This window comes from Fundulus heteroclitus, chromosome 6 (assembly GCF_011125445.2).
Source record: "Fundulus heteroclitus isolate FHET01 chromosome 6, MU-UCD_Fhet_4.1, whole genome shotgun sequence".
Lineage (NCBI taxonomy): Eukaryota > Metazoa > Chordata > Actinopteri > Cyprinodontiformes > Fundulidae > Fundulus > Fundulus heteroclitus.
The window spans coordinates 1,816,462-1,888,550 of NC_046366.1; the positions used below are offsets into that span (position 1 = coordinate 1,816,462).

At 41.0% G+C, this 72,089-nt stretch overlaps 3 protein-coding genes across 4 annotated transcripts in view; 1 reads left to right on the forward strand and 2 right to left on the reverse strand.

Moving 5' to 3' along the window:
- Positions 1–336: 336 nt before the first annotated feature.
- Positions 337–1,373, reverse strand: LOC118563350 (zinc finger BED domain-containing protein 4-like). Its single transcript, XM_036137756.1, has 3 exons — positions 1,209–1,373; positions 522–1,112; positions 337–443 (listed from the first exon to the last, which is right to left on the reverse strand). Exons 1-3 carry the CDS (start codon positions 1,371–1,373, stop codon positions 363–365), a joined length of 837 nt encoding a protein of 278 aa, XP_035993649.1. The 3' UTR covers positions 337–362.
- Positions 1,374–13,589: 12,216 nt separating this feature from the next.
- On the forward strand, positions 13,590–41,599 carry paxip1 (PAX interacting (with transcription-activation domain) protein 1). 2 transcript variants are annotated; one of them, XM_036137826.1, is made up of 23 exons: positions 13,590–13,994; positions 14,937–15,071; positions 16,007–16,050; positions 16,703–16,766; positions 16,941–17,051; positions 19,649–19,724; positions 22,105–22,608; positions 24,136–24,245; positions 26,120–26,876; positions 28,931–29,025; positions 29,105–29,200; positions 30,864–31,001; positions 32,341–32,462; positions 32,561–32,745; positions 34,567–34,610; positions 36,476–36,543; positions 36,688–36,790; positions 36,873–37,041; positions 37,167–37,267; positions 39,267–39,401; positions 39,628–39,703; positions 39,781–39,841; positions 41,351–41,599. In XM_036137826.1, the coding sequence occupies exons 1-23, from the start codon at positions 13,914–13,916 to the stop codon at positions 41,364–41,366; spliced, it is 3,291 nt and encodes a 1,096-aa protein (XP_035993719.1). In that variant the 5' UTR covers positions 13,590–13,913; the 3' UTR covers positions 41,367–41,599. The 2 variants fall into 2 exon arrangements, with proteins under 2 accessions (XP_035993719.1, XP_035993720.1); XM_036137827.1 differs by lacking the exon at positions 13,590–13,994 and adding an exon at positions 14,676–14,696.
- A 16,723-nt stretch (positions 41,600–58,322) lies between these two features.
- Positions 58,323–72,089, reverse strand: part of LOC105922320 (sickle tail protein homolog) — a gene marked incomplete in the record, with an annotated part of 73,800 nt that continues 60,033 nt past the window's right edge. The window contains 3 exon segments of the mRNA XM_036137828.1: positions 58,323–58,375; positions 58,454–58,601; positions 58,874–59,007.

A 72,089-nucleotide genomic window follows, 5' to 3' on the forward strand; every position in this document is an offset into this window, starting at 1 on the left:
TTCGCCAAAATCAGCACTCCAGTGTATTATATAGCTCAGTGGACCGCCTCCGTTTAGCGTATACATCTCCCACGCTCTCTACAGAGAAAAACAGTGGCGCACACATATGACGTCACTAGTGAGACTGTAGTATCTTAAAGAGATATACACAATTACGGTTGTTACAAAACGATTTCTCTTTTTTGAGACTACTTCTCCAGCCTTTGAAAAGACACGCTCACATGGCACAGATGATGCCGGGGTGCATAAATAAATAAGTGCAAGTTTGTACAGATTGGGGGACAGTGACGGATGATTAGCCCAGTACTCCAGGGGGTTCTCAAGCATGCTTATGTTTGCCTCTGACAGGTAGCGCTGGACCTCTACGATGGCATCTGCTGACACATTTTGAGTCCTCTTTGCCTCCATGACACTAGTGTCCAATCTTTGCCAAAGTCTGCTACCTAAATGGAAACCACAGGTCATGTTAGTAAGTGTTTTAATAGGAATAAGTAATCTCAAAATGTAATATAAAAGATTACCTCCACTGAATTCTTGAGAGGTGGAAGCCTGGGGATATCGTGAGTGTTCTCTTCTAGGTTCCGTCGGATGACGGTGGCACACTCTGAAGTCAAGCGCTTCACTGCTTCAGCAGCGTTTGTGTTGCTGAAAAATGCTATAAGTTTAAATCGTGGGTCCAGGAGTGTAGCCAGCGACAAGATGCTCATTGACTGGAGCATGTGCAGCTTCTCCCTGAGCTGTCTGATGAGCTGCTCTCCTATTTCCACTGCCACTGCAGGTGCTGACTTGGTGTCTTCCTCCTGAAGGGCTTTCTCTATCATCTTCAGGAGGGGGATAACTTTTGATGCCGACACGTGTTCTTCTGCAGAGAGCTCTGTGGTGGCGTCATAGAAAGGAGAGAGTAAAGAAAGGCACGCTACAACAATGTCAAACTCACTGGCAGTGAAAAACGGAATGTCAGTGTGTAATCCAGCCAATGTCGCTCCTACTGGCTCCCTCAACTCCACCAGACGTTGCAGCATCAAGTAGGTGCTGTTCCATCTGGTTTCCACCTCCTGCATCAGCTTGGTTGCTTGCATGCCCAGCTGAAGCTGCACTTGTGTAAGCTTCTCCTTTAAAGATACAGAAGAGTGGGCCATTAAGTCTCTGCAGTAGGAGTACAGACAAACTATTAACATTATATATTGGAATAAAAGAAAAGAACATACCTTAGCAGTGGTGCTGCTTCTAAAGTAGCCAACCAGCTTCCTTCCTTTGGCCCGGAGGCCAGAGAGCACAGGGTGCTGGTCAAGCACCCTCTTCACAAGAACATTGAGGGTGTGAGCAATACAAATGTGGTGGCGAAGCTTCAGCTCTCTCACGCATGCCACCATATTAGGTTAGGAGCACCATCGGTGACCATGCATGTCACCTTGCCTGAGATTCCCCATTCCTCCATCAGGGAGGCTTTTACACAAGCAATATTTTCAGCAGTGTGAGAGTGGGGGAATGCCTGCACTCCCAACCATACCGAGCTGAGCTTTGGTTCTCCTCCACAAAGTGGCAGGTCACTGCCAGGTACGCATCCATGTTGATGGATGCCTAGGGGGAGATGATTTACTGAGGCCTTGCTGCCAAGAACACCGCCTTACACGGTGCCCACAGGGTGCTGCCATTGACTCTGTGGAAAGATAGGGGTCACAATAGGAAGGGAGAGGGAAAAACACATATTTCACACTTTATCCTAATAACAGGATACCGTTTGAGATATCAAAAACCTCTGGCACGAGAAGCACAAATATGACGAGACACAAAGATGCAGAAGGTTAACATTGAAGACTGGTCGCATGAAATTCATATGTTGTTGTGAGTATTAGTTATGTGTGTCTGTTTGGGTGAAAGTGTTTATATTTCCATGAATACTGTCCAGAGGCCATTTGTCCATGATGTTAACAACTGGCCAACAGTTCAGAAAGCATCCACAGATGTCAGCGGGGAAGGAGGGAGCGGGGGAGAGTTCTGAGCTCTCTTGCCATAACAAACCAGGGAGTGTTATTGAAAGGGGAGGCATAATCCAAATACTTTATTTGTTATGAGGACAAGCTGCACTGACTTTCCCGTCAGCTTTAAGTCACTGCTGGCTCCAATTGGCAAAATCCAATATTCCAAATTAGCTGGGCTTTTCCGCGTTTCACTTCCAGATTTTATCCCATGTCCCCTTGAGTTCAACCACCAAAGCCAGTCTGCGTTCTAGCACATCCAGCTTTTCGGCTCTGCTCCTCCAACTTCCAGGTCTGTTCGTTCATATGATAACGTCATATGCAGCCGGTAGCCTGATCAAGGCCAAATGGCTACCCACATCCGCTGTATTTGCCGATACATCAAAAATAGCATTGAGAGACCAGCTTACCAGATCCATGGTTTTCAGAGTTCGGGTGATATGAAGAAAGTGCTCAGAAAGACCAGACATAGCAGCAGAAGCAGGAGAGGGTGGGTGAAGCTGGAAAGGAGAAAAACACGACTGACCTCAAAGAGAGACAGAACAGAAAAGGAGAGAGACAGAACAGAAAAACAGAAAAAATACTGCTATTTGTATCAAGTCTCACCAAGTACAAAAAAAATCCAACTGTCTTTGAACACCCCATTGTCATGATTTAGGTTTTTGTTTGCTTTGAACTTTTCTGGACTTGTAGTTTATGCTCTGTCACCTCCCTGTCCACATGTCAGTCAGCTCAGTCATCCGCCCAGACCAGTTCCACCTACTGCCACAAATCAGTGCTCACCTTGATATACCTGCCTCACTGACCCACTCACTGCCAGATCATCATTTCACAGCGCTTCACTTCTCACTCGTGCGCCGCCGTGGTTTTTTCAGTTTGTCTCCACCCGCATCTCCTGGTCTGTTTTTGCTTTTTTCAACACATAACTCTGTGTTCGGCTGAATTTCGGGTTTGCTCCTACAAACATTACACCCAATGGGTGTAAACAAGGCAAATTAAGGGAAATGTCGGATTTCCAATGGTCTTCAAATGCATCACCAGTGCAGTTTACAACAACCATATGATATGTGTTTCAATTCATTCACAATACAAATCCTGAGTTAAACATAACATGATTTGAGAAAATAATGCAGTGGGTAGTGCTGTTGCCTTGCAGCAAGAAGTTTCTGGGTTTGAGTTTGGGTCATACTCCAGCTTCCTCCCACAGTCCAAAAACATGACTGTCAGGTTAATTAGCTTCTCTAAAATTGTCCTTAGGTGTGCGTGTGTGTGCCTGAATGGTTGTTTGTCCTCTGTCTCTGTGTTGCCCTGCTATAGACAGGCGACCAGTCCAGGGTGTAATTTGTAATTTTTATTAAGGATCCCCATTAGCTGTTGCCATGGCAAACAGCTAGTCTTCCTGGGGTCCACATTAAAAACATACAATAAAAGCACAGTCACAAATATAAAATTTCCAAAAATGTAATTTCTCAACACACCGTAGTTTAGAAATTATCAGAGAGTGCACAAAAGAACAAGTAGAATAAAACAGCCAATAAAACAAAAACACTTCAGGGCATCAAATGGAGTCTCAGATTCTTTTCAAAAGATCATTTACAATGAGTGCAGCAGATGTACTGAGGTAGATTATTCCAAAGATGCAATGATCTATATATAAAAGATCTCTTCAGAGCTTTGGTTTTGGACCTTGTAAAACAAGCTGCCCATTACTGGGACCTCTAGTGTTGTGATCATGAACAGAATTACTAAAATCAATTTGTGAATGTATAAAAGATGAAACATTACTGCTCATGACTGACTTAAACAGGATCAGTGTATTAAAAAGCAACTTGTTCTCAACCGTAAGACAGGAAAGGTGGGCATGCATCTGGCTGACATTAGATCAAATGGGGCAGCCCCGTACCAACAGAGCTGCCTTGTTCTGAACAACCTGGACCTTTTTGAGTTCACCCCTGGCAGCAGATGTCCACACTGTAGAGCAATGGTCAAGATGACATAACACTAGACTCTGAACTATTTTACATAAAAGGAGATGGGCCACAAAAGAGCAACATTTCCTTGCGGAACTAATTAATGTGGTGAGACCAAGACAGAGAACAGTCTACCATCACACCAAGGAGTTTGGCACTTTCAACTTGTTGAACCGTCAAGTCACAAAAATTTAAGCCAAGGTTTGGGCTTGCGGATAGCTTGTGCCTTGAACCAATCACCATGCACTTAGTCTTAGAGATGTTGAGGGCCAGTTTGTTACTCACAACCCAGTCATATACAACATTCAGTTCTCTGCTCAAAATCTGATTTAATTCACTGCATGAAGGTGCAGCATATTGCAAAGTGGTATCATCTGCATACAGGACAGTTCTGGCACTTTTTGTAGCCCAAGCTTGATCATTAGTAAAGATTGAGAAAAGTAAAGGACCTAAGCAGCTGCCCTGTGGAACTCCACACTCCAAACGTCTTCTACTGGAGAGGCTGCCATTCAGATAAACCTTCTGTGATCTAAAAGACATATAGCTTTCAATCCATTTAATGCCGAAGAATTAAAACCATAAAATGTAAGTTTCTCAGCTAATAAAGTATGGTCAAGAATGTCAAAAGCAGCACTGAAATCCAGGTACACAACACCTACCAACATAGAATTATCTATCGCTTTAAGCCAGTCATCAGTCATATGAATCATTGCAATAGAGTAGATACAATACAAATTCACAACTTTTATCTTTCATTATAATTTTCTTAATACATTCATATGATTTAATGTTGTATGAAGTGTTCATAGTCTGCCTTAATTGAGATACTTTGTTAATATAATAGCCATTAAAATGATTAGCAGTATTACCTGGCTTTGGGAGAACAAATCCATTTGATTCAACAAAGGGTGTGCACCCTTCCAACCCATGATTTCATTGAAAAACATATTCCTCTACAATCGTGCCTCGCCTCATATAACCTTTGTTTAAAGTAGTCCCTTTTTTTTTTTACCTTATTTAATTTTGTGACTTGATTACATAGAGAACAGTATTTCTGCCTGCCATCAATAGATCCAGAAAGCGCAAAGACTTTTTTAGCTGAATCTATCTCTGCCATTAGCGTCCTAAGACTAATGTCAAGCCAAGGGGCAGACCTATTTTTGACAAACTTTTTTAAGGGAGCATATTTGTTTGCAACATCCATAAACACTGACATCAATAAACCCAGTGTCATGCTGCAGCCTTGTCTTCTGCACCATAGACATTTTAGTGGCACATTTCACCCTCCATACGCTCCAGTCTCCTCTCCACCTCAGTAATTATCCACACCTGTCAGTTATCAATCAGTCAGCATTCAGTACACCTGTCAGCCTCACTATTTAAGCTCACAGTATTCAGTCCTTCATTGTTGGTCCATCTGCTAATTCCTGTTCACTTCTGCCAACTACAGTTTCTGCTGCTTACCTTATCCAGTTCTCATCCAGCCGGAAGTCCCTTCATCTCCGCCTGCCTGCTGTGGTTCTGGTTCTTACCTTACACCAGCCCTGCAAGTATTCACCTAGTCTCCATTCTGTCATGCTGCTGGTCAAGTCTGGTTCCAAGTCTCCATTCTGTCGTGCTTCTGGTTCTGCTGCCTCCGTGCTCTGGTTCCGTCCGGCTTGCCAGTTCCTGCCTTCACCATCCTTCTGCTTCAGCTCAGTACTGACTCTTGGTTCCTTCCTCCACTATCCACAAACTTTAATAAACTGTTAAACATACTCTGTTGTGTTCGGGTTCAGAAAACAAATCATGACATCCAGTGCCGCTTCAGGGTTATGCTCACTACAAACCATATCCCAGTTTGCATTAACAATTTCACTTATAGATAAACCTTCATTAAATCGCTTATAGGACCGTGTTAAAATTATTTTAGCTAATTCCATCACTACTAATATTTATTCTTGTGGAGACTTCAACAATTTGAGACAGACTACATGCACTCAATATAGAGAGTAACTTTTTCCTGTCGGGACAAGACTGCACCAACCAGTCAACATTTGCATCACCCAGCAGATAAATCTCTCTATTTTTATCAGATATATTATCAAACATTTCACACAACCCAGTCATATATACAGCATCTACATTAGGGGGTTTGTAGAAGCAACAAACTAAAAGTGGTTTTAAATAAGGCACATGTATTTGTACACAGCAATTCTTCGATGTCCTCCCTCATCAAATCAAAACGTATTTTGGCAGGTAAATTATTTTGAATATAAAGAGCCACTCCACCCCCAAATCTTTTTCTGTCTTTCCTAAAAACAGAAAAAAAACATCAATGGTTATGCTTCACTCATAGAAGGAATCATGAAGATGGGTCTCAGAAACAGCAATGATGTTAATACAATTACGTATCTCTGACAATTTGCTCCACATCCAAGTGCTTGTAACGTAAACTACATACATTCACGTGAGCCAACACAAGTCCCTTATGCAAGTTCAACTTAATGCAAGGCATACACTTATTGGGCACAGTCATGCTATCAAAAAGAACATTAAATATAACTATAAAAACTAAAAACAGCATGACATCAAACCACAGACTCATACAAATTTTTCTAAATCCTTTGACCTCCTGACTACTAGAACCCGTACCTGCTCAGGTGCACCATTAAGTTTTATATAAATCTTACAATTTGAGGACCATGTTGCCTGTATTTTTCCCTCTTTACGCAGGTAACAAGCTCTCTTTGCAATGTCAGCATTGCTCTTGGTCAAATGTTCATTAATATAAACATTTGAACCTTTTAGCTTCTTGGCTTGTCGCAAAAGACTCACTTTGTATTTTCTGTTTGCAAATCTCATGATGATGTTAGGTGGTTTGCTTTTGTCTATTTGAAGGGTGACATGCTTCAATGTTCTACTGACTTATACTAATGCCTTCTCCGTGGAGAAAATTCACCACCTGTTGCTCCACAGAGTCCAAATCCTGGTCCATGGGCAAAGAACCCTATAATATTTTCCTGCACTTTCGGGCCAGCCGTAAAACCGTCTTCATCTTTCAATCCGAAGGAGAAAATGGAAAAATGAATTGGCGAAATCTAAAAAACGGGCTGTTTTTTTTCATTAAATTTTTCTGGTTTTTCGTTTCTAAATTGTGGTGACAGGAAAGAAAAATGGCTGTGTTTTCCGGTTTGATTTGCAAATGGAAACACGGAAGTAGTTTCCGTTTTTGGTTTTGGTTTTCCAGAAAAAAAAAAAATTGCCTGAAGCTACACGGACCATGGATCGGGTAGTGACAGGGACAGCTACGTCCTTCGAAGGCATATGCGGGCAGGGTCCTTGGAAGGCAACAAGGCAGTAGCCATTTATGTATTTCCGGTAGGTACAGACTGATGGAGCAGGCAGCGCCCCCTGCTGTCCAATCAAGGGTGCAACCCACAAGTCACAGATAATTTTTAGTGGTGAGACATTTGTGTCAAAAGTAAAAATGAAGGCGTAACTTGTAATGTTGAATTTGTGACTCACATCAGCAGATTTATGCAGTTGTATTTATTGATTTGTATTTGTGTTGAGGAAAAAAAAAATTTAACAGGTGTAAAAAAAATATATACTTGTGATTTTTTTTTTATTATCATTCTACAAATACAAAACTTGGAATGAAACTCTCTCTACAACTTCAAATTCATGCTTACAGGATCAAATACTTCTGGAAAAAAATAACCTTCATACGTGTGGTCTTCTGTCAGTCTTTTGTCCACAAAATGAAAAGAACAAACATGCGGTCGCTTCGGTGGTTTCTTCAAATCTTAAGGTTTTAACCACAGGTGAAGGGATATCGCATTCTTCGGCTGTGGGTAAAGGAAGTAGGGCGCCTTGTATCCGCAGCTCTTGTTTACGGGTCGATGATTAAAACACTCCTGCTCCACGTAAACCTTTCTTTTACACACGTTATATAACTGGACAAACGATCCCGGTCTTCCTCCAAGTCATAATGAAGAGTAATTTGAGTAGCTACCCAAGTAGCTGCATGAGTCGCTTTTCAGCTAGCTACCCAGTGACAGGAAGTGAGCGGCCGGAAGTCTCGCACCAAAAAACGTCAACTCGCTGGCTCCGTATTTCCGTCGAAAATAAGGTGGATTGTTTTTCTTTTCTTTTTTAAATTGTCCCACATTTTTGTGGTGTGCTTCACAGCCTGGCGCACACCATCTTTTTGTTACTTTAATTTAATTGCATGACTATGAAAGAGGAGCATGAAAACATGGGCTCGGTAGTGGATGGGGGTTAATAAAACTAGAGAGATGATGGCTGGACATGATGTTATTGTACCTCTAAGCTATGGTGACAATTTAATTTTCACCTCTAATTTTGTTAAATTGGGTTGTTTACTCCTTGGTCCCCAAATAATAAGTGCATGTCTTGCTTAGGATTTATACTGGGAATCGCCATTTATTCTTCCTGACGTTCAGGTTAATGTGAAGAAAATTGTAAAATATTTCTTTGCAAATGTCTAAAAACACAAATCCTTTAAATGTTTGTACATGTTTTAAGTTTTGCCCCGGGATTTGTTTACATTTCAAAATGTATTCATCCTCTCCTACTGTCAAAAACACTATTTGATAATTAAAAAAAAATCTGTTAGTTTAATTATAAAGTGTTTAAAGAAGTATGGCACATTTATCCACATTTCTAAACAAGTGCCTGGTCAGCTGGCCAGCAGAGCTGGGTGTTTAATGCAGCACCTACGGACATCCAAAAAAACATTGGAAGAATATTGCAAGTAAGCAAAATATTGATAAAAGAAGCAGATACACGAGATTTAAACCAGTACATTCTCACCTAAAAGCTTTCTAAAAGTTGATTTCCCGTTAATAAAAGTGTAATATTCCTAAATTTATTTCCAACATTTCTTGTGTTCTCCATCGCTATTTTTACAGTGGGCTAACCCAATAGGCTGCTGTTCTAGTGTACCCCCTCCTCCCCCAAGGCAACAATTCTAGACAGGCCTCTGTGAGTGGACCAACTAAACTTTCCAACAAAAAGTTATCAACAAAACTCAGCTAGCTGAATTTTGTCTAATGAGTAAAACGAGGTGAATTTTTGGTTTCTACCTGTAATTGAATTAACTAAACTGGATTGGATATTGACGTGCCATTTATTTTAAAAGGTGAAAGTCTTAATGCTTTGAAATTAAGTTTGCTGCTCAGTCTCATTCACAAAAACAAAACTGTGAATCTATATGTGTTATACTCAGTTTGTAAGAAAATACTTATCGCACATTTATACCAATAGATCACAATATTATGGAGGACCAATTCTTCCATATTTAAAAATAAATACAGAAATAAATAAATGCTCAATAAATAAATATGCATTCAATTAAGTGCCACCAAAAATACAATAAACAAATAAATGTAGGTAGAAATGAAATTATACAGTGAGACATAAATGTATATATCTCTTTTAATTAGCTACTCTATTCATTACTTACTTTTTAAAGTATTTATTTATGTGGATGTTATGATATTTTTGTCTGTTTTATTCTTTCTTTGTATTTTTCTGCCCTATTTATTTCTCCGATGGTATTAATTTCTGCCATTCCTTTTTACATTTCTGCCAGTCCTTTTTAACATTTCTGTCTCTCCTTTTTACATTTCTGTCTGTCCTTTTTACATTTCTGTTTGCCGTTTTTACATTTCTGACTCTCGTTTTTACATTTCTGTCTCTCGTTTTTACATTTCTGTCTCTCGTTTTTACATTTCTGACTCTCGTTTTTACATTTCTGTCTCTCGTTTTTACATTTCTGTATGCATTTCTGCCTCTGCAAATGAGGAGGGGCTGGGTCTTAAGGGGTCAACTTCTGCCCATTGGTTGATTAGCATTTTACTGCATCTGTCAAATCTACATGGCACCGGTGTTATGCCGAAAAGTACATGCCTGCCGAGATATGCATCCCCTGTCGTGGGATACTGCATATCGAAGAAGAAAACGGATTCAAATATGACCAACGGAGCTACTTGTTCTTATATTAATGATATAAAAACATTTCAATATACCTCTCGTGGGAAAAAAAAACTGTGGTTATTTGGCAGATTCATTTACAATGGTACGGGTGTTATGAACAACATTAAATCCAAAGATTTTGTCCGAGGTACGGCTGATTTATTTGTTGTGGTCTCTTGTCATTCACACACAACAATAAACCGTGAGAGCCGACGTGAGTTGTGAAACTGCAAAGCTTTGTCTTAAGCGGAAGATCAAATGTGCACAGCACCGAGTTCACAGACCAGTATGATCCATTCGCGAGCGTCAGAAAGCTATGGTGCATTCAGGAGCATGGGACATTTCAAATTTACAAGGAAAAAGGCATAAAACAGAAGAGAACTTAACTCATACAATAATGTATTTATCCAGAAACAGTGTGGGCTTTCTTACAATACTGAATGCTCTATAATTGTATTTCTGTTATTTGTTGATTATTCACATCTGCTAGCTTTTTATTCTGAAAAATTATAATAATACAGCATCAAATTATCAGTTTTTGAAAAGCTTGTTTAAAAGCACCAAATGGGGCTTCAGATCATACAGCGACAATAGCGCTGTCATTGTTTTACAGGGATTTGCATTTGCTAACCCTTGTACTTTAACTACAAATGGATATACAGGAATTCAGTCATACAAGTGTCAACTCCTCTGAGATAGCAGGGGATGCGTTTTTTGGCCAAAAAACGCATCACCCTTGTTTTTAATCTAAAAATTGTCACACACACATGAAACTCACACTGGTAGCTCAGAGCACATGTGTAAACATGTACAAAATGTTACATCAACTGCTGTTAAGGTAATCAAGATCCAACCTAAATGTAAACTTATACCTTACATCTGCATTTCACCTTTTTGGATTTGGAAAATCAAATGAGTTGCAAACACAGTAATTTAGTTGTATTGTACTATTAACTTTATTATTAGTGTATTATAAAAATCCAAGTCTTACAGTTCTATCAAACAACATTAAACAGGTTTCAACATTTTTGAAGTACCTTCTAAACAAAGCAGAATAAATATGACAACGTATAAATCAGAATTTAAACTTGGAACAGTGTAAAGCAAAAATAATTTAAAGGAACCTAAATTAAATAATGTTTAAGTTGAAGTATTTCCTTCAAACTTGTGTCTTTTTCAACAACAGCTGAAAACTATATGGACAGTGGACAGCAATATTCAATGTCAGTTGGTGGGTTCTGGTGGTACCACCTGTTGCATCCGTCACAGGCAATCTGAAATGGACAAGATTCAAATAGGATTACTAATACCATTGATACATGTTGCAATTAGCATTTAATACCATGGATACATGATGTATGTGCGTCTGTGTATGTGCCTATGGTCATCAGAGCACTCAGAGTAGTAACCCCTACTCTGGGGAAGTGACTCCAACAGATACCTAAAGAAACATCAGATATCTCAAACCAGAAGAGCAAAATCATAGGAACAGTTAAGTTTTTAAGAAGGACCCTCAAGCTCCCATGCCTCGTAGAGGACCCGAGCTTGTGAGATGGAGATATATCTATATCTATCTATCTATCTATCTATCTATATATATATATATATATATATATATATATATATATATATATATATTAGGGCTGGGCAAGTTAACGCGTTAATTTCGCGTTAATTCATTAGAGTATTAATGGCGATATTTATTTTATCGCGCATTAATGCATGTTGCTCACATGCTTTCAGTCAGTGTCAGTCAGCACGGCGCTGACTGCAGCGCTGTGTCACGGCAGCACTCTGGTGCTCCCCCTCCCCTCTCGTACATGGCTCAGCGGCGCCAGCCAATCAGCACGCAGGCTCAGCCTGGCCCGCCCACTCAGCTCTCACACAAACTTAACACACAAACAGCTGAGAGAGACCGCAGCAGCTGAAAAACATGAACAGGGGAAGTAGCACCGTTTGGCTTTATTTTAATACCGTAAATGAAATCAAGCTGTATGTTTTGTAAAAAGCCGGTTCATTTCAGTGGAAACACAACAAATTTATCTAAGCACGTGAAAAAACATGAAAACGTCGAGCCACAGAAACGGAGAGAGGAGACGAAACTTCTGTCATTGCCCCGACAGACCCACAGACGTCTCTGACTGAGGCGTTTCAGTCCTCCATGGAACATCCAGGTAGATCAGTGTTCATCTTCAGCAGCAGTTCATGTTAACTTTCAAAGTAGATATTATCTATCATATGTTACTGGAGCCCACACATAACATGTAATTAAGACCTTGAAAGAACCCAGTACATATATTAAAAAGTGTTATTTAAGATAAGATAACATTAGCTAATCCTTTTTTTATCCCACAACGGGGAAATGTATAGGATTAAAGCAACAGGCAGGTGCACACAACACAGACAAAATTACATAAGGATTGAAATATATAAGAGGTGGATTAGCGAAAAAACACTGAACATAACATTATTGTTATTATTATTATTATTATTTAATTGTAATAATAAAATAAAAACCACAAAACCCAAAAGGTCAACAGTTTCATGATACATCAAGCTTAGGGACTGGCTAATATACAGCAGGTCAAAAAAGGCCATATTATGGCTGCAGTGCTTGCTGTTCTCTTATGAAGAAAAGATCAACTAGTGCACTAAATTCAATAGATGGGTTGAAAATATCCAGTATAAAATAAGTGCTACAAATGTTACAACACTTTTGTTCATATGGCAGCAGAACATTAAAATAAAAGTGCTCTTTACACTACTTTTGAATTCATTCTTGGAGTTTGCGCATACAATGCGATTAATCATGATTAATCGGGCAAATTATGCGATTAATCGCGATTAAAAATTTTAATCGTTGCCCAGCCCTAATATATATATACACATACACTAATATATTAATACATTGTGATTTAGCAACGGCATTGTTGCTTTCCTGTCTGTCATTGTTACGATTTTAATAACTAATATTATTACTGTTATTAAGATAAATATTTCTTTAAAGCATTCTTGTTAATGTTGTGCAGTTTTGTATTTAGTTTCTGTAATGAAATAATAATTTTGCATTTAAATGCATTTGTACATGGTGCATTTTACTACTTTTGTTGTTACTTTGTTAACACTGAAAATGGAGAAGCTAGAGAAGAAAATAACGGTATGTAAAAACATTGTGTTTTTGAACAGATGGATGCTGGCGCTAACTTTCTACAGAATCTCTTTCAAAGTATGTTGGTTAAAGGCGTTAATTTTGCTTAGACAGAATGTCTTCTTAACTTACCTAACTTACCATTTCTTCCATTTTTCACCGTTCCCTTTGGAGGGAGTTTTTGGGGCAAATAAAACATTAAAAGATATTTTAATGGCTTGGCTTCTTCTGATTACTGAGTCGATGTGACATGTGAATTTCTCCAATGTGAGATCAATAAAGCCTATCTTATCTTAATTAAAAGAGATATATTTATGTCTCACTGTATAATTTCATTTCTACCTACATTTATTTGTTCATTGTATTTTTGGTGGCAATTAATTGTATGCATATTTATTTATTGAGCATTTATTTATTTATGTATCTATTTTTAAATATGGAAGACTTGGTCCTCCATACAATATTGGCAGACTGCGTCTGTGTGCAGGCTGGCGAAAAATACCAAGTCTGGATGGATGGGGGTGTACACCGGCTGTGCGATCCCCTTTTTCCCACCCTTTGGATGTAGAGTTTTCGTGCTTTTATCAACGTGTATTCCTACTGAAGTAAACTATGCAAGACAGGTCGTAGCTGGGCGAGGGATGAACCCGAGGGACAAGAACACAGAGCTCCTGCCTTTTCCCGCCCCCCTCTGACTGCAGACACGGTGCTGCGGTCCAAGGCGCGCTCAGCGATTTGGCGCTTCGCTGTCCGGTTAGTGTGCAGCAGTCTGTCACAGACTTCCTCTCCCACATTTCAAACAACTTTGGAATCCTCCACCCTTCATGGACAGTCATGTCTGAGGAGGAAATCAAAGTCCCCGAGGAACTTTTCAAGGACGTCAAATTCTACGTTGTAGGGGACATTGAGCCAAAGGTAAGGACCGGAGGGTTAGCTTGTCGTTAGCTGTGTCGCTTACATGCTAACCAAATGCATTGAGAATGAACGGGGCGGTTCAGACGAAGCTAACTAGCAGGCTAACAGGACTACATGCTACATGATAAGCAGCGGGATTCCATCTGTCACCGGTCTGATAACGCTGTGAGCTGCTGTCCGCGACGCCGGCCGATGACTGATTGCGTGTTGAATCTACTTTAGATCCGCAGCTCAAGCTCAGCTTGTAGCCTCAGAGAGGAGTTTCCCAGGTTAGCTGTTAGCTTCCAGGCTGCAGATTCTGGATCAGAGCTCGCAGGATCGCTGCCGTTAGTTTAACTCCCATTTATGTAAATCCTCGTTCAGTCTGCCTGGGCGTAGTGACGGTGTTGTCCTCAGGCTGAGGAGCACACAGGAAAGGTCTCCACCGTGTCTGTTTACATCAACCTGTTACCGTCGCCCCGTGCAGCCGGACGCCGCTCAGTGCGCACGCGTCGCCGTTACTTCAGCACGCCGCCAGCCATCGGAGACACCTGCTGCGTTTTGACAGCGCGACGCGGCGTCGCCGTGAAGCGATGCAGGGTTGCGTTGGTTTAAAAACGAGCCCACCTGTAGCTGTCCGTGCTGGTTCTTTAGAAGTCACGTGACTTGTATGTCCAACAAACAATTTCATCTCAAAAGACAAACAGAACATCGAACTAGATGGTAGTAAAATGTCTCTAAACACACGGAATCTCCTACGGCATACGAGTATTTACCTTCAGCTTCGGTTCAGTGCTTTTCTTAACTCTGAAGTTCAAACTTTTGTCATTTGTTTTTAAAGATGCTGAGGCACTGGTGGCATTTATTGACAGTGATCGGACAAGAACTGGGCAGAAACACGATAATGCTTGAGCTGCTGTGGACTGAAGCGTTGGTAAACTGACTCTTGTGCTCATTTTGCAGGTGGTGCAGCTGCTGAAAGCAGGAAAGGGAAAGGAGGTGTCCTACAATGCTTTGGCCACTCACATTATTGCAGAGGATGGAGACAACCCTGAAGTGAGCGAATCGAGGGAGGTGTTTGATCTGCCTGTCGTTAAGGTACGCACAATTTCCCTCCAGCAATCCAATTGTTATTGTAAAGTTGTGTTGACCCTGAGTTCAGCTGCTTGCCCTGTGTCACCGCATTAAAGGCTGCCTCCAAAATAGCATTATATGCCCTAATGTTTAAGATTTTAATGGGACTTCTTTGCATTAAAGTTGTAAACATGTCAAAGCACTCTTTAAAGGTCGCAAATAGTGTCTTAGTGATGTTTACATTGTTAGTAGAGCTGCCACTAACATATCTGAATTTGATTCATTTGTTATCTTAAATTGTTGTTACTTCCTTTCAAAAAAGCTATTTTAGTTTTTTTAATTTAGTTTTTAATTGAAACAATTTTTTTGTTTTCAATGTTTGATTCATATGCAGTGTGTGACAAGTACATAAAACAAGGCCGTCATTATATCCATATTTAAAAAATAAAATGTTTTCATAGAGTCAGCTGGGATTGGCAGTAAATAAAAAAATACTGTAGCCGTAGGTTCAACTCTATAGGAAGAAGTCTGTTCATGGAACAGATGTTTTAATAGAGAGAAACAGAATCCATCTGATTCTGCAACTTTTAAAAAACACTAGCATTTATTTATGTCTTGTTTAAATGTAAGTAATTTAGATCTGGACATTATCTGTGAAGTGAAATGTGATTAGAACAGGATAACGCATAATCTATTGGGACCTCTGCCAGGTAACGGGCGGGCAGATCAGGGAAACATCTCACATGGTTCACAGGTAGTTGTTGGGTTCGTACAGCCTTATGAAGTTTTGAAAAATCAAGGGATTGATCAGTCGCTTGAACTGCTTTGCCTGTTTTGCCTGTTCTGAAAGAGTAGCTCAGGCAGAGCCAGCCAATGGCTACAGCTGAAACTGGGCTGACCTAACTGAGTCAGTAGGAGTCACATGGGTGTCTATTAAAATAACTCTTTGTGTTTTGCAGCCATCCTGGGTGATTCTGTCGGTTCGCTGTGGAGACCTGTTACCGTATCTTTTTACTGTCAAGTCCACATTACCTCAGACTGGTGTTGTTAAATAAAATCTAAGGCTACGTTCACACTGCAGCCTGAAGTGACCCAATTCCCATTTTTTTTTTTTTGCCCATATGCGACCTGGATCTGATCTTTTCATGACAGTCTGAACAACACAGATCGGATTTTTTCAAATGCGACCCAAGTCGCTTGGATATGTGGTCCTGAATCCGATACATATCTGATCTTTTCAAATGCGACCTGTGTCTGTACGGCCAGGTCGCATTCATCCTACCTACACGTCATTGATACTTGACAAACGTCACTAACGGTGAACCTGCCTATGCCAAAGAGGTTGGCTAAAAAGACTGAGCACGCTTGCTACGTGTGATGTCACACTTCGCGTCCTCTACTGCGCATGCGGGACACTTAAGTGTATGAATGCAGTTCACACAGGAGATCACATACAAGTCGCATATATTTGGAAATGTGAACAGACACGCAAAAAAAATCTGATTTCCCAAAAAAATCGGAATTGAGCATCAAGGCCTGCAGTGTGAACGTAGCCTAAGAGGATCTAAACATTTTTGAACTTTCTGTAGTTTAAAAGATCAGTTAATTCTTGCATTTTTACCTCAGTTGTTTTTCTGTGACTGTGGAAACTCCAGAGTGACTGGATTCTCTCCAGAATCAGGACAGATATTTTTTGGTGTGACAGCTTGTCTTCCCAGGGTAAGTATTTTTAGTTTTTATAGCAGTACGACAGTTCAGTGTTGCTTTGGTTTGTCCCTTGTTTTTCTCCATGTAGCAGAAGGTTTGTATTAATCCTAAAGTTTGTGTGTGTGTGTGTGTGTGTGTGTGTGTGTGTGTGTGTGTGTGTGTGTGTGTGTGTGTGTTTGTACACAGCTTCAAGACGACCTGAATGCCCTGTGGGCGTTCCTTACCTTTTATGGTGGTGAATGTCAGCTGAACCTAAACAAGAAGGTCACCCACTTGGTGGTGAAGGAGCCAAAAGGCGTAAGTGCACACCCTGCTCGCCGTTTTCACATGCATGAACGATTCATTAACGATGTTTCATGTGTGGTGACTCTTAACCGGAAAGTCACCGAACATTCAAGATCCACAGTGGATGCTAGTTCTTTCCTCCTGGAGGAGTTGCTGGCTGATGTCCCTGATTATCCTGCTGCAGGGTCATGTATATTGTTAATTTAGTTGTCAACACTGTAACGGCTCGTAATAATTATAATGATCACCTTTTATTGTCATTGCAAAATACTTTCCTATGAAATTTGTTTTCCACATTCAACCCACCACCTGTGGGAGTTGAACCTAGAACCCCCATGACAGAAGTGCGATGCTCTAACCACTAGGCCACCACTTTTGTCATCGACCTTCTGCTACTCTACTATTTGTGGTAAAACTGTCTGGCTCTTTGAACTCTGAGCAGAAATAAATGCAGTTAGGGAACTCCACTGAGGATCAGATGAAGTTCTTTAGTATTGTCAGTCACCAGTTAATGGGAGGATTCCTGTAGAAATAGCAGGTTACTTGCATACATAGCTGTTGTCAAAGTTGATAAGCGCTACAACCTGTAGCATAGATCATTAAACAGAGAGGGCCATATATCATCTTGCCTATTTTAAAGAAACACTCACCCCGTTTCCACTACCCCTTTTTAACCGTGCCGAGACCAGTCCAAGCTCGGTAACCGAGATAACTATCGAGTGTAAATGGAACGCAAACTGAACTGAACCGAGTCAGACACAACCGGACCACGCTAAATGTAGCCCAGTTCAATAGGTGGGCTCGGCTCGGTTTTTCAGTGGCCCGGTTCTCTGATAGCAAAGAGCGCATGAGCAGACCGCGTCATCTTCTTACAGTCAGCTGACATTTCAGACATTCATAAAAATACTAGCTTCCCTCCCGTGACACAAGATTTCCAGTGATGATTCTGCTTAGCAGTGTGATGGAGCTCAGCGTCTGTCGTTGTTTCCTGTGTCTGTAAATCCTTATTAGACGTTTGTTTGTCTTATCCACTTCCCAAAAGCCGACTCTGTCAAGTAAATCCACCAAAAGTTGCCGTCTTCACCTGACTCTCCGCAAACAAAGACGTATCACAATTAATACCAAGCATAACTTCCTGAATGTTACGGGCGCAGCCATTTTGATTTGCTCGGTCCCTCCTTCAATCCCAGAGAGCAGTAGTACCGCCCGCCGATCGTCACTAGGAGGCAAGGAAACCAAGGAACCGAGATAGATGTGTAAACGGTCGTCAGAACCAAGCTCGGCTTGATTAACTGATCCGAGCTCGGACCGAGCTCGGCTCGGATCGGTTTAACAAGGGGAGTGGAAATGGGGCTAATGACACAACCACAAACCTACCTAGACATGGCCGTTAGCATAAACTGCCGGTCTGGGCAAGGAAAGCATTACTCAGGGAAGCAGCCTCAAGGCCAGTGTTAACTGTTGAGGAGCTGCAGAGATCCTCAGCTCAGGTGGGAGAATCTGTTGGTAGGACAAGGGTCATGCAATCCTTTGAATCTGAGCTCTGAATGGGTGTGCAATGCTGAATTGCCAAGAAACAGCCATTAGAGGACGCCTCTGCAGTTTGCCTCCTGTCATGCAGAGGGCACAACAAACATGTGGAGGAAGGTGCTCTGACCACACGACAACAACACTCAGGTCTTTGGCCAACATGCAAAAAGCTACGTGGTGGAAAGCTAACTCTCCAAATCATTGAACCACATGAAACACTGTGGCACCATGCTGCTTTCCTACACCTGGGCAGGGAGCTACTCAAGAGATAACGGGAAGACTAATGGAGCTAAATGCCTAATTTGGAAGCAAACCTGTTGGAGGCTACAAATCAATCAATCAATCAATCAATCTTTATTGTCAACTACAATTTGCATTGTAATCGAAATTTCAGTTCCAGTACAACCGTCCATCACATACATCAACAAACATTTTGGGGGAACGATTGACTGAGGCCTTGCATTGCTAAGGAACGAAGAAAAAAAAGACAAATGTATCACACCCTAATCTCACACTGTAACGTGAGGTACAGTGTGAGAAGAGGAGAGGGGAGAGAATGCACCCCTAGGGTGCTGATGGTTCTCGAGCAGGAGAAGATGCTTCCTAGCCTCACCTCACTGCGGCCAGTCAGCAGCAGAATCTGGGGACCAGACTGTGAGCTTGGTGAGACTCTGGTGGAGGATGACTGAGTTGATGGTTTTAAAAGCCGAGCTGAAGTCCAAGAAACAGGATCCTAGCGTACGTCCCTGGCGGGTAGAAGTGAAGGATGAAGGGTAGTCCCAAGTTGACTGTCATCTGCTGACCTGTTTGCCCAGTTAGTAAACAGAAGGGGCCCAGCATGGGGCCCTGCACGGGGCCCTGTGATCTCCATTAGATGCTTCAGCATCACTTAGAGGTTTGTGATTAAGATCGGACAAAATGTGGAAAAGTTCAAGTGGAACAAATCCTGTGGAAGTACTTGTGAATTCTAATGTCATTGTGGTCACTTGTGTTATGTGGCAACGGTTATCTGTCTGCTCTGATGACATATTATATCACACATTATACTACCCTCCATCTTGTGATTTGCTTGTTTCCAGGCAAAGTTCGAGTGTGCCCTGAAGCACCCAGGCATCAAGATCGTCACGGCAGACTGGATAACGGATTCTGTTAAAGGTAGACTCCTGGAACCCTGATGGATGCAAATATATTTACTGAAAATCATAATAAGATGCTTCCTCTGCCTGCAGATTTCTTTTTCAGTGGCCTATGTTAAATCCCTGATGTTTCTGCACACCGATGAGCATGTACAGTCATACGGAACAGTTTAGGCAGCCCTATTAATCTTAATTATTTTTATTTCTAAATATTTGGGTATTTGCAACAGCAGTTGATATATCTAATAACCAATGGACACAGTGATATTTCAGTATTGAATTGAGGTTTATTGGACTAACAGAAAAAGTGCAATATGCATTAAAACAAAATTTGAATACCCTTAACTACTTTTCATTGACTTACTGAAACACAAAATTGGTTTGGTAACTTCATTTAGATTTGAACTTCATAGCCAGGTGTATCCAATCCTGAGAAAATGTATTTAAGGTGGCCAGTTGCAAGTTGTTCTCCTGTTTGAATCTCCTCTGAAGATTCATCATGGGCACCTCAAAACAACTCTCAAATGATCTGAAAACAAAGATTGTTCAACATAGTCGTTCAGGGGAAGGATACGAAAAGTTGTCTCAGATTTAAACTGTCAGTTTCCACTGTGAGGAGCATAGTAAGGAAATTGAAGACCACAGGGACAGTTCTTGTTAAGCCCAGAAGTGGCAGGCCAAGAAAAATATCAGAGAGGCAGAGAAGAAGAATGGTGAGAACGGTCAAGGACAACCCACAGACCACCTCCACAGACCTGCAGCATCATCTTGCTGCAGATGGTGTCACTGTGCATCGTTCAACAATTTAGCGCACTTTGCACCAGGAGAAGCTGTATGGGAGACTGATGTGACAGAAGCCTTTTCTTCAAGCATGCCACAAAAAGAGTCGCTTGGGGTATGCAAAAGCACATTTGGACAAGCCAGCTTCATTTTGGAATAAGGTCCTGTGGACTGATGAAACAAAGACTAAGTTGTTTGGTCATAAAAAAAAGGCGTTATGCATGGCGGCAAAAAAACACAGCGTTCCAGGAAAAACACTTGCTACCCACTGTAAAATCTGGTGGAGGTTCCATCATGCTTTGGGGCTGCGTTGCCAATGCTGGCACTGGGAATCTTGTTAAAGTTGAGGGTTGCATGGATTCCACTCAATATCAGCAGATTCTTGAGAATAATGTTCACGAATCAGTTACGAAGCTGAAGTTCCGCCAGGGATGGATATTTCAGCAGGACAATGATCCAAAACACCGCTCCAAATCTACTCAGGCATTCATGCAGAGGAACAATTCCAATGTTCTGGAATGGCCATCCCAATCCCCAAACCTGAATATCATTGAACATCTGTGGGATGATTTGAAGCAGGCTGTCCATGCTCTGCAACCATCAAACTTAACTGAACTGGAATTGTTTTGCAAAGAAGAATGGTTTAAAATCCCTTCATCCAGGATCCAGGATCTCATTAAAAGCTACAGGAAGCGACTAGAGGCTGTTGTTTTTGCAAAAGGAGGATCTACAAAGTATTAGTGTTGCGCTGATGCCATTTTTTTGGCCTCGATACCAATACCTGATACCTGGCTGTGCAGTATTGGCCGATACGATACCATCTGTTTGAAATTGATGTGTGTGTGTGTGTGTATATATGAAGAACTTCATACTACTTAGGGTAGTAGAACTTGTTACTGCCTGGAATGGGTGACAATAGTTGAATAAACATTTGGCTCTCAAAGGCCAAAATAGTGCAACATTTGTGAAATTATAACATGTATAATAGTAGGGCAACAGTAAGACAATAAAATTATATTAATCATTGAATAATCTCTTTTAAACCCTGAGTTTTAGCGCTCTAATGCCAAAATAGTGCAATTTTTATGAACTTATAAAACATGTATAATACTAGTCGGGGGAGAGAAGGCTGCATTCAAGTGACATACAAACATCAAAATGGTATCGGTGTTCTATTTGTTGGTACTCGCCGATACCGATACCACAATTTTAGTGCTGGATCGGGGCCCCGTCCCATACTGGTATCGCTATCGGTGCAACACTGCTAAATATTAATGTCTCTTTTTTGCTGAGGTGCCCATATTTTTGCACATGTCAAATGTTGTTTTAATGCATATGACACATTTTCTGTTAGTCCAATAAACCTTAATTCAATACTGAAATATTACTGTGTCCATCAGTTGTTAGATATATTAAACTGATATAGCTGTTGCAAACACCCAAATATTTAGAAATAACAATAATTAAGATTAATAGGGCTGCCCAAACTTTTTCATTTGACTGTACACTCATAGGACTGCAACCTAGTTACACCTGTGATTACAGATCATTCATTCAGCTGTTAGACTTGTGGCTCATTTACTTCTTTTTTTATTTTTTTATTTTTCTGCTTTCTTTAGATAAAAGCAGGAAGGATGAGGCTCTTTATCACCCCAGACTCACATATGTGGAGCCGGAGGAGGAGGAGGAGAGCGAAGCAGACTCGTATGACATGCGCTCTCATTCAAATGGTAGCTACAGCCCCCGGCACTCCCGACCGTCCAGCGGCGGATCCTCCGGCGAGGAGTCCAGCCCTCGCAGGCGGCCCGGACCCAAACGGCTCAACTCCGTTTCGCCCACGTCTCCTCGAAAACCCGAGCTCCGCAGTGAGAGGATGTTCGACGACTCTGACGACGACTCGTCCACAGAGAAGGAGGGTACCAACCTTAACTGGACCCCGGCTGAATTTGTAGTGCCGGCCGTTTCTATACCCGGCGGCATGGCGAGGAGGCGGGTCGGGCTGGCCAGCTGCAAAGATCCAGTGTCCTCTGCGGGCAGCGGGCTAATTAACCTGTGCGCTACGGTACCTCCTGTTCCTGGCAGTGGAGGAGCGTTACCTGCAGAGTCTCGTGCTGCACAGCAAGGTCAGCACACCCAGACCCCTTCAGCTTTCTGCTGCCTCAGAGGAGTGTGTGTGTGTGTGTGTGTGTGTGTGTGTGTGCCTCTGTGTGTCTGTGGGTGTGTGTGTTATTCAATTCAATTCAATTTTATTTATATAGCGCCAATTCATAAAACATGTCATCTTGAGGCACTTTACAAAGTCAAATTCAATCATATTATACAGATTGGTCAAAAATGTCCTATATAAGGGAACCAGTTGATTGCTTCAAAGTCCCGACAAGCAGCATTCACTCCTGGAGAAGCGTAGAGCTACAGGGAGAGTCGTCTGCATTGTACATGGCTTTGCAGCAATCCCTCATACTGAGCAAGCATGAAGCGACAGTGGAAGAAAAACTCCCCATTAACGGGAAGGAAAAACCTCCAGCAGAACCAGGACTCAGTATGAACGGTCATCTGCCTCGACCGACTGGGGGTTACAGAAGACAGAGCAGAGACACAACTAAGAGAGACAAAAAAGCACAGAAGCACACATTGATCCTAGTAATCTGTTCTACATTAGATGGTAGTAGCGGGTGAGCCGTCTTCTCTGGATGATGTCACAGTTAACAGAACGCCAGACCAGGTGTACCTACTATGAAGAAAAAAGAGAGAGAGCAAAAAGTTAAAAGCTGAAATGACAACAGTCATTTCAATGTAATGCAATGCAAAACTGGAGAACAGTAGAACTCAGAGTGAGAAAAATAGGCCCTGGCGTCCTCCATTAGCCTATACCTATAGCTAACTATCTATATAACTATAGAGGTAGCTCAGGGTGACATGAGCCACTCTAACTAGAAGCTTTGTCAAAAAGGAAAGTTTTAGGATTAGTCTTAAAAGTAGACAGGGTGTCTGCCTCACGGACCAAAACTGGGAGTTGGTTCCACAGGAGAGGAGCCTGATAGCTAAAGGAACTGCTTCCCATTCTACTTTTAGAGACTCTAGGAACCACCATTATTGGACATAAAGTTCGGCAGAATTGTGTTTTCAACTAAGCAGCACATTCTATTCCAGGTACTAATATTTGAGAATTACTTAGCACAAACCCTGACTAAGAAGCTGCCTTGCTTTTCCTTCACTGCAAAAACAAAAAGTAATATTTTCTTAAAATTAATGTATCCTTGATTTGAGCAGGTAAATAAGATGATCTGCCAATGGAATGAGATTGTTGCACTTAAAATATGAACAACTCTCCATAATCTTATTTCAAGTGCAGGATGTCTAATTATCTTATTTTAGGGGTCAAAATACTCATTCCATTGGCAGATCATCTTATTTAAGTACTCAAATCTAGGACAAAACCACAAATTTTAATAACATTTTACTTATTTTTTAGGTCTGTTTTTGCAGTGTTCTTAGTAGCAGTTTCCCCTGAGTAATACGCTGGGGGAAACCCTGCACTAGGCTTTTGCAGATACCTTTCTTGTGTGTTAACAGTGGACACCTGTAGTTAATGTGACTGTTGTCCTTAACAGGAAGACCTGCTAATAAAGGTTTCGTCTCCCCTGTACTAGGTGTATCTGGCGCCGAGGGAATCCCCGGATGGAGCCCAACTATGAGAACGCTCCGTAACATCACCAACAACTCTGACATACAGCCAGCAAATCGCCCCGGCGTCGCACACGTAAGAAATCAAAGTGGATCGTTTCAGGGTTCACACGTGGTTCATGAGTTATGTTTGATGATTAAATGTCAGCCTACAGTTTGACTTTCTTGACTGCTTGAATTCTGAAGGCAGTAGAACAGTTTGGAGTTCCCTCAAAGAAAATGTCATAAGTCCTGCTGCAGTGTCTTTATATGGTTGCTTTGCAGGATGAGTTGGGTCTGACTTGCTAGATGGGTATCGATCTCTGAGCCAATGTTGTTGGAAAAAATAGTAGGTTTTTTTTTTTTGTTTATAGTGAGATGGATTGTCATCCTGTACATTGACTGATAGACTGAGAAAATCTTCCATTGGCATGTTGAGTTTAGAGGTGGTGCCCGTCATCTGCCTTGTTTTAGGTGTCTGATTTTATTCTGATTCCAATATTTAAAATTCAATGTGTGATACGGTGTTTATTTCCTTTAGACAGCATGCTGCTGTCTCACTATGGGCAGTGTTTTGTTAAAAGGGAAATAATGGGTAAAGTTTAAAGGCGCCTTTTGCAGACAGAACCAAAGCGCGGTACAGAAAACGAAGATTTCAACTATAACTATGGGTCTATAAATCCCTATTGACCACCAGAAGCGGTGCTCAAAGCACTCAATGATCATCATTGTGTATGCGCAGGTCAAGAACTAATGTCAACAAAGTCACGTGTGATCCCGTAAATACCGGTGACTCTATATAATCATGTGACACCTCATTGAGCTCAGTCCCTCAATCCTCTTGCGGAAGCACGATAATACAGAGGGACTGAGCCCTCTGGTGGTCATCCAGGATTCATAGAACCGTTGTTAAAGTTTTAGCTTTCGTTCTATTTCATCCCTACTGGCCACCAGTGGCGGTGCTTAAAGCACTGCATGACCAGTACCAACAGAGTCCTGAGGTATTACAAACTAGAAAAAGACCAACGAAAGCACTGCCCACCTTACTGAGATCCAAAGGATGTGGAGAAGCCAGGTTCACCCTGTAAAATCTCATTAAAGTGTCAGATGACCAAGACCAACATGATACAGCGGCAACATACACTTTAAGTGTGCATGGAGGACCGACCCCAGTCAAGAAGCTCTTGGAGGAAGTCCAGAACATCTGAAATTGGGCAACGAATAGGATTAACACTCCTGGAACGGCGCAAAGCGTCAAATACCTTCAAACACACAGCTGACGTGTGGAGGAGCCCTGGCATCGCTTATTGTGTGGCCCACCTGGGACCCATATTACCCCAATACCAGCTGGGAAAGAAAGGTCCCACCTTGGGGGAAGAGGCATGGGAGCGCTGCAACATGCTGATGCAAGGGGGGAGCAGTCATAGTCCTTGAATCCAGGGCCACACCAACGAAAACTTATCACCTGAGATGGAGGGGACTCTTCTCCTGGTTCCCGCTCAGGCCAAACCGCTCGAGGTGACCGACAAATACACGTGTGTTGCCTGCGTCCCGACCCTGAGTGGGGGGTTAAGGATCGGCCAATTGTCCAGGAAGGGGAGGACTTTCAACTTCTGAGCTTGCAGAGGAGACACCATAGAACAGGCGAACACCCAGGGAGACAGAGGCCAAAGGGAAGAACTAAAAATGGACTAAATGAACTAAAAAACCGCTAATGACGCGGGGCTATGTGCACGTGGAAATAAGCGTCCCTCAAGTCGACCGAAGTGAACCAGTCCTCTGGGGAAACTGCCCAGAGAACGTCTGTGATGCTCAGCATGTGGAAGGGAAGGACCATTAAAGTCACATTGAGACCCATCAGGTTCCACCTCTGATACCATTGAGCTTGTTGAAACCTTAGTCAGACGTTTTCTCTACTACTTGACATTCTTCTATGATTTATTTATCTATTTATTTATTTATTTTTTGCAGATCATCCAGAACTTTGCTAGCAATCAGACCAAGCCTGTGGAACAGACCAATCAGGGCCACGTTCAGACCCTGAACAGTAACAACCCTCCTCAGTTTAGTCAAAGTAAGCTTCCCAGGCAGCCGCTCACCGCAGAGCAGCAGCAACAGCTCCTGCAACAGCAGTCGCATCAGGCTGGCCAGCAGCATCAGCAGTTACCGCAGCAACAGCCGCATCCCATGATACACCTCCAACAGCAGCAGATGATGCAGCTGCAGCAGCAGCAGTCACAAGTTGCACAACAGCAAGCTTTCCCACAGTTGCCCCAGCAACAGCAGCAGTTCCTTCAACAGCAGCAGCATCAGCAGATGCACCAACAGCAGATGTTCTCCCAGCAGCAGCTGCGACCTCAGCAGCTGCTGAGACCGGGCCTCCAGCAGCTGCAGCACCAGCTGCAACAGCAGCTGCAGCAGCAGCAGCAGCAACAGCAGCAGCAGCGCATGCAGATGTTACAGCAGCAGCAAAATCAGCAACAGCTTCACCAACAGCATCTCCAGCAGCAGCAGCAGCAGCAGCAGCAGCATTTCCTGCAGCAGCAACACATGCAGCAGATGCAGAAGCAGCACTTACAGAATCATCAGCAGCAGACTCTGCAGCATCAGAACCAACAGGTCCTGCAGCAACAGCATCATCAACAGCCGACATCCACAACGCTGCCCCCTCCGCTGCAGCAGCCCCCCCACATCTCCCAGCTGTTTGGACACGAGCTGGGCCAAGACAGTGAGTACAACCAGAGGAAGAATTCCTTATTAACCACACCTCTCTGTCCAGAATGGAATGCTACCTTAGTCTGGACTAAATGCTGTGATTAACCTCTGACCCTTCAGTTTATCAGAGCCTAAGGCTACGTTCACACTGCAGCCTGAAGTGACCCAATTCCCTTTTCTTTTTTTTTTGCCCACCTGGATCTGATCATTTCATGACAGTCTGAACAACACAGCTCATATGTTTTCAAATGCGACCTGTGTCTGTACGGCAGGGGTTAAAGTTCTCCGTCGCTGCAACGGATTTCCGTCATTTGAAAAATAAAAAATAAAAAAATCCACCTGCACTTTTCTGAACCAAAAAACGCAGAGCTGCAGTGAGAGCGGCTATCAGTCAATATGCAGCATCTTCCACTTCATGAGCCGCTGCGCACCAGGACACTCGTTAAATAATGAGGATTTAGATGCATACAGATTATTAAGGAAGCTGCGTCAAAAAGATTTAAAAAAAAAAAAAAACAGCATTTTTAGTTTTACATGGAGTGGAGCGCGATGTGAAGCAACGTCGTAGAAGCAAGTCGTACTAGAAACTGCTGAAAAAGCCCTCTGTGGATCTATGGACTCATTTTATTCCAACCCAAGACTGACAGACACGCTGCAGCAGCCAAGATTACCTTAAACGATATTTAACTATACGCAATACTTTAATAACATTTTGCCAATTAAAAATGTTCATATTTAAAAGCAAGTTATGTTTTTTTCTGATAAGCTTGGAGCAATTTTATTTAACTTTTTAAATAATTTAACATCCCATCCTTCAACGGCTCGATGTCACACAGGGTCGTGGGGGGGGGGGGGGGTCTGGTGACTCTCCAGCAGTCAGTGAGCGAGAGGCAGGGACACAGGTTCCATCCTGGACAGGTTTCAGTCACAGGGCTAAAAGTTAGCAGTTTTATTACACTTTAAAATAGTTAAGTGATGCCTTTTTATAAACTCATGAGTTGTGATATTGAATTGCTCTGCAATAATGGGCAAAGCAGAGACTGATTATTGTAATGTGAGATCTGTGTTAAACTAAAATGTATGACGTGATCATAGTGTTGGTTATGTGTCCTGCATTGTCCAGGTTGTGGTCGGCCTTGTTTGTTCATAGGATTAATTTATACTGAATGTGACAGGGAGCCAGTGGAGTTAATGTTAAGGTGTGAAGTAGATGATGTAATGTTGAAGCTGCTGTCTTTTGTACTAGTTGTAGTTTATGGAGGTTTTCTGGAGGACAGGGAGGGAAGGGAGCTGAAACTGTAAAGTGGACTGTGGACTAGTTTGGCTAAAGTGTGAAGGAAGAACTTGATGCTGCAGAGATGAAAGTTAACTATGTGATGTTCTGGATGTGGAAAGTGAAGGAGAGGATGGAGAGGCTGTCCCAGATGACACCAAGGCTCTGAAGCTGGAAGGTGGGACAGAGACAGGAATGGTCACTGCATATTGTAAAACTACCAGATTTGGTTAAAGCTGACTTTGCACAATAAGCTAATGAGGGAACTAATGTGGCATGATGTCCACGGTCCCGGCAATATATGGGCTGACTCGAACAAATTTTCAGTCAAACTGATTATTTTTGCTTTCCCTGCTGTACGGCCAGGTTGCATTTATCCGACCTGTACGTCGCCGATACTCGACAAAGGTCACTATTGTGCGTCCTGCCATGCAGAAGCGGGAAGAAAGACGACACTCATAGCGGACTACAATGAGGAGAGCAGTCAATGGAGAGAAAGCTCCGGTTAGAAAATAAATGAATGACCGCAAAATGCGCGGCAGCATTATAATCCATGTTTACTTCCGCAAACACTGAGCACGCTTGCTACGTGTGACGTCACACTTCGCGTCCTTTACTGCGCATGCGGGACACTTAAGTTGTATGAATGCAGTTCACACAGGAGATCACATACAAGTCGCGCATATTTTAAATGTGAACGGACACGCAAAAAAAAATCAGATTTCACAAAAAAATGGGAATTGAGCATGAAGGCCTGCAGTGTGAACGTAGCCTAAGTTCTGCTTTCTCCTCAGTTCCACAGGACGCCTTTCTGTTGGGCTGCGTGTTTGCTATTGCTGACTACCCTGAGCAGATGGCTGACAAGCAGCTCCTGGCCACATGGAAGAGGGTAGGACTTCTTTGCTGTGGAGGCATAATGCTTGTTAACAATGTTACATTTAAGTTGTTTTCCCGACCTTCTGTTTTAGGTTATCCAGGCATGTGGAGGTGTTGTTGACCCTACTCTGACCAGCCGCTGCACTCACTTGCTGTGTGAAAGTCAAGTCAGCAACATGTATGTACAGGTAGGAGTGCTTTGTGGGACTCCAGTCTCGCAGTGTGAACCTTCAGCAATCCCACATTCAGCCCTGTTTTTTTTGGAGAACAGATGGAAGACGCGTTTTTTCTGCAGAACTCGCTCTGCTTTTAGGTCGGACCGTTCTGCTGTTTAACTTTGTCCAACATAGAAAAAGGCTGAGCGTTTTCTCCTTTTCTTCTCATTTTGCATTTTTATTTTATAATAAAATCCGCACAGTCGCTGTGATATTATTATTTTTTTTCTGAGCAAATTTGTCATTTGTTGAAATTTAGCAAAATGACTGTATTAAAAAGCATTGATATATATTATTGCAGTGGTTTTCAATGGGCGAGGCTCGCCTCCCCTGGGGGGGGGGGGGGCGCCATAGAGTTACAGGGGAGGCGGAGAAGAAGACAGTGCTGCAGCTCAACTCTGTAAAACTATGTAGCAATATTCGTGCCTTCAGTTTGAGCGCAGTGAGACAACTCTCAACACTCAAAACCGGTCTGGCGCGCGCTCAACTCTGGATAAACTCTTCTCAACCATAATCGTAATCATCATCATTGTCATCATTATTTAAAGAGCACTTTAACACAAGGTTATACAAAGTGGCAAACATCAGAAATACATCAGATAAGAGATAAGATCTAATAAAATGCTTGTTTGTTAAAACAGCAATAGGTTTAAATTGTGTATAATTAGACTAAAAAGTAAATCGGAATATGGAATGTGTTGACGTCTGTTAAATTTAGGTTATCTTTTTTATTATTACTATTTCAGTTGACGTCTCCTGTTGACGTGAGTTCAGTTTGACATTGGCGTCTGTTTAGTTCAGTTTGTCTGCTGTTGAAAACAGCATTTATGAATTTCTTATCTTTACCTATTCCAAGGGGAGGCTCGCATTCAATGAATTTGAAAACCCCTGTATTATTGGATTCGGTAAAATAGACCCCGATAGCCATAAACATGCACACACAGGCGCCATTGCTGTGCACAGTCTTGTCCACAAAACCGTGCTTCTCTAATGCAAAATGAGCACACATCGCATAGCTTTCCTAATTCTTATCCGATATTTTATCAAATTTAGCCCAATACCTGGGTACCGTAGTGTCTGTCATGCTAATACCAACTAGCATTAGCTTTTAGTGACCAGGAGGTTTTTTTTTCCCCCAGACAGGAGATTTAACCATTTTATGTTGCGTTTTAAATGCCCCATGTTTGGGAGTGAGTAAAGCCTTGCAGCCTGTTTGACTTATAATACGAAGGGGAAACCCTGCAGGCATACCCACTGTGCTAAAAAGATCACCATGCTGTCAATTTATTTTTAACAATTTATTTGTTTGATAGTTTCTAGACTCGATGTATAGCAATGGTGCCTGCGTGTGATGGCGTAGTCATGTAAAGTCCGATCTAGCAATATATATGAATGAATAAAAGGTTTTGCTTGAGCCCTGTGGTACCTGGTGACCTATCGAGGCTGTACCCTGCCTCTTGGCCAATGAGCGCCGAAGTACGGCACCAGCCCCAGACGTGTAGGCAGCTTAAGGAGGGAATGTGCTGGTGAATCACGAGCACTGATTGAACAACATCAGATTAGTGATGAGCCACCATGTTTCTTGGAAGGGAACATGCAATGTCTTTATTTTATTTTATTATGTTTCCTTTCAAAGGCCCTTCGAGAAGGGAAGCGTTGTGTGACTGCTCACTGGCTCAGCACGGTGCTGAAGAAGAAGAAAATGGTTCCTCCTCATCGGACTCTACATCTGCCCTTTGCCTTCCCTCCTGGGGCCAAACCTTGCTCTCAGCATGTAAGTTGAGCTTCCTGTGGCCTGAAATCACCTGTTACTCTTATTACCTGTTGTTCTTATTTTAATAAGTTCAAAGCTCCTTTCAAACATCTTTCCCTACAACTGGGTCCGCTTCCCTTGTTGGTAATCATTGGACTATCTGCATTATCAACCAAACCAGATCAGGTGTAACTCCTAGAACTGCTGAAGGCCAGAGTCATTGATTGATCTACTAAGTAGAATGGGAGGCAGATCCTTTAGCTATCAGGCTCCTCTCTTGTGGAACCAACTCCCAGTTTTGGTTCGTGAGGCAGACACCCTGTCTACTTTTAAGACTAATGTTAAAACTTTCCTTTTTGATAAAGCTTATAGTTAGAGTGGCTCATGTTACCCTGAGCTATCTCTATAGTTATGCTGCTATAGGCTTAGGCTACTGGAGGACATCAGGGCCTATTTTCTCACTCTGCTGAGTTCTCCTATTCCAATTTGCATTGCTTGTTGTTATTTCATCCTTTACCTTTTTGTTCTGTGTGGATGTAATTCTAAACAATAATAACTGATTTCCCATCCTTACCAAATAAGGAGACGGCGGTGATGAAGCTCCATCCTGGACCCTCAGATTATTGTTTAGAATTCCATCCACATTCTGTCTTTTTTTTCTTCATAGTAGGTACACCTGGTCTGGCATTCTGTTAACTGTGACATCATCCAGGGAAGACAGATCACCCGCTACTACCATCTAATGTAGAACAGATTACTGGATCAATATGTGCTTCTGTGCTTTTTTGTCTGTCTTATTGTGTCTCTGCTGTGTCTTCTGTAACCCCCAGTCGGTCAGACTGAAATCATCGGGCAGATGACCGTTCATACTGAGCCCGGTTCTGCCGGAGGTTTTCCTTCCCGTTAATGGGGAGTTTTTCTTCCCACTGTCGCTTCATGCTTGCTCAGTATGAGGGATTGCAGCAAAGCCATGTACAATGCAGACGACTCTCCCTGTGGCTCTACGGTTCCCCAGGAGTGAATGCTGCTTATCGGGACTTTGATGCAATCTGCTGGATTTCCTTAGATAGGACACTTTGTGACCAATCTGTATAATCTGACCCAATCTGTATAATATGATTGAACTTGATTTTGTAAAGTGCCTTGAGATGACATGTTTCATGAATTGGTGCTATATAAATAAAATTTATTTGAATTGAATCTAACAAATTTTTTATTTGGTTCAAGGCTGCAAGAAAGTCCTTCAGTAATACTATTGCTGAAAATTGCCATGATGATATGGATTTTGGTAAAACACAACTTGTCACCACTGTCTCCTGTGTGTGTTGTCTGTCTGAATGTTCTTTGTGTCTTCTTTCAGATCCTCTCTGTGACCGGCTTTGTCGATGCGGACAGGGATGACCTGAAGCTGATGGCTTACCTAGCTGGTGCCAGATACACAGGGTATTTGTGCCGCGGCAACACTGTCCTCATCTGCAAAGAGTAAGGCAGCCAAGATTGTTAGAAGATATGCTCTACTGAGCTGGACTATGTTGTGTGAGAGAAGCCACGTTTACTTACGATGGTTCATCTCTCCTCAGACCCAGTGGGATGAAGTACGAGAAGGCCAAGGAGTGGAAGATCCCATGTGTCAACGCTCAGTGGTTGTGTGATATACTGCTGGGCAACTTTGAAGCACTGCGACAGATTCAGCACAGCAGATACTCTGTGTACACTCAGCCTGAGCCGTTGATGCCTAACCCTCAGCTGGTCCAGAATCTGCTAGGTATGTCCAACAGAATCCGCCATGATTGACACAAACCGTGCAAAGGATGAGGAAAATAACACTTACCACATAATAAAGCAGGCTATTGAGTGCTCTTGTGTGCACAAAGCTCAGTTATAACATTAATGATCACTGACAGGTAAACAAAGCAACGCTTCTTATAATTTTACTCCCACAATATCCTGCCATGCTCAGCATGTTACCTGCATCAGATTAAGCTAATCAATGTAATTCTCAGATGGCACCTCATCCCTGCTGCTAAGTGCAGCGGAGGATCTGGGAACTTTGGCATCATGAGCTCCTTTTACAAAACACTTCAAGGTGGAATAAAGGTGCAATTTTATACAAACCCGAATAACTGCAACCCACATCTCATGAAATTTGCAAGCAACTTTAGAAAAAAAAAAACAAGCCCAGAAGTCGCTTAGAATAAGCAACCTTTGCAACTCTGGTTAAAACGTAGCGAAACCTGCCAGAAAACAAAAAAAGGTTCATCATTGAATCCAAATTGGATTTAGTGCCTTAAATTCTATGTTGTGCACAATCCTCATTGAGAATTTTCCTCAGATTCTGCATAACTAAAAAGTTAGCTTCGAAAACACATATTCCGCAAACAGAAATATCAGCTTTGCAACCGTTAAACTGAAGACAAAGAAATTTGAGGAAGCTAACATGGGTCCTTTGATGGATGCAGGTCCTAAATTCTCCTATACTATGAACAAATCCGAAGTCGCTGATAATAAGCAAACATGGCAACACTATGAAGCATGGAACACGATTCTGGAGGTCCAGTTTCCTCTCGTTCATCATGAACGTGAAATAAATCATGAGGTTTAGGGTTGCTTTTTATTCTAATTTCAGTGATTATATATTAATGTGCTAGTTAATCTTTAAAATGAAAAGCATAAATAAAAATCAATTTCATCATTACTGTGTAGAAACAGGTTTTTCCTATTTTATACATGCTGGTTAAATGTGCCTCGAGAATTGCCATTGAGCAGCTACCCGGTATTTTAAAGGTGTTTGAAAAACAAAGAGTCCCACTGAGCCATGCAGTGACCCACAAACCCAGTTCCAAGTCCAGTCTCCTTCCACTTCATGCAGTGCCGGTAACAAACAGAAAGCTCGGTTCCTCTACAAATGAAAGGCATTAGAGTCACACAGCGGCGCACTGTTGGCAGAAAAAAATGTGGATACAGATGTTGGTGTTTTTGAGTAATGGGAGAAAGGTAAGATGAAAACGGCACAGCTTTTTAAATGTTTATTTATTTAAAAATTTTTTGTGAAGCCATGACTCTTACTGTTGTGTAGAAGTCTGCGGATGTGTAGTGAGAGCCATGACAGTGACGAAAACGGCAAATTAATATCTTGTTTTGAACATTATTGTACGTAGTTATTGAAACTCAATAAAACGGACAATAACCAGTCCGCAAACAATATTCAAACTTAAATAATAAACGATTATGGTGATGAACAAAAAGTTAGCACCGCAATTATCTATTTTGCTATCATCACAACTGTGCCAACCACAGATTGAACAAACTTTAATCCATTAAACCATTAATCAGCGATCAGTTGTATGTTAGTTATCAGTTTGCATCCCTACTCGTTCCACAATCCCATTTTACCCTAACAGATCATAGTGGTTATGGTGTTGTTACTCGGTTGGCTTGAAAACTCCACCCTCCTTCCTTGATTGGGATACCCTTCAGCCTTCCAGCTTGGTGTAAATAACAGGAGTAGATTACGCGTTGAAAGGATGTTTTCAATGATGATCGACAGTTTCCAGCTGAATACTGAATGGATTTTTGGTCTTTTTAGCTTCTTGGAGAACTCCAATCAAAGTAACTAATGAAGCCTTGGTGGTGAGTACGCTTCACATCAGCTCTGAATAAAAACCTCTGTCATCCTAACTATCTCCACAAGCCTGGCAACATAAACAAATTCAGCTAAGCTAAGCCTTTTAACTGTTGTTATTTTAGAAGGTTACGTTCTATGAGCAGATCCCTGTTTGCTCTTTTACAGAGATGTCCAAATTTTAGGTTCATTTTAATGTTTAGCTCAGAATATCAACCAGATGTACACAAACAATGCATTTCATCAGGTGAAAAACTATTTTCACATCATAGTGGAAAATTAAGTTTTTGATCCCTAACTAGTCAAAATGCTGGTTCCCATATATTGCTTATCTTCCCACTATATTGTCAAAAGTATTCACTCACCTGGCATGATCTGATATGAACTTTAGTGACATCCTATTCTTAAACCATTGGGTTCAAGATGACATTGGTCCACCCTTTGCAGTGATAACAGCTTCAACTCTTCTGGGAAGGCAGTCCATAAGGTTCTGGAGTGTGTTCATATTTTTAACCATTCTTCTTGAAGTGTATTTGTGAGGTCAGAGACTGATGTCGGACGAGAAGGCTTGGGTCTCGGTGTCCACCATGGTGTTCTGTCAGGTTGTGGTCAGTCAAAGGTTTTACACCAAACCCTCTCATCCATGTCTTTTAGCACCAGAGGACAAAATAAGGTTTGTAGTCATGTTGGAAAATGAACTGGCTGTTACCAATCTGTTCCCACAAAGTTAGCAGTTGGCCAAAATCTCTCAGGCTATGTTCACACTGGAGGTCTTGATTCTCAATTCCAGTTGTTTTTTTGCTGAAATCTGTTTTTTTTTTTTTGTTTTTTTTTTTTTTTTTGTTCAGGTCGCCATTAATAGTAGTATTAAAACAGACTTCTGTCTGAACAGTTAAAGACCGCAAAGCGACTCACAAAAGCAGATAACAGAAGGAGCCGTCAGAGCAGCGCACTGTTTGATGACATAATGGTGAATGTAACTGTTTCTAGAAGTGTTCAATAAAGCTTTGTTTAAAAAAGCCCTCGAAAAGAAATGAAAAAAATCGCGGATACCGGCCGACATCTCCCCTTATTGTTAAAAAGCTGTAGAGCAACGGGAGCCGACAATATTAAGACCACATCATAGCAAGACGAAGTAAGGTAAGAAGAAAGCAGACTTCATGGCTCTGATGGATGGTGCCTCTAGAAAATCTTGGAATAGGACTGAGATAGATTTCCCCCAACCAGAATACTGAAGGGTTGCTGTGGCTGCGTCTTCCAGCATCTAAAACATACCACTAAGGCAACAAACTAAGGTCAGAGAGTTGAACAGTAATTCCCCAGACCCGAGCACTACAGAACGTTGGTTAAAGGAGTCAAAGCTTCAAGTTGCCAAGTAGCAACCGAGAAACTCAAATAATTTAGAATTGCTGGAACCAGGAGAGAGAAGTATCCTGGAGTTGGATGTTGCCACGTCATCTTTGGGGAACTGTGCTGTTCATTCAGCAACTTTTAGATTTTAATTTGATATTCTGCTTCTCTGTGTCAAAATAAACCATCCGTACAGATTAGATGCTGTTTATTTCTCTGTATGGCAGCGCAATTATCACGACCAATTAGGAGCAATTATTTTTTTACCACACTGTACATCTTGTTTCCTTTGGAAATATCATCCAAAAGTGGATATTTAAAGGTCTACTATAAATGTAGCTTTTTTTGAGTTATCTTAGTGTGCTTTAAGATAACTAAATGTCCAACATTTCCTCCCACACAGATAACACTAGGATTTAAAAATGTTTTCCTAACATTTTCATCACTCCAGACAAGAGAGAGGAACAGGAAGTGTTGTGTTTCTCCCTCATAGTTGTCTTTTTGTTATGTTTGCGTTGTGTAGAGCCTCCAGCTGCTTCAGAAGCAGAAGATCACCGATTCTACCAACGCACCTTCAAACAAGAAGGCCAGGTCTGCCCAGAAAAATCTGCTTCCATATTTCTGCTATGGTTAAGAAGGAAATGGGTCCCTTTTTGGATCTTGTTTTGCTCAACTCTGTGTGTGTGTGTGTGTGTGTGTGTGCGTGCGCGCTTGCTTGCTTGCTTGCTTGTACAGACTGGAAGAGATCCAATCACCCAATAGGAAGCTTCCCCCCGAGTCCACTCCACGGGTTATGTTCACAGGCTTTGAGCCTATGCAAGTACAACAATACACAAAGGTAATGTCGCCTGGATCACGGAAACACACAGCTGGATGCTTTCTGCTGCATTTGTTTCATGGTGCCTGTCTTTTTCCTTCAGAGACTTCATGCTTTAGGTGGTGAGGTGGCAGAGAGCAGTCAGAAAGCCACACACCTGTTGGCCAGTAAGGTGACACGCACCGTCAAGTTCCTCACCGCTATGTCTGTGGTCAAATACATCATCACACCAGAGTGGCTGGAGGAAAGCTGGAGAAGCCAGAAGTTTGTGGGTGAGTCGGTGCTCATACAGAAGAATATGCCAGCGCAGCTTTTTTCTTCTGGCTGTGTTTCTTTGTTTCCTAATACCTGATTTTTCTGAGTGCTGTGATTGGCATTGAGTTACCGTGTGTTACAGATGAGCAGAGTTTCACCCTGAGGGATGCAGAAGCAGAGGTGTTGTTCAACTTCAGCCTGGAGGAGTCACTGAAGAGAGCCCACAGTGCGCCTCTGTTTAAGGTTAGAGCCATGCTGTAAAAATATTCACAGCTGTCCCCATGTAGGGATGAAAAGTGGATAGGAAAACATATACATGTTCTAAAGAGAAGAACGATGAGGTGTCTCCTGAGTGATCAGTGTCTGTTTGGTTAGCTGGAAGTCGGAGAGGAAAGCCAATGAAAATCAACAACAAATCAAACAACAGCAACAGTGCAGCACAGGCGACCAACTTTAGTTCTTTAACTTAACAAAATCTAAAGTTTTAGCTGCCAATCTCTGGTTGAGTTAACATAATGAGCCTCTGATATCTACGAGGCATGTAGCCAAATGAAAACACTGAATATGAGATGTTTGGTTAAAAAAGCATTATTATAAGCAAATTATTGCTCATCACATGATGTTGTAAGCCTCATAATTTAATTTATTGGCATGAACATAGAAAGTGACCCAACACTAAACACATCTACATTTTAGTCAAATGTAGCAGATGTGCAAAATTAATCAAGAAAAAAAAATGGCATGATGTAGTGGACATAAAACGTTTTTTCATCCGATTCATCGATTTATTGTAAAAATAATCGACTGATTAATTGATTATTAAAATAATTGTTAGTTGCAGCCCTAGATGTAACACAGAGGTACCAATAGTATTCTTGTTAACTTGCATAACATGATATACTGCCATGTATTAAAGACTTACCATTTTGCTAACATTTTCTGCAATAACATTACTTACATGGATTATTTGGAGAAAAAAGTGTTAAAGTCTTCTGTATTAGTTGGCTCTGGCTGTTTTGCTCAACATTCTTTCTCTCTCAAACACGCACACGCGCGCGTGCACACACACACACACACACACACACACACACACACTGAAGAACTACTCAGCTGCAGCTCGTCTTTTGTCTGATCCATGGCGTTTGCTTATGGTGCGTTTAAAGATGGCTCGGAAAACACATCACCACATGTAAATAACAGATTAAACAGTTGTAGAGGCTGAAAAAGTGGGAGGGGACAAAGGGCACAGATTTGAAAGGTGAGGGAGACATGTCCCACCCGTACCAGCACCCCCCGTCCATCCGTTACGCCCATGTATAACAGCATAACTACAGGACAACCTAAGCCACTCTAACTATAAGCTTTGTCAAAAAGGAAAGTCTAAAAAGTAGACGGGGTGTCTGCCTCATGGACCAAACTGGGAGTTGGTTCCACAGGGGAGGAGCCTGATAACTAAAGGATCTGCCTCCCATTCCACTTTTAAAGAGCCACCTTTCAGAACCACCAGCAGACCTGCAGTCTAAGAGCGAAGTGCTCTGTATGATGGAGCTTTTAAATTCTATTTTGGATTTTCTTTTTTCCATTTATTGTTTTTTGAGTGTGTACAAGAATACTTATTACATGTAACATAATATGGAAACTTTGTATTTACATTTTCAAGGGAGTGGGTTTAACAGGAAGCCAATGGCAGGAAGTTAAAATAAGAGAAATAAGATCTCTTTAATTTTCATCACATTCACCCTCCCATCCATCTACCCACCCACTAGTCCATTCATCAACTCACCAATCAATTTCATTTCTCCAGTCACCCGTCAATCCTGTAAATGCTGTTTTCTGAAAGCTTGAAATATTTGCCTCAGCCACAGTCCAGTCCGGCTGCCGACATGAACCTGACGCCTTCTGAATAGCTCTCTGTTGGACGCCGCAGCTTTTCCAGACTGATGGATGGACTTGTCTGTTTCCTCCTGAACATGTTAATGAGCTCTTCACTGTTTCAGAGCTGCAAACTGTGATGATTTCTGGTTTCATTTAGGTGGCCGTATCTTCTAATGTTCAGTTAAATGTGGTTCTTGTTTCCAGATGTGTAAACCCTAACAGCTCAAAGTAATTCTATTTACCTTTGATTAGAAATGGAACCGCAGTAGTTATTGTGTTAGCAGCAGTAACAAGAAAAGCAAAAAACAAAGTAATGTTTCTGTTTTTGGTGTGTCTTTGATGTGTTTCTGTGTTCTTTCTGATGAAGGGGAAGTATTTCTACCTCACTCCGGGTATCTGCCCCAGCCTCAGCACCATGAAGGCCATCCTGGAGAGTGCAGGAGGAAAACTGCTGGCCAAACAGCCCTCATATAGAAAGATCATGGAGCACAAACAGAACAAGGTACTTCGTCAGAAATACAGTCCCGTTGTGACCTGCGATACACCCACACACAAAAAAACTCTGCTCATAGGATCCTTTTCTATTAAAGTGACGATAATTCTAACGACCTGTGGTTTTTAATATCCACTTTAAAAGAACATTGTCGACTCGGGATGAAGGATTACAGTATTTATCCAGGCAGAACCAACGAGACATGAACATCAGTTCTGTTATCTTTCTTTTACAGAACCTTCCTGAGATCATTTTAATTTCCTGTGATAATGATCTCCACCTGTGCAGAGAATATTTCATGAAAAACATTGGTGGGTCTCACACGCACCCATGTATATAAAATCCCTGCCCTATATCTGTGATGTTACATCTGCTTTTCTCTTTCCAGATGTCCACAACGCAGAGTTCATCTTGACGGGAGTTCTCACCCAAAAACTCGACTATGAATCATATCCTTTTCCAGATCGCTGTAGCTCAGTAACGGCTGCAGTCTAGATCAAAAGTTTGCTGATCCGTTTTTCTGTTTTTCTCGAGGCACGCTGCCTGGCTTGCTTTAAAGGTTTCTCTGGTTTGACACATTTTTTACATGTTAATCTTCTTTCTTTGTCTATCTTCTCTCCTCTGCCCTCTTACTCCCCACAGCACGCTCTCTTTCGCTCATCTCAATCTGACAATAATATGAAATGGTATCGGCTAAAAAAGTTTCACCACTTTTATTAAAATTGCCTTGGATTTTTTATTTTGGAGCATGTTCACATCTGTTATCTGCGTTGCAGATGATTTTAGTTAGTTGCTCAATGTTTTTCCCGCTAATCATTTAGTTTGAGCATTTGCCATGTTATCAATGTTCTATTGGGAACATTGGCTTTTGAAATGTGAATATAATTCATTTTTAAATTCTTTTAAAAAAAATTTTTATTTCACAACTCTTCTGGGAATGAGTTTGGAATATTTATGTGTGTGAGGTCTTACGGGTGAATTCGAGCGTACTGTTAGTTTATTCCTAGAATCTAAACAATGCCTACGACTTGTTGTGCTCCCGGTTGCACACAGAGGCATTCCAAATCGTCGGATGTACGTTTCTGTCGTTTACCAAAGGACAAAGAAAGAAATGGATATTTTCAATGAAAAGGATGCAGGCAGACACTCCCAATTGACTGTGGGAGCCATCATACCATGACAGAATTTGCAGTCTGCACTTCATCTCCGGTAAATACAACTTAATTTTGCTCTAGTCATTGTTCTACTTAAATAATTGTCTAAATAAAAATTAGGATATATAAGTCAATACGTAAACGTTCGTTTCGTAATAATATACGTACATGTACATTGTATGTAAACCCTCTGGCATGAGTCTGTGAAAAGAATTAATACAACAAAAACACCAAAATAATCCTTTGTGAACAATGTTTTTGTTCTTTTAACCTAGCGGTGGCGGGTCTTCCTCTTTGCTGAGGCACTGTCCGTGTCCGACTCCGCTTTCGTATGTTACACAAACATGTCTGAACATGTCCAGTGGTTTCATGGCTTTCATGCTACTGTGTACTGGCCTGGTGTGTTTATAAGGCAGCTGTATATGTCGCGGTACGGGACACATGGCCAGCATTTCACAGACTCGCTCCGTCCCTTCAGGCTTTTGCTGTGAGGATCTGTCAATCTGATACCATCAACCATCAATTTACTCTTATAACGATCTTGTGATACGTTATCTAAGAACAAAAATACGTCGAGAACCCGTCAGTTTCTTTGTTTGTGTCTGCCATTGTGTTCGCCTTTTGCCTACCAGTCCGGCGCGCATGCGTAAAAAACCCGGATCAAAACAATAACAATGAACTGGTCTATTCCTGTATAAACCCTGCTGTGAAGCATGACCTGTTGTACCCAGGGTAAACGGCACAGGGACTGTCAGTGGGTGATGAGAAGTGTGTTGTTTTTCTGTTTTTCCTTAACAGTCACACATATAAGTTCACCTGATGAAGTGAGAAGAACCTCATTGACATCTCCTTAGACATCTGTGGATAGCTCTCCTTCATTTTTTTAGCTTTTGTTACTTCTTTTAAAATAAATAAAATTAATTGTATTTTTGTGAAATGACTGGTTAAATTATGGGTTTTAATCTATTTCCTTGTTTTAAAAAAAACTGTATAAAAGCTTCAGCTTGTACACACTGCTTTTTCAAAATAAAACATTTCTGTAAATTGTTTGCAGCTTTCCTGATCCTGAGGTGGTGCTTTCATGATGCCGTCTCTTTATTGTATTAGATGAGGGTAAATAAACCCAGACGTGTTTTAGTATTGAGTCCCACAGTGACATTGTGAAAGGGCTCCATGTTTGAGAACAAGGTCTCTTACTTTGTTCCTGAAGGCATTCTTCCTAGCTTGGAGTGGGTAATTCCTGATAGACATGATTTAATTAACTGTTAATGAGGGTCTGGGGTAGTTACTGGTAAAGCTCCAGTTGTTGGCTGTCAGACAGATAGCCTCAGGGTCATCTGGGGGAGGGTGCATGGGTTGGGCTGTGGAGCTGCCTGCGGTGCTGCCCTCAAAAACTCCCTCCAAACGGGAGACGATCTGAGCCAAGGTCATGAGCTAAATAATCTTTGCTTGTTTGACATTTATTTACATGAACAAGATTTGTGATGTTAACTCGAGTCTGTTCACATTGATTCAAAGACTAGCTGGTTTATTTCAGTTTTAGGTCATTTCACCTCTCCAATTGGGCTGTTTTAAATCGCGAACCAAATGAAGGAGGACTTGATACCAACCGTCAGTGTTTTTATCCAATCTGCTGTCTTCAGAAGGTCAAAACACCTATGAATTATTTTACAGCCTGTGGTTCCACGTTAAGTAGTTCAGAGTGCAAATCAGCACAAGAAGTCTACAAGAGCCACTTTCTAAAGCTAACAGGTTGGGTTCAAGTCCAGTGTTTTTCAGGTAGTTCATTTCCATCACAAAAGTCCCATTCATGTTTAATCCATTAAGAGTCTAATACCAGGGTTCCGTTCTTCGTACGTTGCTTAAAACATCCGAGATCAAATGAGACATCCAAGATGATTTCATTCGGCTAATCTTGATCCGGCTAATTGGGTTCTTCCAACACACCTGTTGTTTACGATTAGTATGGCTGGATTGAGTTATCTGAGACAACTGCGCGTTCATGCGTTTGTTTAAAAGGGGAAATGTATCGATAGTAGAAACATTGATCAGCAGCACTGCTATTGGCTGTTCAGCATGGCCAAAGAACGCCCACAGTTTTTCTCCCAGCAGAACAAGAGCTTTTAATGGAAGGTTATGCCGAATTTGAGTCATTAATTAAAGTGACAGGGGATTTACACAGTAGTCAAAAAAAAGTTACTGGAATATTACAAGCAAAAGTGAATTAAAGAGTTTTAAACAACTTCAAGATGACTATAACCTAGAAAAATGTGATTTCTTTCGTTACCTTCAGCTAAGATACAACAATAAAAATAGAAATTTTTTGGAGGAGGATGAGACGGGTATACTTAAAATCTTATTCGATTCCAGCAACGGAAGACCTCCCAAAAAAACAATATCCAAACTATACTCATGTCTACAAACAGAGAGAAAATGTACAACATATCTTAAGGTTAAATGGGAAAAAGAAGCTAAAATAACAACTGATGATTGGTTAAATATTTGTAGTGATCCACACGTCAAGTTCTGACCTATGGAGGGAAATTTCTTAGATATGCATGGTGCGTTTTTTTTTGTTACACCTAACATTAAAAGTAAACACTAACGACACTGAGAAGGCAAAATGTTGGAGGAACTGTGGCAATGTGTCTGCAGGACATTTTCATGTCTTCTGGGAATGTACTAAGATCGCATCCTACTGGTCAGGAGTGATAAAAGATACATCAGAACTTCACACCAACTGTATAAGTAATGTAATTACTTTTTCCCATTATTATTGTTATTATTATTATTCAACTGCTCCTGTCAAACTAGTTGCTCTGTAATTTTTGTTGGTGGGGGTCCAATTCAATGTATGTATGCATATTTCTAAAACTACTAAAATGACAAAAATAAAGTATAAAAAAAAAGGCCTGCTAAAGCCAGGAGAGAGGGCTGGCAAAAAGTAGCAGACAAATTAATGCGTAAATACTGTCCATGGTAGATGTTTCTATCACTTTCTACAGTATGTATTTTTGCTTTTTAATAATTTCATATTTACTTTGTTCTTTTATGTCAGAGCCTCCACAGGACCCACTAGAACATGGGAACAAGTAAAAGTGAAGTACAAGAATATTCTACATAATGGTAGCCTTTAATTATTATACTTTATTTTAAAAATGCACTTTTTCCTCTTTTTAAAAGCCACTGTTAAATGGCGTGTTTGTCTGTTTAAACAGCCACCAAGAAAAATCTCAATTACACCGTCGCGTTGCGCTAAAGGTTCCTGTCTATCTTGCAACATGCGATTAATTCGAAAAACTCTGCAAATTATTCTTGCACCTTCCGCAACAGGTTGCTGATGTAAAAACGGACAAGACATGGATACGACATGGACAAAACAAGAGAGGATGCAAAGCTACAGAAAGTAATAAAGTTGATCCTAATTGGTTGGCCAAAGAACAAAAGAGACATTTCTCAAGACGTTCAACACTATTTCACCTTTCAGCATGAGTTGATTTTCCAGGATGGCATTGGGTTCAGGGGAGAAAGAGCAGTTATCCCAGGCACGGTCAGGACTGACCTCACCGACTGTATACACTCATCACACCTGGGAGTTCATGGATGTCTCAGACGAGCTCACGAGTGTGTATACTGGCAGGGTATGAGTGACCAGATAAGAACTTTCGTATCTAAATGTGACATTTGCAGGTCAGGTGATCCCAAACAACAGAAAAGGACTGCAGCCACATGATGTTTCTTACAGACCTTGGGCAAAGGTGGGAAATTATGGGTTTTCATATCATCACAAGGACCACATGGTAACAGTGGACTGTTATTCAAACTTTTGGGAAGTTGAGCAGCACAATACTACACAAGCTGAAAGTACAATTTGCTCAACAAGAGATACCTGATGTGCTGATTTTAGATTTTTGATTTTAATGGGCCACAGTATTCATCAAAGGAGTTTAAGACCTTCAGCTGAAAGTGGGAATTTGAACACAGAACGTCTCCACCTGGATGCCCACAAAGAAACGGCTGAGTCTGTAGACAAAACAGCAAAACGACTCTCTGGGCAATTCATAAAATCCGTAAAAACGTGAAAAACATTTTCAGACAGACCACAGAAACACTTAAAATACATTTAAAATACCCAGATTAATAACTGATAAAAACAAGTTTGTGGTGAAGGCAACATGTAAAATCTTCCATGGGTTTGTCTATCCATCCAGTTTTTTTTTTTTTTTGGATGCTTGTACAAAGTCCTTCACTGCGGTGCTCTTCCTGCAAGTTTATCACTCCAAACGCTCAGTTCTGGATGTTTTTTTGGTTTATCACCTTAGTAAATGGCTTTCTGGTCCGTATTGAATAAAACCATTTTCTTGGTTCCAGGCTGGAGAGCAGAAGTCCACTTTTCTCCGTAAATCCAGGATTCAGGATCAGGCCAGGAACGGAGTCCGCTAGATCTGGTTGGCTTTGTCCCTCACAGTACTCACATAGGAGGCTCCTCTCCTTGGCCGACAATTTTCCATTAACACCTCCTATTAACGGTTGTTATCTTGGATCGGTCCAGCACCTCCAACAGCCTTGTCCCTCAAAATCACACACGTCCAGCCTTGACCCACAGATTAAAGGCTCCTGTAAAAGCCAGTGCAGAGAGTTATACGTTTGGGATGTTCTTATTTTAGACAGGGCACATGATTTAAAAACACCCTGATAAAACTTAGCCTATCCCCTTAACTTCAAAAGATTTACATCTGTTAAAAACAGAGCAGCATCCAGCCCCAGGTTATTTACACGTCTAAAAACGCAGCTGGCTACGTCCCTCCACACTGAGTAAAGTGGCCCTGCCAGGTATTTCTGAACAAAGTGTAATCTAAAGGCTGCTGTTCTCCCGGTCAGGTGGACAAGGCCCTGGCCCCCCTCTTCTCTGGGTAAAAACTACACAGACTGTTGCACTCAGTGAACCACATTCCAATTTTGTTTTACCATTTTGGCTTGTATATTGGCCAACAAACTAGATGGTGAGTCCAAACAGGAAAGTTTGTGCTACAGCTGTGATGCGACTAGGTTATTTAAAACCAATACCCTTCCTCTGTAAGACCACTGTCGCTTCATGCTTGCTCAGTATGAGGGATTGCAGCAAAGCCATGTACAATGCAGATGACTCTTCCTGTGGCTCTACGGTTCCCCAGGAGTGAATGCTGCTTGTCGGGACTTTGATGCAATCAACTGGTTTCCTTATATAGGAAATTTTTGACCAATCTGTATAATCTGACCCAATCTGTATAATATGATTGAACTTGACTTTGTAAAGTGCCTTGAGATGACATGTTTCATGATTTGGCGCTATATAAATAAAATTGAATTGAATTGAATTGAATGTGGGAGTGTGGTCATCTCCACTTTGCCAGCTTGGATTCTATTTTCTGTTCCACATTTTTCCAGTTCTTTTTGTCAGTGTTTTCATCCCCTAAAAAAAGTCAGAGATATTTAAAAACATCTCTTTTCCATAAAAGACCTCGGGGGAGAACCGGGAGCTAGGGCTTCGCTTTTTCCCCAGTTCACCCTTGCAGCAGATAAAATAGAAAACGTATTGGTTATCACAGTCAGTCGGTCAACATCCTGCTGATTTCTAGTAAAAACGATTAAATCATCAGCGTAGGCAGCTAAAAGCACTGCTATTAAAACCAGGTAAAACCAAATCGTGAACACCTGAACACATCTTTTGAAGCAGGGGTTCCAAGGAGAGCACATAGAGCATCACACAGTATGCAGCCTTGCCAAACTCCTCTACCTCTACACCGCACCCTAAAAGGAGCACACAGACCACCGCTAATATTTAGCGTGCTCTCAATGCCACTGTACATTACCTGGATCTTGGTGATTAAACTAGTGCCAAACCTGAACTTCTCCAATGTTCTCCAGAGAAAGTTGTGTTTGACACAATCAAACGCCTTTTCTTGATCTAATGCCATCAAGCCCGTTCTTAGACCAATTGAACTGGAGATCTCCACAACATCCTGGATTATGTAGATGTTAGTAGGGACGCAGTAGGTCTGATCCCGGCGGATGACATGCTTCATAGCTTCTCTCAGCCGAGTTGCCAAAGCTTTCGAGAGGATATTGTAATTGGTGCAGAGGTGAGACACAGGGCGCCAGTTCTTAATGTCCTGTAGGTTTACCTTTTTAGGCAGAAGGGTGATGACTGCCCTGTGGCACGAAAGTAGGAGTGAATCAGCGGCCAAACCGTCACTGTAGGCATCCAGTAGGTCTTCTGCTAGGATGTCACCATAAGGCTTTATAAAACTTTATGGTGAGTCCAATGAGTTTGACACAAAAAGCACAGATTGACCAAGGGCACAGAGAGCTGTGCCTAGGGATAACTGTTCAAGATGAGCTTCTAAACGCACCAGTGGAATTTTTGACTATAGTTGGTAATCCTGTTCAGAAATACTGGGTAAAATCGTCCTTCCATCCTGAAAGTAGTTTGTACATTATGTATTCACAAAAAAGACGTTATAAAAATCATTCTCTGTGGGAACTGCAGGCCTGTAAAATCTATAACCAATCTCTGCCATTCAGTCAGAAGGGCATGGATTTCTCAAAGTTTTATTCCTGCTCTCACCTAAAGACGTTATATACTCACACCCCTCTGTACCTCAAGTTCTGAGTTTCCGCTTGCTGAACTGTATGGAAGAAGGTTTGCACAAGCAGAATGTTGCAAAAACAGGGAGAACCAAAAAAAGCAGCCCAAACTGAGAGGTTCTGATGTTGATAAAGACATCTTCCAATAACAGAAGAAATCTCTGTAAGCAATTATATCTATCTGTCCTGTTAAAACACACACACACACACACACACACACACACACACACACACACACACGCACACGGTATTTTGGCAATCCTAATTAATTCCAATTAGAAATGCAAATAAGGAGCCACATCTTTGATTAAACAGCAGACGGCTCCTTGTTGGTTTTATACTGTCCTCCTCTGATGCAGCCTGATCATGGGGAGACGAAAGGAAAAAGTATCAGAGAAAGGAAATTGTTGTAATTAATACAGAAATGCTTCTTGTGAGATATTTCTAATTAGTCCCCAGTCCCTCCCTCTGCTCTTCAGGACTGCCGCCGTCCCCTGTTCCACAAGATGCAGAGGAATTATAGACTAATTACACAGAGTGGGTGCTGGGATTCATCTGGCCCAACAAATTAACTTACGAGCTAATTAGCATATGATGGATTTAATGAGTAATAAATTTGCCAATTACAGGGCTGGGCTCTCTTATTATGCTAGTGGAACATGGCTGATTGGAGGACACTATGTTGTTTCAGTCCCAGACAACAATGAAAAAGAGGAAAAAAAGTGAACATATCGGCAGTAAAGTATAACTTCTGAATTTTCATTCCATAGAACTCATCCCAAGCTACAGTTGTTGAGTCAGAGTCCGACTCAGTGACTCCTGGTCAGAAAGTGCCTTTTTTTATTTATATATGGAGAAGGTGGATAGACACTTTGGCCTGAAGCCCATTAACAGTTACCAAGTATTATGTGCCATATTTACACTAGAGGTTGGAGGTTATGAACACTAACTGAATATAAATCTGTCCATGGTCACTTTGCTGGTGCTGGATTTTAAGTCAGGTCAGTCTGGTTCAAGTTCCCTTATCTGCTTTTTTTCCTCTAGTGAAAACCTTGTGAAAATAATATTGTAAAAAAAAAAATGACCTAATTTCCTTTAGGTGCACCATTGTCTCCTGTCTTTATTGTTAGTGTCTGAATGTCTATTTACATCTGTATGTTTGAGTGACATTTGCACCTGCACATCTGAGCTGCCAGGGCTGTGTCTTTGATTGACAGTTATGATCAATTAATTTGATTGGGGGAAGAATGACACAAAAAGCACAGATTGGCCATGGGCACAGAGAGCTGTGCCTGAGGAGAACTAACCAATTAGAGATCAGCATGAAGTCACATGGAAGCCAAGAGGTTATAAGCATACATACAATCTCATTTGTCTGGCATCTGTCAGCTTTAAAACATTACATTTAGGAGGCCTACACAAAGAAAACCCAGATAAACCCAAACTGGAAATGCTGAAAAATCAGAAGTCAGACACATTTTATGAGCAAACACGTGTGATAATTACTTTTTATTTCATTGTTTATGTTTACTGTCTACAGTTTCTAATGCAATTTGGATGAAGGTGGCGCCCCTGTTGACAAGTCACCACTGGTCTTCAGATCTTCAGACCACATGGCAGGCGAAGTGAGGTGTGTGAATGCTCTCATCTCATTGTTTCCCATATCCAGCCGTTGTAATGCATTCACTGCATAATAGGCAGTTGTGTGATGTGACCTAGCTTCAAAGTGAAATGTGTAAAACTGTTTACTGAATTATGGCTAATATATATATTGGGTTCTAGAAAACTACTTTGTTGCTACTTTTAGATGCATCCCTCATCCAGCACACGTGAATCAAATAGCTGAATTCCCTGCTCAGGCCTTGTGATGAGTCCTTCATTTGATTTGGGTATCTTGGAGAAGGGAGGCATCTAAAAGTTGCAGGGCAGTAGCTCTCCATGGCTGGACTTGGGCACTCCTGATATAGGTCATTGATTTCTTAGTCCTTAATTGTTTTGCCTTTAAGTGTATATACTAGTCAGAGCAAACCCAAATAAGCAGCCGCTTAAGGCCCGTACATAATTAAGGGCCTCCCATAAATGCTCCCATAAATTTTAGTTTATGGGCTGAAACTAACAATTATTTTAATAATCAGTTGATTGATTATTTTTTCGATTAATCGATTAATTGCACAAATATTTTTTACTTTCACCTGTTTTTTTCCAAAATACAACATTTGGACTGGCAAAGCAAAGCACACAAAAAACAAGTTGCTATTCAGGTATTCTGTTGCAATAATATTACATAGCAAATAATTTTGCTTCAAATAAAGAACTTTGTTGACTAGATTGTAAATTAATCAATTAATTGTCAGTGTATATATATATATATATATATATATATATATATATATATATATATATATATATATATATATATATATATATATATATATATATATATGTATGTACAGTATGTGTGTGTGTGTCTGTGTGTGTGTGTCTTACAGAAGATGTGGTGTGTTTTGGATCATGAGCTGTTCCAATCCTTCTGGGCTTCTTCAGGTGTTTCAATTCTGGCCTTTCAATTTTTGAGGCTGCAGGGCCTCAAAAATAGAAAAGGCCAGAACATGTATTCTGTTCATGGTAGACTTAGATACTGATAACCTACTTCCTGGAGTGTTCTTCACTTGAGTTGATGTTACAGGGTTTTTTTTTCACCATGGGACGGATTCTGCGATCATCCACTGCTGTTGTCTTCCATGGACGTCCAGGCCTCTTTGAGTTCCCAAGCTCTCCAGTGCTCTCTATTTTTCTCAGAATGTACCAAACTGTTGATTTGGCCACTCCTAACATTCCTGCTATCTCTCTGATGGATTTCTTCTTTTTTCAGCCTCTTGATGGTCTGTTTCACCTCCATTGAGAGTTCCTTTGGCTGCATGTGTGTTCACAGCAACAGCTTCCAAAACCTTGTTTCCAATTTGGATGTGAATACTCTCAAATTACAGCTGAGAATCTGGACTTTAAGCTCATAGTGATTGTATAATTGTATCCTGAAACTTGTGTCCCTGTTTATATTTCTGGGCCTAACTGTATAGAATTTTTCTTCATATTTACAATACTTTAAATATCCTGAAAACAAAGCTGTTGTTTATATAATGGACAATCTTGTTACATTTAGTCAGACTAGGCCTGTACAACAACAGACATTATAAAGAGTAGACCCCGCAGCGACCGCTATCACTTATGGGCGCTGACAAGATTTGGGGCTGCCAACTTGAAGTAGTCAGCTCAAAAAAAAAAAAAAAAAAGAAGTAGTCAGCTCAGCTCAGTGTAATGTGTTTAGCAGGAGTGCTTTTATTCAAGCAAAACTCAACGAATACTTAATGGTTTTTCACAGTTTTTTTTGTTGCAAAACTTAAACATACAGCTATCATATATACATGTTTAAAGATGTATTGTGCACTGTATTTAAATATTTTAAGTGAAGCTAACTGTAACATAATATTGATGTATAAATAATTTTCAAACCAGCCACTCATACATTTTCGTATATGTATATTACATGGACACTCTATATTAATACCTGTCTTTCTATTTCTATATCTCTATGTATTACATTGCTGAAGGACCCCATCAATTTCACTGTCCAGGCAATTAACAGCCTTCGGCTTAACATCAGTAAGTGAAGTTTAAAAATAAATATTTATAAATATAAATAAATATTGGTCTTGGTTTTGGTTGTATCTTTGCTGTTTAACATTTGTTTTGTAAAGGTCAAATAAAATATTACTTATACTAGAAGGATTAAGGTTATGAATTCTACAGTAAGGGTGACATGCATCTGGTTGTCCTTTCAGGAAGGCACATAGGTCTCTGTAATACAGCAAATGTGTCTCGTCATAACTCACAGGAGTTATGTTGAGAGGAATAAACACAACAAAAACTTTGTTAGATTAATTTGTTCTCATGTTTTGGGAGGGGAACAAGATATTTCTGACAGCTGATATATTAGGTTCTCCATTAATAGTCCTAAAAACGTATTTTCTCTTTTTAAAAGAGAGGGAATATGTTCTCATACCTTAGTGACACTTTGATGCAGAATTATGTAAAGTACTTAAGTAATACATTTGCTGAAGCTGATTACACAAAACACAACATTAATGATCACAAATTAGCTACTAGAACTGTCACTTATCCTGTATTGTGTCACATTTTACATTCCAATCCACATTTTACCAGAATAATAACATAGACATCTTTTTAGGAAGCCATTTTCATGTCCAACAGCATGAGCTTCCATTCTTATATACTGATAATACAAAATTACAAATAAAAAAAAGTGTTTAGGGACTAACTGATATCCATTTGGTTAAAGTGAACATGACTCAAATGAAGACTCTGATTCTCTCGCCGATTAAAAAAACAACACAAAACTATGTAAAAAAACAAAACAAAACAAAAAAAACACCTCAAGACCAAGTTTACCTTTTCATTTTATTGTTTTTTTTTAAGTAAAGGATTAAAAATAAAGCAAAGTGACAACATGACACGATTATGTGTCATTTTACCAACAAATCAATAAGAAATCCTGAAAAGACAGTAGGATTCGCCTCTCTGGCATCCTTGGGCTTTTTGCAGGATGACTGCTCCAAGATAGAGGCCATAGTTTATGCACCCCAACAGTCAATGTGGGGTCTACTCTTATATGTCCATATGTAGCCATAGACATTATAAAGAGGATGGAATTACTCCATCTTTCAGTTGGACAATCTGACCTCTCCTATTCAAATCATCCTCTTTAAAATATTCACTCCAGAGCATCGATGAATCACTCTAAGTGAAACCCACTCTCCTTAAAGAGACTTCCCATTTCTTCCCCACATTTTCATTTTTGCGAAACCTTCAAAACAAAAATAGGAGATTTGGGATTGTATACACAAAATTTTTTTCAAAGGAATCTTATTTTCTTATACATATACCCGTTTGTATTTAACCATTATTTGACCAGGAAAGTCCCATTGCGATTAAGAATCTCCTTTTCAAGGGAATCCTGAACTTGTTTTGTACTTTATGTCTCAGCTTTGAATTTCTTACAACCTTACTTCAACAACCACTCTGCATGAAGGTTTCTAAAATCGTGAGTCAGCTTTGAAAACTATTGCTGTCAGATATTTTACTATCTGTATATTGTGCAGTATATGCAACATCAGAGGTATTGTGTATTTGATATGGCGAAAAAAACAGTATCTGAATATAATTTGATAGTAAATGTTTTAACAGCAATATTTCTTTTACCTCCACAGTAGCATTATTTTATCAGTTCATTTAAAAAATATTAGGGGATAACTGAAATTTTACATAAATAAAAAAATCTGAGTTATCCTGTGAAAGGTTATCCCCGATCCTTGACATCAACAATCCGTCGATTTGAACAATAATTTCCTGCACAGTGTAAAGGCATCGTCTTGTGTTTTGCTATAGCCAAGTAGGACAGGTGACTACTTCAAGATGGCGGCCCCAATTCCTGCGACTCGGAAATGTACAGTGCTGATTTGCCCGAAAAACTGAAGTCACTGGCCGCCATCTTGCTACTCCCTACTCTCACAGAATCCCATAGGATTTGGTTGCAACAACAAGCAGTTTTCTGGCTGTGTGAAAACGTTTCACAGGTAATTCTACAGACAGTGGATGTACTAACAGTATCAACTACTAGGAAATTATGTGCTGAAATATTTTGCACGTTATTTATATTATATATATATGTATACGTGTGTGCGTGTGTGTGTGTGTGTATATATATATATATATATATATATATATATATATATATATATATATATATATATATATATATATAGCATATTATACTATTACTATTATTATTATGCAGAAATGTGTGTGCATACCCACGCTGTGTATGTAATGTATACATGTACACTTGAGTGTGTATTTTGCTAATGTATATGATTTTTCTACTTTAGAAACTGAAGTTCTGTGGAGTGCTTAAATTGGTTCATTAATTTATCTCTATTGTAAATCTATGTCAGATTTAAAGGCTAATGCACAGACACAGCATAAAAGTATATGGCATTTTACATTTTAAAAGTCTTGCACCCCCCCCCCCCCCCCCCCCCCCCATTAATATGTGAAAATCATCGTTGTTTGATGCTGTAGCGCACACATTCCCTAGTTACTGGGGGGAAATAGGGAGTACCAATATGGTGACTGGTGGCTTCAAAGCGACTCGTTCTAACAGCTGGCTATCAGCAATCCGGTGTATAAATAGAAATCAGTGGTTTATGTGTACAACACTAAAACAGAGTCCCGACTCTTTAAATTCAAATAATTATTTCCAGGTAAATTTTTCTCTGACAATCCTGTTTGTTGAATCTGTGAAGGGTACACTTGAGGTTAGACTGAAATCATTTTAGAACTCAAAACAGAAACAAATGGCCAGAGGGAGTACTTTGACTTTCGTTGTAACATTCTTAGAATGAGGGCAGTTAGGATGAGTCTCTTCTGCCCTCTGCAGGCACATCTCAGCACAACAACAGAAGGTCTTGGTTACCACAAGGGAAATTGTTTAATAGTTCTTTATTCCAGTATGTGGCAAACTGATAAGTGAGGTAATGGCTTTACAAAATACGTTAGGAAGCACATTTTACATTTACAGACAAATATCACAAGCGATACAAGCTTTAAGTTCAATAAGTATTTTTGAAACGGTCATATTTTCAGTTGATCTGGCTGTCATCATTTGAAATGAAAGCATGGTATCATGATTGACTGTCTCATCAGTCAGATCAGATTGTGCTCCATGTCTCTGACAGATCTAACAGTGAATACAATAAACCAACAACCATCCAATCACACCAAAGAAACAGAACAGCAGAAGGACAGCTAAACAAGAGACAGACCGACTTCCAATCAAATAAGAAAACAAGATGACATACTACATCTCATCTTTTGTCTTGGTTCTTCTTGAGCTTTTGTCTCTGTGTCTCTTTTGCAAACCAACGGAAAAACCGGCTGCAACTGCAACGTTGAAATGTTCTGCAGTTTCCTACTCATCATCCTGCCACTCATGAAAAATATTTCAGCATGCCAAAACTAGAGAAAATGTTTTAGGAGTCTCCCCAAGCCAGCTGATATTGCTCACCTAATATTCATGAAGTTGGAAACATGGAACTTATCTGATAGTTCGCTGTTCAAACTGAACAACATAAGGTTTAAATGAGTTTCTGATAGTTTTGGAGGCATATTGGGACAACTGTGGCTCAGTGGGAAGAGGGGTTGTATTGCCATCTGAAAATTGTTGGTTTAATTTCCAGCTTCATTTTACATGTGTATGTGTCCCTGGACCAGGCACTTAACCTCATGTTGTCTACCCGTCCTATCCTATTATTGTATGAACGTGAGTGTGATTGGATGAATCACTTTGAGTGGTCAATTTGACTAGAGAAGGGTCTTTATATATTAGATCCTTTGCCATTATAGTATACTTGGAATAAAAAAGCAAAAGAAAATTAAGTTCTGAGATGGAATAAATTATACTGTTATTGCAAAGAATTGTGGAACAGTATGTATGCTTGCTTAGGTACTTATCCCACTTGAGCGTTTTACATTTTCACATTACATCAGCAAACTTCAATGTATTTTATTCGAATTTGACGATATAGGACAACGGAGAAAATTGCTCACCTAATATTCATAAAGTTGGACACATGAAACACATCTGGCATGGTGTGGAAGGAAAATTCTAAATGTTTTAAAATAATAAAAAAATGTAAACATGTAAGGTCTGGCATGAGTCCCTGAACTTTAATAACCGGTAAAATAAAGGCAGTGCGACCAATTACCTTTATAAGTCAGTTAGTAAAGACTCCATCTGCATGTAATATAACGTTGCATTTAAACATAAATGCAGCTGCTCTGATTTGACCTCAGAGGTTTGCCATGACTGAGACAAAAGATCTCAGATGTAAACATTAACTCTGTCACTGAAAACAGTCTAAAGAAGGAGCGGTTTGCCCTGGAAACCTGCAGTAACACTCTCCACACACAGTTTCAAAGCAAACAGAGTTCAGACAGGCTCTGCTTATTTATTATTAGATGCGTGATCCAGATATTGATCCCAGGTGGATTAATCCTTAAAATATCCAAGACAATCTTGCAAGTACAAATATAGAAAGAATATTTACATACATACATATACACACATGTATATATACATACATACATATACACACATGTATATATACATACATACATATACACACATGTGTGTGTATATATATATAAATATATATATATATATATATATATATATATATATATATATATATATATATATATATATATATAATTATCAAACAGCATGGGAATTTCCATTGTTATGTTGATGATAGTTGAAGATATTCATCTATATTATATTTATCCACCAATTGTTATGAATCAAATCAGTTAGGTAGACTACATGTATATCTTGAAGTCATGAAAGCCTGGGTTACTTTAAGTTTCCAACAATTAAATTCAGACAGGACAGAAATAGTCATCTTTGGATCAGAGTCGTTGACAAAGAAACTGCTTAGTCAGTCAAGTACTTTGGAAGAAATTACCTGGGCCTACTATTATAAAGTAAAAGATCTTGGTGGTGTTTTGATCTTGTCATTAAAATCAGATTTCAAACAAGTTTCTAGGATTTCCTACTTTCACTAGAAAATTGACAGAATTACAAATATCCTGTGCAGGAGTGACAATAAAATAGTAGTCCATGCATTTGTAACTTCAAGGTTGGACTATTGTACTTATTTACTATCAGGAAGTCCACAAAATGTAATTAAATGTGTCCACCTGATCCAAAATGCTGCTCAAAGAGTCCTGATGGAAACTAAAAACGGATACTTGGGCCTAATTCTTCTACTTTAGCTTTCCTTCATTGACTCCCTGTTAAATCCAGGATATACAGTAATTTAATTTAATTATCCTTCTCATAAAGCCCTTAATAATCAAGCTCCATCATGTATCAAGACAAGAAGCATGGCAGAGAGAGTATTTGGAGACCAGAGCTCAGCAGCAGGATCCACAGCACGGCAGAGTGAATACTTGCAAATAGATCTGAGTAATAACAGGATTAGCAGCTTGGCTGGGTGAATACTAGCTGGTCAGAGTCACAACAGGATTAGTTGCACAGATGAGGCAGGATATTTCCACAGAGGGCTGGCAGAGAATGTCCAGGAGGGTGAACACAGAAGCAGCTGGTAGTAACAATGGGAAGCTGAGGTAACTGGAGCACCGGAGAGGCAGGTAAACTAACAGTTGATGAGGCTTGGAACAGAGAGGAGTCTAATAAGTCCGGAAAACAGGCAGAGGCAACACTACAGACTGAAATGAGACTGAAATGAGACAAAAAGGATCCAGCAGCAGGCTAAACTTAACTTGAGATGCAGATATGGCAGGGTTCCAACAGCAAGTAGGGAAACACAGGTAAACATGCAAGGAGTAGTGGTGTACTGAAGAAGGACTGGCAGAGAAGTGAAGACAGGAGGAGGCTTAAGTAGGGAGCCTGGCAGGTGAAGTGAGTTCTGACTAGTTAGTGACTGACAGATGTGACTGACTGCAGCGGGAGTGAAGGGAAAGCTGAGTGAGAGAGGATGGAGGAAACTGAAAACTAACAATAAATGAGGCCAGAACATAACTAAACCCTGACAAGGAGGAAGAACTGAAATAGTAGTGAACAAAAACCAGATCAAAACTAAACCCTGACAGTGTTCTGTTTAGGTGTAAGAACAGCCGTGGGCAAATTGGCTGAGCTACTGCCGTCAACCATTTCATGTCATAGATGATCTTGCTGGCCCTGTTTCTCAGTGTCTAACCCTGTTTCTCTCCTAGACATAGCCATTGATTGAGCTTTTACTCTAACTGTATGTGCTCTGTTTCATCTTCTTGACATGAAAACTGAAAGTGTACTTCAATTTATTTTCAATTCATTTCAATTCAATTTTATTTATATAGCGCCAATTCATGATACATGTCATTTCAAGGCACTTTCCAAAGTCAAATTCAATCAGATTATACAGATCGGATCAGATAATACATATTGGTCAAAAAGTTTCCTATCTTGACAAATAGCATTCACTCCACATGAAAGAGCGTAAAGCCACAGGGACAGTCGTCTGCATTGTTGATGGCTTTGCAGCAATCCCTCATACTGAGCAAGCATGAAGCGACAGTGGAGAGGAAAACTCCCCTTTAACCAGAAGGAAAAACCTCTAGCAGAACCAGGCTCAGTGTGAACGGTCATCTGCCTCGACCAACAGAGCAGAGACACAATACGAGAGACAAAAAAATCCCAGAAGCACACATTTTCCAGAGTTTACATTGAAATGTGCTAAAATTTATGACTGAACTCACAAAAATATGGCATTATCCTAAACATTCATGTAAATGCCATGAAACGCTCAATAAACAATTATGATGTTGTTTTATTTGTTAAAATAAATGCCAGTTATTTGACTTGTAATAGTAATTTCAATCAAACAAAGAAGTGTGTGCTACTGTAGAATTGTCTTTTTTTAAAACAGTGAATAGAATATTTGCCTTAAAGAAGAATGATTTGTCTTCAAGCAAAAAGACACTTAGCTCACTTAAAAATAAACTAAACATTAAAGTCCAATTCCTGAAACTGCAAAAAAGAAAAAAAATACGTTTTTTTTTTTTTTTAAATCTGAACATTGGACTTTCTGATCATGTTTTCATGTTTTAAATAAATAGATTTTGGTGCTTTAAATTAACCAAGGCTCTTCAAAAGTCTGTTTTAAAGCGTTTAACTTATCTTCATGTAAACCAAACAGAAATTCATCAAAGCAAAACTTTTGACCAGCTACATTATTTGCAGTGAAGACCCATACTTTCTATGATACCTTGGATACAGTAGGTGGATCTAGTCCATGACTGGTTGTTGGAGGAGAGCTGTTGTGATGATTGGAGGTTGCTGTGCTCTTCATTTTGCGGGCCATGGTGGGCGAGGCTGAGGCTACTGGACTGTTCTCAGCATTGCACATAGAGCGAGGCAGTGTAGGTAGAGGGGGTTTGACTGAGTACCGAGGCTGCAGTTTCGGTGAACTGTGTGGGCTCTGAGTCGTTGCTGTTCCCTGGTTTTGGATTCTTATCGATTCAACTTGGGCGGATCTGGTGGAGGGTGTTGAATTTGACACACTCCTGTTTAAACCAAACGACAAAAAGTGAAGAGTAAACTTTTTTCAGAACAGATTTAACACAGAATAAATTGGTGAATACCTGCGGAGAGAGCTAAGAGTTTCAGTCAGAGCTGTAAGCCTTTTCAACATGGAGTCCATCTTGCGAGGCTCTTCTTTTAAGAAATGTGCTGCCTCCACTTCCAGCTTTAGGACTCTGCGCATTTTGGCCTGCAGTGCTGGGAACTCTTCTGGCAGACAAACGGTGGAGACATAAAAACAAAACACTCATGAGACATTAAATATACTTGGGGAATAAAAACAGTACATATCATACTTGTTTTTAAGAAAAAAATTAAAGCAATATCTTGATGTGTGGTCTCTTTTCACTACATTAAAGTAAGCATGACCAGTGCCTATGCAATTGATGAATATAAATCTAAATCCCAAACAGTAATCTATTGCCTAGATTAAGGACAGGGTTACTATTTGTGACGTCTGAGTATGCTCAGAACTGACCAACCTTTGAGGACAACTAGAGCTTCTTCAAGCCTTTGCAGGCTGACTGTTCCCTCCTCCACATCTCTGAGAGTGAAGGACGGCTGGCCCAGGATAGAGGACGAGCTTTCCAAACACTCTACATAGACCTCCAGTTCACTGTAACAAGAAAAAAAAGCCCACATTGATTAGCTAGAGCAGGGAAATCCGCATTGTGATGCCTTTGCTGAACAGTAGGTGGCAGCAGACACAAGCCTGTAGGGACCTTCAGTTTTCTTGTCAGTTTTCTAGTTCTATCAAAAGACTGCATATGTTACATGACATGAATATTGTAATTGGGGGTAGGTTCTTATAAGTTCTTGAACTTCTACCTACTCCTTTTGAGCACTACTAAAATGTCTTAACATCTCAATGTAAATCTTACATGTATTTTTGCTCAAAGAAATTGCAAAAAATATAAAAAAATAAAAATGTTTGTGATAGTGTATTGATGCATTGACTCTAAACTTTAGTGTGTCCAAATACGCACTGACCTTGAAGTGTCTGCCAAGTTCTGTCACAGAACTTGGGAGATACTTACAATATATATTGCAATAAGCAAACTGATCTGTGTCTTTGAACTAATGGATTATTTACTTGCTTACTTTGTCTCTTCAATCCACAAATTCATACACACAAAAAGGAGTTTTTAATTGTTTTAACATATCTAAAATGCTCCTTTGTTTTTAATGAAATGTCATTCAATCTGAAGTTGGGTTGGGTGGTGAAGTGGTATTAAAGTGGGATAGGGTTAGAGTTAGGTATTCAACAAAAGCAATAGTTTTGCTTTGAAAACCTCTAAATATAAAGTGCTGCAAGGTTGATTTGATGTGTGGTTTTGTTGGGTTAGGGTTATGTTGAAGAATATATTCTTTTACTATTTCTGTTGTGTAGTTGAACTACTTTCTGAACAATCCTACCAGTGTTTAGTGGGATGACTATGATTCAAAAGGAAGACTTTTAAGTAGAATAGAAGAGGAATATCCTTAATGTCTCTTAGCAGGGAAATCCAGGTTTGTTTTACCAGCAGCCACGTAAAAGGTAAGAAGCATGCACACCAATACAACGGGTAAAAATATAAACACAGAAAGTAAGAATAAGAGACTCTACAGTAAGGACAAATTTACAGCATTGGGAAAGAATATGGTGCAGTTATTAAAAATAGCATTCAAGAAATGTTCAACTAAGTAGGATAGTTAAAAAATGTGCAAGATGTGCATATAGATTCAAATATTCTTTATTTTCACCACCTGTTACCTTGGTAAAATTTCGTTTTGGCTGCTCGGTCTAAGAGTACACATAAGACAGACAAACAAACAGGCAATGAAGAAGGGTTAAAGTGTTTTTTTTTTTATCTCGTTATAGCGTACACAAAATTGTGTACGCTATAAATTCTTAAATTCTTTAAATTCTTAAAGATGAAAATTCAAAAGTTTGTATGAACTAGTTGCCCTTCATGGGTCACAGATAATAAATAATGAGGTTATAATGTGCTTTTATGCAGTGATGATGATTTGAGAGTTAATTTACAGATATGTGCATTTAGATATTCTGAGATAATAGTGTACAAGTAGGCAATAACAGTGAAGTGGTAGCAACATATGATGAGCTAGTAACAGTGGAGTGATTTTAAAGTCTTTGACTGTAGTCTCCAATCAGGGGGTGATTGCCCTCACAGCTCTTGGGAAGAAGCTGTTTCTAAGTTTATTTGTTTTGGCTTTGAGGCTTCTGAAGCATTTACCTGATGGGAGAGGGGCAAACAGCGTATTGCCTGGGTGCGTGGGATCAGTGGAGATGTGTCTGGCCCTTCTTTGTATTCGTTCTGCATAAATTGAGTCCAGATCCTGCAGACGGTATCTCACAATCCCCTGCACTCCGCAGCTCCCATACCATACAGTTATGCTGATACATAAAACACTCTCTATGGTAGCTCTGTAGAAGATCTTTAGCAGCTTAGTGGAATGACCGGTCCTATTCAGTTTCCTGTGGAAGAAGAGCCGTTGTTGGGCCTTCTTCACCAGGTGGGAGGTGTTTATGGACCAGGACAGGTCAGAGGAGATGTGGATGCCCAGGAATCTAATGCTGTTGATGTGCTCCACTACCACTCCCTGTATGTAGAGAGCAGCGTGTTCATTCCTCCTGGACCTCCTGTAATCTATTATTACCTCCTTGGTCTTACTGGTGTTCAGGATCAGGTTGTTCCTGGAGTACCACTTTGTGAGATTGCTGACATCATCCCTGTAGTGGGAGTCATCATTGTTGGAGATGAGACCCACTACAGTGGTGTCGTCCACAAACGTCACCACTTTGTTTGTGGGGTGGACAGCAGAACAGTCGTGGGTGAAAAGGCTGAAGAGAAAAGGGCTGAGAACACAACCCTGTGGCGTTCCTGTGTTGAGGATTAGTGGAGCAGATGTGTGTTTCCTTATTCTCACCACCTGGGGTCTGTTGGTGATGAAGTGATCCAGGAGCAGAGAGGAGTGGATAATATCATGTTGTGGAGCTTCATAGCCAGCATGTCTGGGATCACAGTGTTGAATGCTGAGCTGAAGTCCATAAATACCATCCTAACATAGGTGTTGGGCTGCTACAGATAAGTCAGAGCTGAGTGCAGTGCTAATGAGACAGCCTCTTCTGTGGAGTGATTCTCCCTGTAGGCAAACTGCAGGCCAGCAGGGATGGTGTCCTTGATGTACTTTAGGAGGATCATCTCAAAGCACTTCATGATGACGGGGGTCAGAGCGATGGGACGATAATCACTGAGGCAGGTGATGGTTGGTTTCTTGGGGACAGGCATGATAACAGATGATTTCAGACAGTCAGGAACCGTGGAGAGCTGCAGGGAGAGGTTGAAGATGTCCAGAAAGACCCCTGTTTTAATCGTCTGACCTGACACCATGTCTGGACCTGCAGCCTTGTTGGTGTTTAAGAGGTCACTTGGTGGAGCTGCAGGACAAGAGGCTGGTGGTGCTCCTCTGGCTGGGGAAGATGTTCAGGCTCCCTGCTGCTTGTAGAGTCAAAGCGTGTGAAGGAGCTGTTTAAGGTGTCAGGAAGAGCCGGATTATTGCTCAGCCGCTGGTCGCTGCGCTTGTAGTCCATGATGTTTCTTTTTCTCCACATGTTGCATGGATTGTTGCTGCTGAAGTGGCCCTTGATGTGGTGCTTGAATCTGTGCTTTGCCTTCTGGATGCCTTTTTTAAGTTCACTTCTAGCCCATTTAGGCCACTCTGTCTCCAGATCTGAATGCTGCATGCTGTGCCACTGAGGATCACAAAGAGGCTCAGGAGACAACTGAGGACCATGAAGAGTTTCAGGAGAAGACTGAGGACCAGGAAGAGTCTCAAGAGACAACGGAAGACCAGGAAGAGTCTCGGGAGAACACTGAAGACCATGAAGAGTCTCAGGAGACAACAGAAAGACCAGGAAGAGGCTTTCAACCACTGAATTTGTCTTTTTGTTTCGTTTATGTGTACATAGTTCCTTAGCTTCTTTTTATCTTAATTTTGCTTCATAGTTTTAGTTAGGTTTCACTAGCCTAGTAGAGAGAATTTGTTGATCGAAATATAGTGTTAATTCAGATGTACAGCATTCTATAGTGGTGTTCTCTGGATGTTTATTTATTTCTGTTAAGATATTATTGACCTTGAAGAGAAGCTGTCATTCCTTTATTCCATATGTGCGCAGAGTTAGCTTGATTCACTTTTTCAACTATTGTCCTAATATCAGCTGTTTGGGCTGATATTCACCAGACAATACCTAACAGACAGAGAGTTTTTTATTAATCATTAAATAACAACAGTTAAGACTCCATGGTAGGATTTTTTTAGGCTAAGGTAGGAGCTATCTGAGAGGACTCTGAGAACTACGGGCACTGTAGTTCTCCATGTAATGTCTTGCTGGTATCTAATTTGTTACTTCCAGATTATTCTCTGGGCTCAGCTAAATTTGGGAATAGTGGCCCAGTGATCAGAGAGATGGGTGTTTCTGTCTTGGAGAGGCTCCAAAGGTTGGCGCCTTAAAACTTAGTCTGTCACCCTGAGTCCTTGAGCAAGACCCTTGACCACAGATCTCTCCCTGTGCACCACTCAGTGTTGGCAGCACTCCCGAAAGGGATGGGTTAAACGCTGAGACAACTTCCCCCCCTGTGGGACTATAAAGGGACATTTTTTATCCCCAACCTGTTGTGTGCAACCTCCAAAAAAAATGTTTTGCTCTCAGCTGCTATTGTTTCTTTCCCCCCAATTATTTCAATGATCTATCTTTAGTTGCTTTCTCTTATTTTTATTGCATCTGTTATTGTTATATTAATTGATTAATGGACTGTAGTAATTTGAAATTACTGTAAATATAAAGTGCATATTAAGTAAACTGTATTATTATTTTTATTATTAGGAAATAAAGCTTGAGTCCAGACACTAATGTGGTTCCACTGCCACTTGACTTATTTTTAGCTATAGCACACACGTTTATTATATGAATTTAAAACACCGAACCAAAACCTTGTTTCTGAGATATTATACAGCATGAACAAATTATGTAGTTTGAGACAAGCTATGGGAAACTACGTTCAGAAGGGTGGTAATATTTTGAGTTTAAATAATTTTTTGAATAAGTGGTTTTAGAGACCACGTGGTTCCAACACAACCTGAATAAAATAACATCTTATTTTCATCATAGGTATAGACATAGAATGCATAAAGCATATTAGGTTGGACAAAGTTCAGAATGGTGCATCAAGGAAACATACACAAAGATATGAAGTCTACAGGAAGCCTTGCAGGGTCTAAATTTTCAGCAGCAAATACACTTGCTTGATAAGTAATGCAGACAAACTGACAGTGACATTTACTGAGATTTTCTTCCCCCATCATACCCTTTAGGGAAATTTACAAGTGAAGCCAGAGCCAGTGTGGCATGTTGGTATTTCTCTTAATAATATGTGATCTGATTTAGTGTGTAGAGTGGTAATTGTATCACTCATCCAAAGACTCCTATTTGAGGTCATCTTCCCTCTGTTATGAAAGTAATCCGAGGTATGGACTTAATGTGTGGCATGCTCAGAATGAGCTCTGACATCTCTGGAAGACCATGTCATACTAGATCACATCACCTTCCAGCCCCCGCCTCTATTTTTAACAATATGGGTCTTCCCAGATTCTGCATGCCTACAAATGTGCCTGTGTTGTTCATGTTGTGTTTTGCATGTCACAAATGATTTTAATTCAGCTGCAGTTCCTCCACTGAGTATGACATCAGAACAAGCATGCAAAAAGCTAAATTATGCCTTCAGAAATTGCATGCCAAATATAGAAGGTCTGTTTTTTGACCTCCAGTTCACTGAATATCATGTCACTGAACATGCTTAACTATGCTGCTTTGATAAAAAAAAGAACAAAGAAAAACAGGATACAACTAAAATGTCAAGTAAACTATGGAAATAAAGGTATAACATAAAATATGTGATTATAACATAATTACTGATGACTACATAATGTATCTAATTTTCTATAAAAACTACATGTTCACATGTTAGCTGCACAGCGGCGTAGTGGGTAGCGCTGTTGCCTTGCAGCAAGAAGGTCCTGGGTTTGAGTACACCCTGGGTCTTTTTGCATGGAGTTTGTATGTTCTTCCTGTGCATGCGTGGGTTCTCTCCGGGTGCTCTGGCTTCCTCCCACAGTCCAAAAACATGACTGTTAGGTTAATTGGCTTCTCCAAATTGTCCTTAGGTGTGAATGGTTGTTTGTCCTGTTTGTCTCTGTGTTGCCCTGCGACAGACTGGTGACCTGTCCAGGGTGTACCCTGCCTCTTGCCCAGTGAATGCTGGAGATAGGCACCAGCAACCCCCGCGACCCCATGAGGGATAAAGCGGTATGGAAAATGGATGGAAGGTCTACATGTTCATTAATACTTTAGCTTTTTTTTTTTTTTTTTTTTTCATGCTGTAGACTGGTACTCACTGTCTACATACTGCAGAAATAGAACTAAAAATAAGAATTTCTTTCTTGAAATTAGTGCATTTTTCCTTGATTTGAGCAGGTAAATAAGACTATTTGCCAATGGAATAAGATTTTTGCACTTCAAATAAGATGATGGAGATGAATTGTTCCTATTTTAAGTGCAGTATATCTAATTATCTTATTTTAGGGGTATAAATACTCATTCCATTGGCAAATAATCTTATTTACCTGCTCAAATCAATGGCAAATACACTCATTTCAAGAAAATTGTTCTTATTTTTAGTTCTCTTTTTGAAGTGCACAATCTAGATGGGAGATTTCCAAGTGCAAATCAAACTATCATGGAATGGTACAAAAGCTACATAATATACTCACTCCCCAGGATGTAATGATGGTGTAACACGACTAAACAGCACTGGATACACATGTGTAGATCAAGTAAATTCGTGTTTATATGAGAAAACCTTATAGATTGTAAATGCTATAGAAATGGGAGGTTAGGTGAATATATGGTAAACAGCATAAATTGTCACTGTGAGTACTCTGCACTGCTCCAACATACATACAGCCATATTCAATAAATGAGAATATTATTTCAAAGTAAAGTTATTTCAGTAACTCTGAGTTTATCCAGCCGCTTCATTTCAACTACAGGTAAACTGTAGCTCCAACAAACCACACCATAGAAAATTGCTGATGCCACCACAGAGTCAAAGGTCTTTAGGAGTGGCTCCTGTCTCAATCCTCAGGTGTTTGCCTATTTTTAGGTTCCTGGGGATCATGTAGTTTGTTCAGTTTTTCACCCTTTTAGTATTGTTTATTAGTCCGTTGATTCTGTTTTTCCTTCTTGTTTTGGTGTTGTTACGTAGTCTTCTGCTCTTGATGGATTTAGTTAGTTTATTCTGTTAGATATTTGCTTTCCTGCCCGTAATTACTTCAGTTAGTAGTTAGTTGATTATTTAGAGCCTGTTTTTTCTTTGTGTTTTTCTGTATTCTTGTTATGGCCTGTGTTTCCTCCATGTTCCTGTCATTTCATCGCACTCCCTCGCCTTCAGCTAATCCCCTAATTGTCTCCTTGATTGCTTCCACCTGCTCTCCTGCTTTCTCCTCTGTGCCTCCCCTCACTAGTAAAACCACTTCATCCTCCTTGTCGGATCCTCCATTGTTCTACCCCTTGTCTGGTCTGTTCCGTGATGGTTATTATTCCATGCCTGCTGTAAGTCTTGTTATTTTTTTTAAATCCTCACGATTCACTAAATGATGAAGCTTCATGGCTCTTGTCTGTACTCTGGTTCCTCAACATCAACTAAACACAACATGCCAGCCCCTTGCAATCCAAAAGAGCTCATCCTCCTCAGCAGGTACAGTTTACTCACATCCTTCCTATAAAGAACTTCAGTAACTCCAGTCCAGTTTTTTATTCTTCAGGTGAATACTCAGGTACTTATAAGATTCCATTATCTCAACACAGTTGACTGGATGTTCACCTGTCTCAATGAGGTGGTGTTATGCCAGAAGCTGATTGAATATGATTATTATTATTATAATTTGGTATTATAATTTAAATAATAAGTCATTCAAACTCAAATTTTAGCAAATTTGACAAATATAGTTCAAATGGTAGTGATGCCAGAGCTAGAAGCTTGTAATGATTTATACTACTAATGCATTTATTAATTAGCTGTTATAAACTTAGTTGTGCTGGAACAAATGGTCTAACCGGACTCTGACCGATCAGATTTATCCAGCAACATTGATAACTCACTTATAACTGCAATTAGAGTTTAAACCGTTAACCTTTTATCACCAATCCAATGAAAATGTCTCTGTGTTAATATCGGATGTTAACTCCCAAAAGGAGGATAGCTCTGAATTCTGAATAACCATGCAACTGTGAATTGGAATGAACACAAACAATTACTATTCCACAGTTGTTGCTTTATTGAACCAAAGGCAATTCCCTGTTACAGTAATTCTCTGATTCAACAACCTTGGAATTCTACTCGCTACTAAACTAAACATGCAAAATATATGTGGAAATAAAAGTTTAAACTAAAAAAAATGGATTAAAATGAGAGGTAGCAAATCTTAGTTCAACTCACGGTTGTTTAAACACCACATTCAAGACATCGGCATTTGACGTAGCAGCATTGACACACAAAAACAGCTTTGAGAATCCCACTGGACGCTTTGATGTTATACATAAGCTAGTTCAGCTGAGCTAACTACAGTTCAGATACACAACACCCTCCCAAGATGGTGACTATAATGACGTAGAATCTACAACCTTGCGTGATGCGTGAGGGGAGGTCCTAATGATGTCACCACGCTTACGCTAATGTGGGATAGTACCTCGGCTAGAGAGGGAGCGCTTGCTGAGGAGTTTAAACGAAGACCGCGAACTGAGTTTCAAACAAAGAGATTGAATCTGCTGATAAGAGGTGGGAAGATAGAACAGGAGAGAGAGAAAAAGTAGATAGAAAATCGACCCGCGGCGGGGTCACTTGTGAACCACAAAATCAGCACAGCCAAAAATCTTCAAAATGCATGCACATTCAACAGAAAAATATTCAACAGTTAAAACACTCCGCCTTGGAGTAAACAGCATTTAACTAAATCCTAACACCTGCCCAGACACACCTAAATCACCTTACAGGTGAAAAAGAAATAAAAGAAAAGAAAAGGGGAATTTTCTTTACTATGACGATGCCTTGCGGGACCCGCTCCGAGTCCACGGATCTGGTCCAGCTCAGCGAGCCGGTGCGTCTTGACGAACGCAGCTGTTTGCAGCCACGGGACCGGGAAGAGAAAGTTCCTTCTGTTTTCCAGGCTTCCAGACGCTTTGCTCGGCCAAACAAAAGCGTGGTCCTCTTTCGATCACTGGGCGATAAGGCGGCTCTCAGTCTTTTGATCAGAGGGAAATCAAAAGTATTTTTTAAGTCGACCTCCTGTATCCGCAAATACAGGGAATGGAGTTTGCGTCGGTAATCTTCGGTCCAGCAAAGGTATCGAGCACGTGGCGTGGGGGGCGGGGGGTAATCCACGGAGCAGAGCAGCTGTGTGCCTTCCCTGACTGGCAAAATGCCAAGAAGAAGGCTGAATGCCTTGTGTGACTGTGTTTTATAGTAATCACCATAGCAACCTTATTTCGATCGGTGGCCATTTGGTCGTGTTGCATGATGGGAGTTGGTGGCCATTTTGATCACATTGTATCATGGGAAATGCAGTCCGTCATGTCCCGAGTTAATGCCGTGCGTCACGTCTGAACTGGCATTACAGTGGGACTTCGCCTGCAAAGTCCACCACCAGCTCCTTTGTTTTTCCTGCATTTAACCTGAGATTGTGCTGCTGGCACCAGTCTACAAAGCTCTGTAGCCACTGTCTGATGAAGAGGTTGGCAGTGTAGAGGGTGAGCAGAAATGGTGCCAGGAGAGTTCCGTCTGGTGCTCCCATACTGCAGACCAACCTGTCAGAGATACAGCCCTTTGACCTTACATATCCACTCCTTATCCTTCAGACATCATGGTTTGATGGTATTGAGCACTGGACAAATCAAAGAACAAGATCCTTACATTGATCTCTGTTTTCTCCAGGTGGCCCTGACCTCTGTGTAGCAGGTAGATGATGGCATCATCCACCCAATGGCAGGCTGGTAGGCAAACTGCAGTGGAGCAAATTAAGGCCTCACTAAGGGGGAAAGACGGTTGAGGAACCGCCTCTCGAGGGTCTTCATTAGATGCAATGTTAGTGCTACTGGCCTGTAGCTGTTGAGGTCCTTTGGATGTGTGGTCTTAGGCACTGTTACCACACAAAAGGTATTCCACAGCTGTGATATTATGCCCAGCTTTAGAATGATATTGAAGATTTGTTCCATGATGCCATACAGCTGATCTGCTCAGCCCCTCAGGAACCTGGAGCTGATGCAATCTGGACCTGCAGCCTTCCTCCCTTTGCCCTTTAACAGTATGTTCCTCACCTGGTGTGTCAAGAATGACACACCAGGTGATGGGGGTTGATTCATGGAGTCATCTAAAGCAGAGTGGGCAGATAATTGCTAGGGACACAGAGATGTGCAGTCCTCGGTAGAAAAACAAGTAGTTGTCCAGGATGAGGATGTCTGCAGCATGTTAGACTGATTTTGGAGAAGGGCCAGTGGCTGGTCAAACCTCAGAAAGTACTGATTCAGCGTATTCATCTAGGTCAAGTCATTGACATTCTTGGCATTCTGTTTATGACCTGAAATTGTTTTCATGTATTTCCAAACATTATGGATATTGCTGTCTTTAAGCTGAGCCTCCACTTTTTTTTTGTAGTTGTTTCTTCCTTTTCTGGTTTTCCTCAGTTCTGTCTACAGACACCTGGTTTTCATGAGGAGCACAGCAGAGTCCACACTTTGTTCTGTTATACTATCAAAGTCCTCCTGTTGAGGGTAGCAAAGTTCATCCCATGCAGTGGAGCTGAAGTAGTCTCTCAGGGCTTCTTCAGCCCTAGATCCGGAGGAGAACCAGGATCTGAGCCACCCAGGGGTGGGAGGGGTGATTAATTGTATGCCTCTTTGCAATGTACATACAGTATGTTAGTGGGGGACACAGTTGAACTAATCCGCAACCAAATAATTGCAAAACTCACTTTTCGTTCTGTGCATTAGCGTTTTTGCAAAGTTTGGAAACTGTTTGTGGACTGGTTAGCTTCCACTATATTGGCTTTCAATATCTATAATAATGCTAACATTGTTCACAAGATGTTCATCTGCCATTTATGTCACTGTGCTGGCTCTCACTACACATCCAAGCAGACTTCATGACGGCAGTAGCAGTCACAGTTCCAAAAAAGACTATTGTTAATGGCTGTGCAGTTTTCTTCTTAACTTTCTTTGTAGAGGCTAAGCTGACGCTTAAAGCCACTGGAGGGTTTTTAAACCGGAATCTTATGGTTGACGCTCATTTGCTGGGGTGAGATGGTAGATAGGATATGTCCAGACACTGTTCTTGCAGTTAAAAAAGCCGGTTTGATTCCAACTTTGCTTGATTACAAAACAAAAAATTATGCAAACGGCCAGCTGTAGGTTGACAGCGTTTTCCCCGCCAAGCGGTCAAAACAGATTTACTTTTCTGGTGAAACACACACCCATACACACATCATTTCCTTTCTTATATAGACCTTTGTACAAATTGGCTTCTACATACCGGCCCCTAATTGCTAGACAAAACAATTTCACATTATACATTTACAAGCCAAAACCATTTAAACCAATACCATAAGTTACATTTCATGCAAAAGACACAATTTGGTGATGTGGCGCTCAAAAACACCATTCTTTGTTTGCAACTTCACAGTGCGAACAAAACCCCTTTTGTCAGGCATCACCTCTAAGACTTTTCCCAAACACCAAGAACCTGGTTGTGCTAAAGAGTCAATGATTATAACAATGTCCGCAATGACCAACTTCCTTTTAGTTTGGTTCCATTTTTGCCTTTCTTGAAGCAAAGGTAAGTATTCCCTGGCCCATCATCTCCAAATCATTTGGGTCTTCTGACAGCTTTGTGATTGGACGATCGTTAAGAATGGCTTCAATTTCACATATAACTGTGCTGGACTCCGCCAAGGTTGCCCTTTGTCACCGATTCTGTTCATAACATTTATGGACAGAATTTCTAGGCGCAGCCAAGGTGTTGAGGGGATCCGTTTTGGTGGCCTTAGGATTGCATCTCTGCTATTCGCGGATGACGTGGTCCTATTGGCTTCATCAGGGCGTGATCTACAGCTCTCACTGGAGCGGTTCGCAGCCGAGTGCGAAGTGGCCGGGATGACAATCAGTTCCTCCAAATCCGAGACCATGGTCTTGAACCGGAAAAGGGTAGAGTGCCTCCTGCGGGTTGGGGAGGATGTGCTGCCCCTAGTGGAGGAGTTCAAGTATCTTGGGGTCTTGTTCACGAATGAGGGGAAGATGGAGCGGGAGATCGATAGGCGGATTGGTGCGGTGTCTGCTGTGAAGCGGGCGCTGTACCGATCCGTTGTGGTGAAGAGAGAGCTGAGCCAAAAGGCAAAGCTCTCGGTTTACCGGTTGATCTACCCTCATCTATGGTCACGAGCTTTGGGTCGTGACCGAAAGAACGAGATCCCGTATACAAGTGGCCGAAATTAGTTTTCTCCGTAGTGTGTCTGGGCTCTCCCTTAGAGATAGGGTGAGGAGCTCAGTCATCCGGGGAGAACTCAGAGTAGAGCCGCTGCTCCTCCACGTCGAGAGGAGCCAGTTGAGGTGGCTCAGGCATCTGGTCAGGATGCCTCCTGGACGCCTCCCTGGTGAGGTGTTTTGGGCACGTCCCACCGGGAGGAGACCCAGGGGACACGCTGGAGGGACTATGTCTCCCGGCTGGCCTGGGATATCCTTGGGATTCCCCCGGAGGAGCTGGCCCGAGGGGCTGGGGAGAGGGACGTCTGGGCCTCCCTACTGAAGCTGCTACCCCCGCGACCCGACCCCGGATAAGCGGAAGAAGATGGATGGATGGATGGATGGAAGGTAAAACCTCATCCCAGCCACATTTTCTTTTGCAGAGTTCTTGTTGCAACATCTTAGCATAGAGAGTAATGGGTGCAAGGATTCCCAAAGGATCATACACAGAGCTGGTTACTGACAGCATACCACGCCAAGTGAGACATTGCTGTTTTACTTCGATCTTAAACTTGAAGCCATCCGATTCCACACACCAGTAGCCCTAAAGCTCTCTCCATAGAAAGTTTGTCCCGATCTAGGTTAAGCTCTTTTAGATAATTTGCCCACCGATCTTCTGGAATGCTTTGCAAAACCTCTCTATTGTTACTGATCCACTTATCCAGAGTAAAGCCTCCTTTCTTGCAGAGAACACCAAGATCTTTCATCACCTGTTTTGCTTTGTTCTCTGAACCAAAACTGATTAGGCAGTCATCCACATAGAAATTTTGTTTAACTGCTTGCACCAATTTACCTTCCCGGTGGAACACACACCCATACACACATCATTTCCTTTCTTATATAGACCTTTGTACAAATTGGCTTCTACATTCTTCTTCTTGATATGATGTGGTCGTAATGTTGTAATTTTCTCCATGGCTGAGGCAAAACTTCCTCATAAAGCCCTTCATTTTAACTCCTGTAAGAGGAACTTTGGAGCAAATCAGACAGTCTTGTCTCCTGTTACCCCCACCCGTCACCCCCATACCTGTACAGGCAGAGAGAAGCTGTGGTTTCTTTATTAGTGCAGG

What these genes read in the sequence shown, in the direction of transcription:
- LOC118563350 (XM_036137756.1), bottom strand. Translation starts at nt 1,373, where the DNA reads ATGGTGGCATGCGTGAGAGAGCTGAAGCTTCGCCACCACATTTGTATT. An exon ending in GAAGCAGCACCACTGCTAAG is followed by an intron (nt 1,113 to 1,208) that starts GTATGTTCTTTT and finishes GTATCTTTAAAG; the next exon opens with GAGAAGCTTACACAAGTGCA. An exon ending in CTCTCAAGAATTCAGTGGAG is followed by an intron (nt 444 to 521) that starts GTAATCTTTTAT and finishes GTTTCCATTTAG; the next exon opens with GTAGCAGACTTTGGCAAAGA.
- paxip1 (XM_036137826.1), top strand. Translation starts at nt 13,914, where the DNA reads ATGTCTGAGGAGGAAATCAAAGTCCCCGAGGAACTTTTCAAGGACGTC. An exon ending in GCTGGTCCAGAATCTGCTAG is followed by an intron (nt 32,746 to 34,566) that starts GTATGTCCAACA and finishes TGGTCTTTTTAG; the next exon opens with CTTCTTGGAGAACTCCAATC. An exon ending in TAACTAATGAAGCCTTGGTG is followed by an intron (nt 34,611 to 36,475) that starts GTGAGTACGCTT and finishes TGCGTTGTGTAG; the next exon opens with AGCCTCCAGCTGCTTCAGAA.